We start from the raw sequence: 72,089 nt of genomic DNA, 5'->3' as shown, positions 1-72,089 counted from the left end.
ATACAGAAGTAAAAAGTTGCTTTCTTTGAAAAAGGAAAGCAATCGTGATCCTGATTGGCTGTTTGGTTTAAATGATTAGAGAAATAATGTGCATACATTTATGCATGATTTAACTTCATTATTTATATGAGACAACGTGTTAAATATGAGGCAGCCCCTGGATGCTCTATTTCATATCTTTTCCTTTCTAACAACTCTTTCATTATCTTTTGATAGTCTATAAACCATTGGTGGCCTTGAGCTGTTTTCGGCTCTTTGGTCGGGTTGTTGTCTCTTTGACACATTCCCCATTTCCATTATCAATTTTATAACATAATGTTGTATGCATTTATTATCTACCCCGTTCAATTTTGAATAAAGATACCATATATACAGCTAGGTCTGCTTCCATGTCCTGACTTACACTAATAGAAACCATTTACTGTATAACACGAACATTACTCTAATTGGACATGCAGATTAACTATTAGAGCCATTAAAAATTTGGTGAATATTAGTATTCACCTCCTCCAAAATATCTAAATATATGATATACTTATATAATATGAATGTTGGTTAACTTTGAATATTGTATGTTTGTAAATACCGTCATGTTTGTCTTGGTAACAGCCCAATATTTGGATTTTACACAAATAAAATGATTTGATTTGATTTGATTTGTACGTTTTGTAGATAAAGTTTACCGTCAAGTAATTGGTTTTACGATGGGGACTGTCTGTGCCTCTCTAATTCCAGGTTTGTTTCTTCACTGTTATTAATTTGAACTAAAAAATGATAAAAAATCCGCAAAGCACCACTTGATAATATACTATTATCAATTATACTATCATGATTATTTGACTCAGATTTTAATAAACGTAGTATTGTACTTTTATTACTAAAAACCAAAAGCCTCGTATAGCTATATGCTTGAATATAAATACATACATTTCTCTAATTCTTCGTCAATTTATCCCTTTCTGCACCAATTGTATAAAAAAAAATTAATCAACGTGTGGTTCGTTTGATCTCAGTTCTTCATTGGTTAAAATCCGATTATGACGTCGAATTTTCTTGCTTTCCTCTGAATTTCCTATTGTGACGGCATGAAAAAAGGCGACCATGCCTGATGACGTCACATAGAAAGAACACATCTGTTTGCAGATCATTCGAAAAGAAGGAATAAATTTGCCTGCGTATTGTTTGAAAATCATTAGAGAAACAGATTCCACCACCAAATCTCGTGTAATACGATATTTATCCACTCTCGACAGTTAAATTTTAAATATTTAAAACGCTCGGCGAGCCTCGCGTTTTAAATTTGAAAATTTAACTGTCTCGAGTGGATAAATATCGTATTACACTCGATGCAGTGGTAGAATCTATATTTATCTATCTTTACCAAATGTTATCACACATGGATTTATATATTGTGATTGCGAAAGTATATATGATTCCACTTACAATATTGCAAGTACCGTTGCTGGTATTATGGTAATGAAAGCACGGTTTTAAAATTAACAGATAAAAAACATTGATTTGGCTAGTAATAAATGCGAGCATTTTCTAACACGGCATTTTGTAATCTGCAATATCGGTATGATTCAGGTAAGCGCGTTCATTATCTGAACGGAGATTTTTTAGTTTAATTTTCTGTATAGTCTAAGCAGTTAGAAGTGCGCATTTTTATGTCCTAGCCAATACGTGGCCCGGAAGTATAGTGTTACCTATGTTCATCCTTTCGTCATTCAATCCTACCGCCCATTTAAATTTATCTGCCAAGTGTGGGGAAATCAATTTCACATTTGTTATTTGTGTCGGTACAAAATTAAATTTTAACCAGTAAAGAACTGATATAAAACGAACCGCAGGATGATTATATGAAGATATTACCACTGCATCGAGTGTAATACGAGGCAGTTTTCATATTCTAAACGCGAGATTTTTAAATATTCAAAATTTAGATATTATATTACACGAGTTTTTGGTGATGAAATCAATTCTCTAATGATTATCAGACTATAATTAGGAAAACTGTATCTGTCTTTTCAATGATCTGCAAAAAGATGTGTTTTTTATATGTGATGTCATCATGCATGGTCGTCTTTTTCGTGACAACACAATAGGGCAAGAAAATTTGACATCATAAGTGAATTTTCACCAATGAAGAATTGAGATCAAACAGATCACACATTGATTAGAAACAAAAAATCAACCGGTCGGGTAAAGTATACATCGGGTAAGAATTTAATTTACAACAAAAAAATGTAATCAACCGGTCGGGGAAGCTATAAATCGTCTATGAATTAGAGAAATATTGAAAATTCACGTTTTGTTCTGTTTTATGTTTTGTATAAAACATTTGAAATCCACAGTGTTTTACAGATATCACCTGCTGTTATCGTTAAACTTTGGCTCGGAATGAATTGTAGAAAGCGACTAAGTTTGCATTCGATGAAAGTTATAGTCAATATTTTGTCATAGTTTCGGAGATTTCGTGGTTTATAGGTTTTGAAGTGATTGAAGAAAATAATCACCATTACGTAAAACAGAGGCCAAGAACTTAGGGTTACATGTACACTTCAATAAATCAATTCTATTACAAGAAATATGAATGATTTCTTTGGTTTTTTATTATTATTATTATTTTTATCTGTATGTTATCAGAAGCTATTAAAGATTTTATAACATTTCATAAGTGTTTTAAATTTCAATACTTAACTAGTTGTAAAAAAAATCACTTAAAATTCCTTAACTGAATTTTGTTAAAGATAATAATAATGTGTCTGTACGATATGAATCCTTATATCAATGGCATTTATATAGTTTACAGTACAGTGTTAACTTATGAAAAATAATAATCTATATCCTTTACATACATGACATATAATAGGTAACCTTTTTTCAGAGACAAGTGCCGGCGGTTTAACTAGATGAAAGCGACGAAAACGATTCAAACAAATGATAACTTTCATTTTATTTAAATTTTTGTCTTTCTCTAAACGTATTTGAAGGTTAAAAATGGTTGAATTTGTTATTTGAAATCCCTTTATAAATTAGCTTCTTGCAATAAAAACGAAGCAAATAATGAAATTAATAAAAAAAAATAACTCATTGAACTGTGAGTATAAAAGACGTGTATATACATATTCTGTATGTATATAATAATTAAACTGTCACGATTTTCGGTAACTGAAAGTTTTCCATGTTAAAGGACGTGTATATATTGATTATTACATGCATTGGAGTTCAATGATCACGACTTGAAGTGGTTATGCTTTAAATAACAACTTGTTGAAGCAAAAGGATGTGATTTAGTTCACATAAGCGGATTGAATACTTTTAATGTATTTGTATACAGATGTAAATATCATTTCTTCTTAGTTAGTTGTGGACAGTTTATGTAAGTAGCTTTGTTTACTTATAAAGAGACAGTAATTTCCTTACTATTTATTTTTTAGCTTTTTCTTAATTTTTAATGACTCACGTCTATGTTAAAACTACTCTTGATTTTTATTTTTTTATTCCTCTTAAATCAGAGACATCTCTGCTTATATGAATGCAATAAAGTAAGACTTCGTCTCACTAAATTAGTAATAAAGTAACTTTAATAGTAAAAAAAGTTGAAAGTTTATTAGTGCAATGAAATTTTCAATAATCACTTTCCAACCGAGTATATTTAGATTCTTAATGATGTAAAAACAAATGTGTGTGGTGTTTTTTTTTAAAGAAAAGACAAAACATGTTTAAACGAATCAAAGTTAATATACAAATACATTAAAATACCAGTGATAACCTTTAACCTCCGGCTATTTTCTTAAACTTAGCTTGTAGTAACTAGTGAATCGAAAACATTCATCTGTTGATACGAATACTATATTCTCCTAAACAAATATAAAAACAGTTAATTTTCGCAACAAAGACAGTAAGTACATTTAATGGTATATATTTAACACAATTTAACCAAGTACTGAGTGACAAATTTCATTTATACTTTTTTTTTCTCATTTGACTTCTTAACTTAATAAACCTGATTAAAATCAGACCTTTCACTTTTCGTCGTTAGAATTATATGGTGTGGCGCGTTATTCAGATTGGACACAGATAATGATCGGACAAATGCCAATATTAATTACATACATTGAAATGTCATCAGTGTAGCTATTTGGTTTACATTTGCTTGTAATGGACGTGTTTTTTAAACTTTAGATTATATTGTCTTAGTAGAATGTATGATTACGTACCAGTCATCTTGTTCAGTTTCTTTTTATCAAGTCGTTTGACATTTAAATTTAAAATATGTAAGTTTGTGTATTCTGTGGATAACTGTAGAATAAAAGATCCATCGTTGTTTTACTGCTGTTGGGGAAATAAATAGAGATATAGTAAGAGATAAATACGTGTCATATTGTGCGTCTATATGATGAAAATGTAGCTCTCTTCTTATTTTAGAAAAATCTTATTAACCACTAAAGGTTAAAAGGAAGTAAATAAAGATGATTGGCGCCACCTAGATTTCACATCCAAGATAATAGGTAGAAGTAAATTTATTTTCTGCTGCCCTAGTAATTAGAAATTAAAATTGAAATAGTGAGAAATGAGTGTTGGCCATTGGTGTAGAAATAGCGAGAAGTTTAGAGAAAACTCTCTGATACGAAAAACATTTTCTGTGCCAAATTTAGCAAGGGGTGTTCTTCATTTATACTATTTCGAAAATTCCGGAACCGTTGAGTACCCTTAAAAAATGCCATTTTTCTATCAAAAAAGCTGCGGCACCATATGTGTTTTGCAGTTTCAATTACACCCCGAAAGGTGTTGATAATTCAGATTTCGACATATTTTTCAATGGATCTTTGATAGGGAAAACGCAGGACCAAAATAAGGCTACCATTGTCGCCTATGTAAATAATTACTTCCTTGTAACCTAAACTATATGAATGAAGTGGTATATATAGCTTGAACATTTATGTTTTGTTTTAAAGGCATTGTCATTATTGGTATCATTTGCATGCTATTTTGTTTACCGACCTTAAATAGAGTGTTTCAAGATCGAGTAAAAGAATGTTTATGCATCTCATATTGAAAATTAAGCTTATTCGATTGAACATTCCTGAAACGCAATATTTAAATGGATTGTAATTTTTAATCACTTCACTTACAAAATTATCCGCTACCAGTTATATGTTTTACAGACTTCGTTTCCGGGCGTAGTGATATAGTGACTTGTTTGTATTGTATCAATGCAGTATCTTTTCTACCCAAGATTTACTGTAAAATATAAACCCTGTTCCAAATGCAAAACCGGCTGTTTTTCCAAATTTGTACCCATTTTTTTCCATAGATATTCGTCCAAAACTTCTAAATACAGTCTACCACATCATTTTAAAAGCCTTGACAAATTTCATGTGTTTGATTGTTTTTATCCGTTTGTCAAACTATTTACGCACAAGTGAATTAACAGCGTTATACCAACTTACGGATCATATAAATGTACTGGTCCTTGAATGAACTCTACTGCCTGCTGAGCAGAGGAAAGATAGATGCCGTGTTTAAGATCTAATCTAGTATTACAAACTTGTGCAGGACACTATTTGAACATCAAGGCATAAGAGCAAATTTATATTTCATCAATTAATCAAGTAAGGAAGATGATGCAATAAAAAGTGTTTATTCCTTTCTAATAATCCGTACAATGACGCTTCTACGCAACATTAGTGGGAGTTAAACATATCGCCGAAGTACGTGAAGTCCGACTGAACCGCAGGACCAAAAGACACGCTTCAAGTATCCAGTGCGTGTTTTTTAGACAATTTGACTTCCGACGGAAAACCATAAAATAACTTTAGGAAGAACTAATAAAATACGAGATTCCGATTGTAGTTTGACTTTTAAACTTAAGAGCTTCATGACCCAAAATAACCTCCCATAAACATCCTGGCTAAGGGCCTGCATTGACTCTGAAACATGAATATGTATAAAATTTACTGCAGTTAATCAGTGAGTCTTCATCAGAAATTTCGTTGATAACTGAATAAAATCTTTCAGAATCAGGCTCAATGTCTGGCTAATTGCCACCCAGAATTGTTTTTTAAATACACTTTAATATTGGTCCGTGCACCAGCAGCAATTGTTAGAGTTTAGATAAATTACTTCATGAGAGATTGCAGTGGGGGCTAGTTGGTTTGTCTGATTTAGTTCTGATTTTAGCAGTTGATTGTGTCGAATGAGGAATCAGAAAAATGGCAGTGCAACTAAATAATTTACTATGATCTGATCTTAATAAAAATTATGGTAAATTTCAATGTTTTCTTGAGAGTCATCAAACTGATTAATATTGGTCTCTGTAATCAATGTTAGGGTCTTTATGCCCTGAATACAGGGTCTTGATTTTCATTTCATTTAGGTATAATTTCTTAAGATATCTTCAAAGTGTTCTTGGTTTATCTTAATCTGAGAAAACATTGTTTTTTTAAGAGTTGTTTGTTTTAAACTACCTTTCTTTCAGCAACTGCGAGTACTATTAGATAGATACTTTGTGATTGTTTTGTCTTTTGTTGATTTTGTTATGCTTTGTGTCGATCTGATGAGTCAAACTCTTTCCAGTTGACTTTTACAGTTTGTTTTTACGTTTGAGTTGTTACATAACTGTCTCAGCTTACCTGTAAGGTAGGGTTTAGCGCTCACAAACATGTTAAATCCCGCGATATTATGGTTGTGCCTGTCGCAAGCCAGAAGCTTGTAATTCAGTGGTTGTCGTTGGTTGCTGTCTGTTATATTTGCTTTTCGTTCATTAAATAAATCTGTCTCTGATGTCTAGTTTTCTCATTAGAAATGATAATACCACATCTCCTTATTTTCATATTATGTTGGTAGAGAATAGTAAAAACAAAGTTTTTCTAACGTTGCAAGAACTGTCTTGTATTTGTTTGTATCGCCAGGATCTCTTCTTCTGTTAAGGACTGTCGTTCCACTTGTGTATGTTAACTTTATATGTTATATTTATTGAGTTGAATTTTGACACATTTCTAAATATTTTACTAAAATAACTGCTACTATCTATCTTATAAGTGGGAACGGCATGATCCAATATTACGTACATAATATGGTTAATTATTACATGTATTACTGCAATTATGTGTTTTCATATATTTTCTGACAATTACCGAAATTAATGGAGTGATGAAGGAGAAATAACTATCAGCGGTAAACGAAAAATCGTATGAATTTATTAAACTGGGGTTCAGCTGGTATCCTGACAATTCAATTGAGGTATGTTAACACATTTTTTTTATTCAAATCCTTGAACACATGCATACGACTTTATACTTTTCACACTCAAAAAAATGTAATGACCTCACCTACATGTACCAACACGACAGACTAAACAATGTTATGACCACACATACATGTACCAACACGACAGACTAAACAATGTAATGACCATACCTACATGTACCAACACGACAGACTTAACAATGTAATAACCACACCTACATGTACCAACACGACAGACTAAACAATGTAATGACCACATCTACACGTACCAACACGACAGACTTAACAATGTAATGACCACACCTACATGTACCAACACGACAGACTTAACAATGTAATGACCACACATACATGTACTAACACGACAGACTAAACAACGTAATGACCACACCTACATGTACCAACACGACAGACTAAAAAATGTGATGACCACACCTACATGTACCAACATGATAACCACACCTACATGTACCAATACGACAGACTAAACAATGTGATGACCACACCTACATGTACCAACACGACAGACTAAACAATGTAATGACCACACCTACATGTACCAACACGACAGACTAAACAATGTAATGACCACACCTACATGTACCAACACGACATACTAAACAACCTGATGAGCACACCTACATGTACCAACACGACAGACTAAACAATGTGATGACCACACCTATATGTACCAATACGACAGAATAAACAATGTGATGACCACACCTACATGTACCAACACGACAGACTAAAGAATGTGATGACCACACCTACATGTACCAACACGACAGACTAAACAATGTAATGACCACATCTAAATATACCAACACGACAGACTAAAAAATGTGATGACCACACTTACATGTACCAATACGAGACTAAACAATGTGTTACCGATTGCTCTTGTAATGAAACGCGAATTTTTAGGGAACTGCACTTTTTTTTACTTTTAAATCCTTTTTTTTTATTCTTTTTGGAGGTTTTTAAACTTTCTATTAGTTTTTTTTTTATTGCAAGCAGAGAAAAACGGTTGTCGTACATGTAATGGATTAAAAAAAATGAGCATACTATCATGATATACTGTAAATTCAGAAATCATTGGTGGCATTTTTGAAGAATGGAAAAAAAATGCAAGGTTAATCATTGCAATTTCTGGATAAATCTGCTTATAGAAGTATGTATCGGATATCAGAATGCGAGTTCCTATTATTGCTAAATTTACCCAGTCGCATTATTCTCATTAATAAAAACCTTGCAATAATTTCTGAATTTACAAAGAGTATGTGGGGAAAATATATATATATCAAAATGTTAATGTGTTACATGTATATTATGATTTTTGTTCGACTAAGACGATCTTTAATTTGATTTTATGTAAGAAAGTTGTGAAATAATTTTATCGATGAATAACTTTGGTTTTTCATTTTAGATTTCTTTTTCAATACCACCAAACAAATTTTTCAGAGACTACCGTAGCGTGAATTAGTTTGATATAAGTTACAACAGCCTCAAACATATTTCATAATTACTGTTATGTTTAATTTTGGAAATAGGTAAAATTCGCCATAGGGCCATAACACATATCATTAATGAAAGACAAACTACTGAAATTGACTATTCGCTACCTTGTATACCAGAGATAAGTATATAGAGCACAAAGAAAAACGCACCACCACTTAGTCTAATTTGTATCGTAGTGTATTAATTGTTGTTGTTTCGTAAAATTTGTAAAATGTTATTGTTAAAATAATAATTAACCATTGCGCTACATAACTGATTCAAAATTCTTTCTTCCTTTCATTTTAAGATGTATTTAACCCTGGTCAAAAGTTGAGACGAAAGAAGACCGCATTAAGGCAAGAATAATCTGATAAACAAGATTGAAAACCTATGCAAAAACATATGCTAAATTTTTTCAAAGATGCAATGATTTGGTTTGGAATTTTTTCTTTAACTGTACAAGTCCACGGTGATGTTGTTTATAGAGTTTTTTTTTAGTTGTTAAACACATTGTCATACTGGAATTTTTTATAGCTTACTATACGTCTTGGATTTTGCTCATTGTTGAAGGCCATACGGTGACTTTTATGTCTTCACATCTTTGTCCTATGGTCTATAGATAATTGTCTCATTGGCAACCATAATTATACCACATCATCTTTTGCAAAGGGGAAAAACGAAAAACAAGATGTAACTCGCAATTCCATGGTTATTAATTCATAAAATGAAATAAAACTTTGTATAAGCACTTTGTCTTGTCTTTCAAATGTATCTGTGGATTTAATACCCTAATCTATGACATCGATATATGTTTTTGCCAGTGACCTAATCACAACAAATGAGTTATTTTGGTGTGAAGAAAGGGTTCTAAAGATCTGCCAGTAAAAGGGGACATTCTATAGTTGTGTCTCTCCTATTTCTATGTAATAATCGCAAAAGAATGGACCAGATTTAAGAATCGAAAGCTTCTTTTAGATATTTTATTCAGGGTGTAAAAGCGTTGACCGAAGCACCTCATACTAATCATCTTCACAAAACTAACTCTATTACAACCCTATAAAAATACACAAAACGAGCATACCTTTTTTGTAATTACATTTTTATGCTAGAATCGTTTGACATTTTATTGATATACATGTATTAATATATATATATATATACTAGTCAACAATAGAAACGATACAAGGCAATGTATTTTCCATATATTATAATGAAATGGGATACACTGTACCAAGGTAAATAATTGCCCAATTGGTCTAATATTTACAGAGTGTTATTTTCTTAATAAAACCATTGATTTAAGGCAAATACGAGATTTTTTTTTGCAATTATTGTTATTTCAAAAAACGTATTTTCACCCAAAATTTAAAAAATCGATAATAGAACTTAAAACTTTAAACTTAAACATGGTCTGCTTAAATTTATGCCTTTGCAGATATTTGAATACTTAATTCTCATCTTCGAAATTAAGTGCCGACTTTTGTCATCATTTTCCGCAAAATAAATTTGACCCCTGTGTTCAATAACACGGTATTTTCTCACTTTCCAATTTGGTCAGATTCTTTTAATCATATGCATTTGCTTTGCAAATGAATGTTTTTCATTGGATAATTTAACAGCTTTTCCTATTTATTATATATATATTTTATGATAAATTAGAGTTCAAACTGGTGTATCGTTACTTTTGTTGACGAGTATAATATTTAAAACCAAGGTTATCTGAATTGGCGGTTTAATTATGTTACCTACCATGCCTACAGTATATATTTTGTAATTATTTAGGTTGTTTCTTGTTTCTCGGTCTTTTGTTTCTTTGTTGTGTTTTGTATACTGTTGTTTGTTTCGTTTTTTGCCATGTTTTTTTTTTGTTTGTCATCGACTTATGAGTTTGAATATCCCTTTGCTATCTTCCGTCTCTCTTGAGAATTGGTAGCAGGAATATATGCCCTCTTCAATGCTTTATTTTATTTATTATTTTTTTCATATATCAAATTATCTTTAGGCAAAATAAATATTGTCTAATTTCATGATGATCAACCCGCCAGTTAACCAGCTTTTTCCATAAACAACATCAATAGTATTTCAAATATATGCATATGGTTGATGTTTTTGTGTTTCACTATATTTATATTCCATCTGTGTTATTTTTTTGTCATTGACTTTGAATGAACGATTTAATTTTGATGGGGCAATGCTCGTTTTAAGCCAATGAACCTTTAGTTGACAAGGCAGAAGGTAAGCGATTGCCAGTTTAATGACCATATCAGCAATTATGTAAAAAAAAATGACATTTTAAGCATTTTATAATTTTTCATTCGGATAACAACATTAACACATATCTGGGTTTTGTTTATCCAAATCATAAACGGCCAATATTGCAAAGAACCAGCAATTATATTTGCTTTCAGCTACTTGTAATCTTAAAACTTGACAAGCCTAATATTCCTTTCTTTATAAGGGAAAGTGATATGTTAATTGTGTATACGATATTCTATTTAACTAAAGTTAAGCTTTCCATTTAGAACAAATGCATCTTCATAAAATCTTATTTTTATAAAAGAAATTCTGAAATGCATTCCTTCTTGATTTGTACCAGCTGCAACTGCAGTTATATCTTCTTTCTATTATGATAAAACAAACACGTCAATTCAACTAAACGGTCTCATCATTCCAGATACTAGAAATAGATTCGACGTTAACATGTAATGGATATTTTAAGTAGATGTAATATCATGATGATGTAGATATGGGGAGATTAATGGGCCAAATCTACAGAAAAATGGGCCAAAAAAGGAAAGAACTGAGAAAAATAGGCTAAAAATAAAGAATAGAGAATACTGGGGTGTTAAAACATAAAGAATAGAGAAAATGGGCAAAATATATAAATAATACAGAGAAATTACATAAGATAATTTAGAATCAATTTACAAATAAGACAGTATGACAACATAGGTTTTCTGTTATTTCTTTTGTCGATATTCAAGCAAATATAGACCTCTAAATGTTTTTTGGGTTTTTTTTTTTGGTACCTCTATTACTAGCTCAATTGCCATTTTTCAGAACCTACTACTTTATTCTACTCGCTTCTATCCAATTCGTAAGTGTCCGACTACTTTTTAAACCTAGTACTATAATTGGTTTTAGTCCAGAGAATGCATGAAATAGTTGCTTCTGAACGTAAAGCAATGAACAACCATTCAATATAGTTAAATTTCGCATTGCTTTGCTCAATTTTCCCTGTACATAATCTCACGCAATCAAATGTGTAATTATTCTAATGTAACCATAGTTTAGTCGTAATTGTTACACACTGTATTGTGAATGCGATATTGCTTTAATTTATTTGACTAAGTATGAATCATGAAACACGTTACTGTTAAACACTTCTCTTTCAAACTGTATAATTTTAACATTAGAATGGACTTAATCACAAATCTTCATAAAATCTGGGTGCTTGTTATTTGTTTCTTTAATTTCAAACTTATACGCATTAGCACTTGTTATGTGCAATGGTATATGATAATCAGTTTGTCACATTTGTCCTAGTCATCGGAGATTATTTGTAAATGGAGAGATAATTTTACAGTAACACGGGCAGAACACGCTAGCCTGGTATCCTGGCTCACTGTTTGCCAGCAAAGATGAGGTTAGTCCAGGATGCCAGACTAATAACACGCTAACACGTATAACCATTATTCTTTTGAAAGCTAGTACCAAATAATGAGAGATAAAGTATTGATGCTTCCATTCTCAATTTTATTTAAAAACACAAGCATATTATATGTATATATCGGGGAGGATCTGAAAGTTAAGATGACCCAGCATATTTTGTTCCGAGAGTTATTGTTGTATCTTTGTTTGATGATTTTTTTTTTTGGAAATTTATCTTCTATTTAAAAATCAAATTAGTTTTTATTATATCTTAACGGTTCTAATATTAATGTTTCTTCATGAACATGCAATATCTTCTTATAATAATGAGATGAAATCATTTGTGTTTGTTATTAACTATATAGCATAATTTAATTTAACTACGTCAAATACCAACATAAAGTCTTTCACAGTATAAGGGATTAATCTTTTTAAACCTTCACGAGCCCTAAGAAAAGTTATATGCACTTGAATGAAACTATGGCGTCTAGGTGAACATTAAATGGACCATCCTTCTTGGATATCCGCTTTTCACAATTTGTGGCACAAAATCAGGCTGTTGCAGCTAAAAATAAAGGAATACGTCTTACATCATTTGTGCATTGCAATGGATAATATTATACAAACAATTATGACCTTTTAGTTCAGTCAATCTGTTACAGTAGGAAACTTAAAATTGCAACACAAGATGTTCATGTCGTTTTATACACTTTTAAGCATGTTAAAAATGTATATTAAAGTCTACCAAAATTTTCTTGGTGAAAATGTTGAAATAAGGTGGCTCAAAATTATCAACGGAGACGTCCAAATTAATAACGCTAACGGTCGTCCATAACAACAAAGGGACGTTATCCAAACAGAAAGGTCATGCAGAGATTGAAGGCTGCAAGCTTGTTAAAACCATTGAAGAAAGTTTTATAATTCATGGAAAAAGATCTGTCTTAAAATGGTGAAAGGATACTGATGTCAGTTTTTTGCTTTGTCCAAAATTTTAAGCGTTAGTAAACAGCAATGGGAGGGGGTCATAACATTTGGATTTCGGTGAAAGATATATTTTGTAAAATCCGGGAAATCGGGATACAGAAGTTAATTTCTGTTCGTTTGTGTAATTAATTGAATATATTTTAGATTCCGACAGCCTTAAATTTGAAAACAAAAAAATAACCAATTAATTGTTGGATACTGATAGCATATGTGGTGTAGAAATCTATGGAGTGCTGATTAAACAAAAACTATCCACCCAGCTACCCGCAAAAAAGAAAAGAAACGAAAGAATAAAAAAAAAAGAAAACCCTCATATCGATTACTCAACTTTGCTCGGTAAAATTAATGCTTTCCGCTGTTTCGGTTTTCCGCCCTAACGTTCTTAAATAATTGTCACTAACGAATCTTTATACATATGTGATCGGTTGCTGAAGTTAGATTTTATTTCACAAAAGGTTATTGCCAAAAAAAATCTCTGTTTTATTATATCATTCTACTTTTATTTACAAATATCTTATTATTGTTTTCATAATTTTAAGCCTTATATATCGATTATTGATAAAAGTAAAAGGGAACATCTGTTACAATCGAGTTGACATTTTATTTGTAACATTATGTTTTATAGAAGACAAAAATGTGCAAAATGACAGACTATCATCATGTATAATTCCAATGATAGATTAGGGAACCTCAGTAAAGAATGGAAAACAGCAATGAGAAAATACCTGTTGTCTCGGCGGAGCTGCAGACACAAAAAGAAACAAAAGAAGAACCCAGTAAGTCGACAGAACGAAGCATCTTTAAAATTGAGTCGGATTTATTAATCTATAAACTTTTCTATTTTGGTTTCGGAGGAGCAATAGGATGCGTGTTCCCATTTCTCTCAGTTTATTACAAACAGCTTGGTTTTAGTCCAAATCAAATAGGAATCATATCTGGAGTTAGACCGTTGATTGGATTTATGAGTGGTCCAGTATGGGGATCAATCGCAGACAGGTGTCGAATAAGAAAGATGATGATGCTGATAAGCACTTTTGGATGGTTAACATTTCTAATGGGCATAGGATTTGTTCCTCCAGCTGCAACTACGGATAAAAATTGTCAAGTTGAACTTGTGTTTATAAACTCTACGCTAGGACTTCACAATACAAGCTCAGGCAAAGATGCGTTATCATCTGTATACAAAAAGTTAAGTAAGAATGAACAGAACAAATTGCTAGAAGATAGAGGTTGGATGTTTGTTGATTCACAACTTATACGAATATTTGGCATGGTCATAGCGTTGGTCATTCTAGGGGAAATAGTACAATCTCCACTCTCTGCACTCTCAGACTCTGGATGTATAGAACATATAGGAATGGAGAATGTCGATAAATATGGACTTCAAAGATGTTGGGCTTCATTTGGTTTTGGTTTATTGTAAGTATTCATCTTAATATAACTTATATCCTATTCGTTATCTCATGAAAACATATGACTAATTGAAGCTAAGCCATACACTTGTTTTCATTTAAGTGATTATCATTAGTTCTTTTTTTTTTAAATCCAGATTGCTGCTCGGGTAGGGTTGGGGGTACTTACTATGTAACGGTTGGGATGCGCCGCTGGAGTAGATCACTATTTCAAGCCTCATAATAATGAAGAAGGTGGGAAACTTAGATTAAATATATGAAAAGGTTGCTTATTATAATATCATAAGTTTCTGAAATGTTTAATATGTTTAGTACAGCAGCCATTAATGGATCAGATATTTGACAAATCTATTTTTACTCTCCATTATATTGCTTAAGGTATATTTTTGTCAAAAAATATAAAAAAAATATATGATACTAAGGGTATGGAATTTGTTTACCACAAAATGACGTGTCTAGAAAAAGACAATTATATATTTTTTATTCAATGCCGTAAAGTATTTGGTTGAATTTTATATATCTATGTACAATCAATGATAATAAATGATATCCAAGTTAGATCCAATCATATACTTTTTCCTAATCACGGCACTTGGAGTCATTGACTTAAAAATGACCTTTGGTAAAAAAAAAAGTGTAATTGGAACAGTTTACTACCTTATTTCGTTAAAGCTTATTTACTTAAAATTACATAATTACGAAAATTTGACATTACATTTCATGATTTTTCACCCTTATATGCAGCCCATCTTGCAGATATTCAATAATACATATTTGGTACATATTAATAATAAAGAAAAGTTGCAGATCACGTTTGAGATTCATTCAGGTGAATTACTTTTCAATCAATTAACATAAAGGTTATCTCTCTGACTAGAATCAAATCATGAAAACTCATATTCAACATTTCGTTCATGTTTTATATGGTGATATGTGTAATTCAATTGTAAAATAAGTAGTTATACAAAAAGATATGGTATGATTGCCAATGAGACAACAATCCATTAAGACGTAATGACAAAAATATGAACAATTAAAGCTCAACGTAGTGTTACGATTTAGATGACCTAAAGACAGTTTTTATGACTTTCATTAAAATGACAGTTTTACCATCTGCTTTCAACGATCCTGATACCAAGAAATTTGTTTTACATGCACACGTATAAAAATTGCGGTTTTTATCCAACGCAATCATAGGTTTGAACGTTGTTTTCAATTTAGACTTTTATATATTTTTTCGTTTGGGCTTGTATTATATTTTCCTTCGGGTTTATATGATCCGTTCATCCTATTTCGACTCTTTAATATTCAAGAGTCTTTCCTAAATTGAGGTAAATTATATGGCCTTCCAAATACCGTTTCGATCCCTAACATCACTGAAGAGACATTAATTGTCGAAATCCGGATATGGTGTACAAATTTTTGCACCTCATGTATGTGGTATACCATCTTTTCCACAAGTTTATTGTTTTCTGTTTGGTATTAAATTAATATTATGATTCATTTTGTTACATCTTGTGATCCATTTATTTGGCAATCGCCAAAGGCAGTCAGCAGGGTTTTAGAACATCCGTTGTTCGACCTGTTAGTCAAATGCGTTTTGTTAAAATAGACTTTTTCACTTTTTTTGGTCTTTTGGAAATTGTTGTTTGTGCTGTATTTAGACCCCTCTACCAAGAAATTTGTTTTCCATGCACACGTATAAAAATTGCGATTTTTATCCAACGCAATCATAGATTTGAACGTTGTTTTCAATTTAGACTTTTATATATTTTTTCGTTTGGGCTTGTATTATATTTTCCTTCGGGTTTATATGATCCGTTCATCCTATTTCGACTCTTTAATATTCAAGAGTCTTTCCTAACGTGAGGTAAATTATATGGCCTTCCAAATACCGTTTCGATCCCTAACATCACTGAAGAGACATTAATTGTCGAAATCCGGATATGGTGTACAAATTTTTGCACCTCATGTTTGTGGTATACCATCTTTTCCACAAGTTTATTGTTTTCTGTTTGGTATTAAATTAATATTAAGATCCATTTTTGTTAGATCTGGTGATCAATTTATTTGGCAATCGCCAATGGCAGTCAGCAGGGTTTAAGAACATCAGTTGTTCGACCTGTTAGTCAAATGCGTTTTGTTAAAATAGACTTTTTCACTTTTTTTGGTCTTTTGGAAATTGTTGTTTGTGCTGTATTTAGACCCCTCTACCAAGAAATTTGTTTTCCATGCACACGTATAAAAATTGCGGTTTTTATCCAACGCAATCATAGGTTTGAACGTTGTTTTCAATTTAGACTTTTATATATATATATATATATATATACAAGTCTAAATATATATATATCGAAAAATTGTCCAGCAATGAAAATGATTGTATACACCAAATATGACCAGCTGGATTAGCCTTGAGACAGTGAACCCCTGCCATTAGTTTTCAAAATAGGGTCCCAGAAGTAAAGGGTTTGCTGCACATTTGGGACTCTAGAAGCGACAAATAACGTATCCATTTTGTTAAGTTATTTTGTTTTTTAAAAACAACGTAAAAGTTTACAGATAGTGGAGTGACCCGTCAAGAAAAAGTCGCTTATTCTAAGAGTTTAATAGACCGACATACCTCAAAACTGAAAATCCACATGATGATAGAGTAAACATTATGCTATCATTTTGGCCCTGTCATGGAGTTTTCACACGGTGCAGTTTTTTTTTTAAAAATCGCTGTAAAGCGTGATTTACCGATTTTTTTTTCTTTTTCATTATCAAACACGGGATTCTTATAATTTATCCCTGAATGAAGATATCAGCAAATATTTGCCATAAAATGAAAGAGTAATGTATCAGCTTTCATTTGATATCAAAATCTAATATCATATGAAAATACATATGGAGTGAATTTGAAGAATTTCAATCGCATGTGACATTTTTTTTTTAAATTACCGTCTGTCAAAGTATATTAAATTTCTTACATACATCAACTTGCTTCTGATGCGTCAAATCATTCGGAGCATGATGTTGCTATTCAAAAACTAACAGAAAGTCTACATGATGATCTGTTTGTGAAAAAAAGCATTTTCGTTGTCGTATAATATGCTATACATATTGTTCTTACAGACCCTTCATGATGCGGAAAAAATTGTGAAAAGCAGTTTACGATCGTTCGAAATTTCAAATTACTACTATCTATTTCCGTCAAAATTTAGTATTCCTACAGCTTTACAATTTATTCCTACCTCTCTGATAAATATTTTTTGCCAGGTTAGTAGATGACAATTATTTTCATATGGAGAATGATTACAATGCACTCTCATGTGATACTGTACGGATATGTATACCTTATACGTTGGCACCTTTAGCTGAGTGTGTGATATCCCTGCATTAAAAACCAATACACCCCTGATCAGAGTTGGTATGGGTATTGTACAAAGTCTTTTTGTAAAAAGGTACAACAGTTTTGGAGAGTTGACCAAGGACGCCTTTAAATCCCTAATAGCTTGTTTTGAAAACTTCGGGTTTGTCGTGGACGTGTTTGATTGATATAATGCGGAACCTTCTACAAAATCAGCAGAGAGAATAAGGAAGTCTTTTTCAAATGGTGATCTAAGGTTCTTAAAGACATTCAAGGCACATCAATTAGAGATTCTAAAGAATTTCTTTATGCACCCGAAAATAAACAGGGGTAAGATTTGTTGGTGACTATGCACTCCCGCACTACAATGATTCTAATTTGCAAGACCATGACGAAATATTCATAACGGGATCTTTTCAAAATCTATAGACTGTGAAGCAATTTTGTGCCGGATCTGTAAGAGACTGAAGAGGCAGATATTAGAATTATTCTGCTGTCTCTGTTTGCTAATGAACAGATAGCAAAATGTTATTCCAGGGGTCGCACATTATATTAAAATCATCAGACACTTATGTTTTATCTCTAATAAGGTATTTTCCTCAGCTGTCAAACACTGGAAGCGTTTCTTCAACTAAAGACGCAAGACGGTTTTTACCTGTTCACGACATAAGCAACTTTTTTTTGAGTAATTGGACCACTGATGTCTGGCACACTACCAGCTACTCACGCTCTTACAGGATGCGACACGTCTTCTTTAATCAGAATCGGTAAAAAAGACAGTTATAAGCGTCGAAACCAAACCCATGCATGTATCAAAGTTTGTCAATTTAGCTGGTTCTAATATTGACACATCTGTTGCAGTGAAAAGTCAATTCATCGCGGATCTATATGACCCCAGAAGCAATGCTCAATCTCAATAAACTCAAGAGTGAAGTCGGCGCTTTCTAAGGGTGATTTCTTAGTGAGACTACCTACGTCTGGATAAATGATTATATCACCAAATCGTCACTTAATCACCTTTGGAATATGGATATGGGGAATAGCTCCATAGTTTTACTATATTTTGAAACCAATTTCCTCCGACAGCACCCTGTTTGTACATGTAAAGGCAAAACTATTTGTAGCTAATCTTTCGAATGCTATGAACAGAATGTGTCGTGCACCAGCATTTGTTGTTGTCAGGGCAGTGGTGATTGTAGAAACCAGGTTACTCATCAGATTGTTTTAAAAGTATTAATCTCAATGCCCAATATTTCATGTTTTCTGCTCTCTCTCTCTCTCTCTCTCTCTCTCTCTCTCTCTCTCTCTCTCTCTCTCTGGTTTTACTTTTTGTCCTTTTTGGTTTAAAAGCTCTTTATTCTTTTAATAAGATTTTCGATTTTAAAATAATTTAGACTGGAGCATCACTGAAGAGTTATCAATTGTCGAAATGCGCATCTGGAGAAGAACATTTAGTACGGTTAATGTTATTACCATAAAAGTGTTTTGGTTGTAGATTGGATATTGTGTAGGTCGTATTTCACATTTTGCCATTGAATTTTTTTAAAGGAAGAAATCTTGGCTTCTGTTGTAAAACAAACCAAAACAAAACAAACATACCTGTCAGTGGTCTCGGACCTTGACGCGGTTGGTGCGCTTTCAAAACCAACTGGGGATATTTTTGTATCGAATATTTCGAAAGTATTACATACCATGACATCCATGCACACATTTTTTTCTTAGTATTCCGTTACCTTTTCAAATGGATGTGCATATTGATGTCTAGTGTTCGTGTAAAATATACCTAGACAGCTTCCTTTGTATCCTAATATCTTTGTGAATCGTGTTTGTTTGTTATTCACATATATATCGGGCTTTCAAATCGGGTTTAGTCAAGTCTGTTATATATTCCATCGTTTGTGTTGTTTTATAAAAAGGGGGCACAAGTTTTCAATATGCTATTGCTCTTGCACTGATTGACCTATTAACATGAAATAAACTTCATATACTATCGTGTTCATGCTGACATTCATGCATCAAGACTATTTTTTTATAGTTCCAAAATCTTTTGGGTTTGAATAATCAATAACGAATTTCCTCATTTTTTCATTGAATCATGGACCGGTTGTTAACTTTACAGTACTTATTTCTCCTTTGTTCTTTATGGCATGTTAACAAAATTTTCCCAAAAATATCTTTATATGTTATCATATATTGTTGCATAGCTAAATATTAAATATGAATATTTTTTGTCGATAATTTTCGTAGATAAAGATATTTTTTTTTTCTTACATGTTAGAAGCGGGGGTATACATCAGTAATATCTGGCAATCAGGCATAAATATGACAAGTTGAGTTCGTGAAACATTCCTAGAGCATGATAACATAGAACAGTTTACTCAGTTATCATAAGGGAGTACCGAGAAATTGTCCAAAATGTCCAAAAATTTCGATTTTTTTAAATCCCCCCTTTTGACCTTTGACCACAGTTTTCAAAAGTCTGCACCAGTTTGGCACTCTACGACATAACTTTTACTCAAAAAGTATTATATTTTATCTTCAAAATAAGACCAAAATTAGCCATGAGGTATTTCGATCCATAAAGTTTAATATTTACCTTACTTGTCATCGTACTAATAAAACTTAAATAAAATGATTCCCGAGTGTTAATATCTGCACTTGATTATTGTGAGGTACTAGTACTCGAGTGATTCACGATCCTACATGGAACCCTGAGTTTAGATTCCGATTTACATGAATCAAAAGCAAATATTCTGCACTTTACTGTACCATAATTCTGCTTACATCAAAATAGAGTTTTAAATATCTTAAGCTAATAGATTTTTCTTCTTCAACATTCCAGATCCCTAGTTGTCGGTGCTGTTATAAATAAAACCCGAGACCCAGTGGAAGTGTGTGGAATCAGTGTGACTTTCAGTGACTATCATGTTGCTTTCTATTTCTTTGGTGGATGTATGATAATAGTTATTATATCTGCCTTCATGTTTTCTTTTCCGGTAAGTACTTTATTTATTGAAGTGATTGATAGAATATATATAAATTTCTTATTTCAGGCATAACTAGATTTTTTAGCTCACCTTGCCCATAGGTATTTCATAAAATTAAATGACTCGATTTGATATGAGTTATCTGACAGCTGAAATATGGCTTCTCAAACAGCAAATTGTCAGGTCGCACCTATATATTGCATTTCTGCATAGGCAACCCAATCAACGCGTTTGTGTCACCATTTGTTGATACCGTACCAAGGAGAAAGATCTCTTCATACAGGAAAGAAAATATATCACAACTATATACAAAGTTAAAATTTGAATTTTAAAACTTCATGCAGATAAAAAAATTTCAGAGAATAAATATCTTTTAATGATTGGCTATACTTGCAGCAAGGCTTTTTTTTTAATCATTTGCTAGCATTTCATTGGATGATCAGAAAAAAAACAAGTTCTGGAGTTTCGATCCATATTTATATTGACGACAGTCTGTCAAAAGCTACTTCCCTTGTCAAAATGGCAAATTTGCTTCCAGTAACACCAAGATAAAAAAAAAACATTGGCCATATGGTTTTTTCGGATTTGAGAATATTATTGGATAATTTCTGTACGATAATTACTACGAAACCCCGTTTTAAACTGTCGTCATATTTAAAACAGCTGTGATGACAACTTACAATTGTCCATAGAATTATTCAGTTTGTTAATACTTTATTCTTGTAAATGTTAAAATATAACAGATAAAGGATAAGTTGAACTTTCAAAATAAATATTTGTAGAAGCTAAAAAGACAATTTGCAAATATTTTTGAAACATCCCTTATTTAAAGCGTTAGAATTTTAAAAGATTAGCATAGTAAATAGAAAAGAGATTTTAAACATTCTACAAGGAGAAAAACTATTAAGACTTTTCTTTACTTTGTAATGGAAGATTGAAAGGACTAGGGGAATTAAGGCTCGTTTTCGGCGAAAGAAAATGTAGTTTTAGGGAACTATTTAAAATTTTCACATAACATATGGAAATGCATGAGTCCAAACATTTGATGAATCTGTTGAATTTATTGATTCGATTAGACTTTGTACAATTTAAAATTTGTCAAGATGTAAACTGACCTCTAGAACCGTATTAAGTTTGTTTTTATGTTGTTAAGTTCTCTCGTGTAATTCAGTATTAGAAGAACCCAATACATGCAATAAATATTTAAATAACGTTGTTTTTTTAAGTATATGACTAATATATAATATGTATATATATATTCCAGCACGAAAAAGCTGCCAAAGCAGACAACAAGCCAAAACCAAACATAAAACACACATTCAAATTATTTTTGACCCCTCACTACTGTTCATGGCTGGTATGCATGTTTGTTATGGGCATGTGTAATGGTGTTATATGGGCCTTTCTATATTGGCATATGGAAAACTTGGGTAAATATAGATTTTTCACATAATGAAGTACTTTAAAATTATTCTAGATGAACCATGAACGTTTTGTTGTTCAATTGTATTAGCAATTACTCGAGTGTGTGAGACAGCCGATTCTAAAGTCTGCTCAGTGATGTGTCGGCTTTGTAATTTACAAAATATCACACAAGGTAACTCACAGGAAACCCAATACAACTATTTGGTCACAAAAAAGATAAAAGGCGCATTGCTACAAATTGACTCAATTCCTTTGTAAACTATAGGAGTCCTTCACCTGACGTACTCTCTATACACAGAAAGGACATGCACCGTCCATGTTCTATCGATTGAAAATTTAAACAATAGATCCACAAACATCGACATTGGTATGATATTTTTTCTTTCAAATTTCGTACGAGATTTGCATTTTTGAAATTTTGCTACAACAGTACAGGACAAAATAATTTGCGACTATATTTTCTTATTTTATTATGATCACATAAACAATCGCATCCTGCAAATCTCAAGCTTACATGTGCGTGCTTGTATGTCATTATCTAACCAGTCTTTACTTTGAATTTCAAATAATGGAAATGCATACACTTACTTCTAAGGAATTTCTAAGTTACTCCAGATGGTGTTCTGGTTCGGTTTCTGTCCCCCTGCCGGAACGTCAAATGTGAGACATAGAAATACTGGGTGTTTTCTGTCCGGTTTTGTAGGCACTCTCATAACTTCAGTTCGTGTCAGAATTTTATAATATCACCAATGTCTCGAAAAAAAAATCGAAAATTATAACCGAAAAATACATGTAAAGGAGTTATGATAGTTATATGATATCTATAACAAATAACACAATGCTATTATTTATTTACAGGTGCTAGTCAACTTTTAATTGGTTTATCATCTGTAGTTAACAACATTGCTGAAATTCTAACCTTTTTCGTTATATTTCCACTAATAAGGAAAGTTGGTGTAATGCCTTTTATGATATTGGGTATCTTGGGATATATAGCAAGATTTTGTGTGTTTGCTTTTATTAATAATCCATGGTTTATACTTCCCGTTGAAGTTTTACAAGGTATGTTGGATATTTAATATTCACATGTAACGTATGTGTTATTTTACTGTACAAGAATGGAAAGTGATTGAAACACAAGTCTGAAAGTACAAAATATGTACTTCTTTCAAATGTAAAGGTAGTAAACAATATGCCAATAAAATACATGAGCAGACAAACATGGAAGTAAAAAAAGTCGGGATCGCATGAACTCTAAACAGTTCTTGAAGAGATCAAATACATCTAAATATAAATATTTCTGCATGTAATTATAACTACTGATTTTGAATTTTTCTTGCTATTTTTTCCTTGCAGTAAAACACATCACATTTGGTAAAAAATGTTCATTAATGTAAACTGAATTTGCAGTATTCGTTATTAGAAGTGCAGTTCTGGTCCTATATCTTGTTCTATAAATGCTTTCACAATAAATGAGAGGCAAAGGTAGTTTACCGATGTTAAAATTTCGTGAATCCATACCAACCAAGACAAAAACATTAAAAAATCAGAGAATCACCGGACAGGCTAAGTATCTACTGCTATGCATGCACCACCTGCCAATCGAATCTACTCTGAGTAAAATATTCACAATACCCATATACCCAATGGTGTGAACATGCAAACGCATAATGACTCAGTTGACGCATAAATTCATAAGGTGTTATGTTTGTTTTGAGATATAATAACGTCATATGACGGGACTGAGGGTTTGTTACTACTGCAAAATGGGAAGTTGTCAATGGTAAAACTGAAATCGTAACATTTGTCATTGATCCTAGTCTTAAATCGTCCATCTGTTCCAATATCAATAAAAAAAACCCAGATACGGAGCAGACCTTCTATTTTCAGAAGTATCCTTAATTTCAAGTTCACTAGGATATACTCGATACAAGCACTCATTTAAATGTGGGTTATTGATTGAAAGGACATCAATGAATCTTAAAGTGAAATTAAAGAACTACATGCAAGACGCCTATTCGTTTAGTCTTTGGGGGGAAGGGGGGGGGGGGGGGGGGGTGTATGAATTCTGCTACATTGGATTACAACATTAAGTCGTCCAGTAGGAATGCACGATTAAGTACCCATTCACTGACTGTTTAAATATCAATCAAAAAAACTTTATATGGTGTCAATCAATAAGTCTAGCATTTTGATGATATCGTCTTCGGTGTTTTTCCTTTTTTGTTGTTGCTATCAGTGTTGTTCTTAACAAAGTAAGATTTTTTATGACTTTAAAAAACAAGAAACCTGGTATTAACATTTTGCAGTAAGGCCCCGTTTAATGAGAATATGTAATCGATCATTGAATTGAGTATAGGGGAAATAGTGGCATAGGGCGTAGTAAAATAAATTTTTGATACTTTTGCAAAACTTTAATGATTATGATTAAACTATTTGAAGTAGATTTTTGAATTTTTTAAAGTTGTTGATTATACATCAACACAATATTTCTAAAATCCGCCTTTTACTGTAGAAAGGATGGCAGTGAGAACTTTAAAAGGGTGTTTAGATCGAACATCTTGAATAGCCTTTTATATATAGTTCTTTATACGGATTTTTGTGAAGGTTTTGGAACCTAGTATAAAAGAGATTTACATCGTCCTCTTTATGTTAATACCAGAGAAGAGAAGGACGGATTTATGATTTTTCTAAAATTTCTTTAATTTATCTTGAAAACACGTCTACCTTTTGTAAATACACTAATGAATCTATCTGACCCATTTGGACAACTGCTATATTTTTTACATACATAGATTTAAGTAAAATGCATGTTTTGTTGGAAGATCACATGTATTAAATAAGTACAAAGTTGTCTTACTGAGGCATTTTTTAAAAAGCTTTAGTTGTATTTGCAGGCTTCACCTTTGCTGGTGTTTGGTGTGTACTAACCGTTTATTTTTGTAATGCCGTTCCTATGGAAATGTTGGGCACTTTGCAAGGTATTATTCATGGAGTCTATTGGGGTCTTGGATCAGGTACGGGAAGTATGATAGGTGGTATACTGGTGGAGGCACTTGGAGCAAAGAACACGTTTTGGGTCTTCGCCGGAGTTTCCGGATTTAATTTGATAACTTTCAGTATAGTACAAATAGTAAGTAATAGCAGTGAATAACTTTAATCTTGTAAAGATTTATCGGCAGTTTTAAAATGAAGAAATTGGAAGTGAAAATATTTATTTATATGTCATATAATACGTGATACAATTATCAGAACATATTTTTCAAAGTAAAATAAGTTCTTACTTTATCAAGTGATTATAGTGTAAACCGTTATCATTTGATAAAAAAAAATGGTTCAGTTACAAGTTATCATAATAGAACATTCTTCTCTGCAATATACACACTAAAATATAGTACTGAGAGGGCATGCTTTTAACATATTACTAGTAATCATTTTTACTGATTTTTCAAAATCTAAATTAAGCATACTAGTGACAGACGAAACAAAGTAAATGTAAAAAAATGAGAACGAAAAGTTGTTTTTTTTTTATAACATTTTAGCACAATGAATCTGTTTATAATTTCTAATAGAACTTGTAAAAATGAAAACAACACTTTATAAAGTTCATGCGTCTGAAGCGCTTTTTTATTTACCTGCATCAGTAACGCGTCAAAGCCGAATATTCGAAAGCCAATGATGTATAAGAACTGAACAGTTGAAGAGATATATGACAAAAAAAGACTTAAAAAATAGACAAACGCGTCTAAGGTCGTTCTGAGGGAGTTGAAACCTATGTTTCTTTATAATTTTATAATTTCTAAAGTTGTGAACTATACCTCGAGCCATGATATCAATATCTTAATCACAATCCCCAGGAAATAAGCTAAGGTTAAATATTATAAATATTTGCTTTTTATGTAAAGTGGGTGAATCACTTAAAAAAGGATCTAATCAATTTTTACAAGTTGATCAGATAAAACATGTACATGCTACAAATTTTAGTTTTTAGCGCTTAATATACATATTTAGCAGTAAACAGGCGATACCAGCTTTTTCAATAAATGTACAAATTTGAAAGTTGATGTTCTGCTTGATATTTTGGTAAAAATCGTAATAGTTTTTAGCTCACCTGGACCAAAGGGCCAAGTGAGCTTTTCTCATCACTTGGCGTCCGTCGTCGTCCGTCGTCAACTTTTACAAAAATCTTCTCCTCTGAAACTACTTGGCCAAAGTTAACTAAACTTGACCACAATCATTATTGGGGTATCTAGTTGAAAAAATGAGCCCGATGACCCAGCCCGCTAACCAAGATGGCCGCATGGCTAAAAATAGAACATAGTGGTAAAATGCAGATGTTGGCTTATATCTCTGAAACTAAAGCATTTAGAGCAAATCTGGCGGGGTCAAAATGTTTATCAGGTTAAGATCTATCTGCCCTGAAATTTGCAGACAAATCAGACAACCTGTAGTTGGGTTGCTGCCCCTGAATTGATAATTTTAAGGAAATTTTTCAGTTTTTAGTTATTATCTTGAATATTATTATAGATAGAGATAACTGTAAACAGCAATAATGTTCAGCAAAATAAGATTTACTAATAAGTCAAATGACCAAAATGGTCAATTGACCCCCTAAGGAGTTATTGCCCTTTATAGTCAATTTTTAACAATTTTTTGTAAATTTTGTAATCTTTTACAAAAATCTTCTCTGAAACTACTGAGACAAATTTAACCAAACTTGGCCACAATCATCAGGATATCTAGTTTAAAAAATGTGTCCGACGACCCCACCTACCAATCAACATGGCCGATAGCGATATGGCTAAAAATAGAACATAGGGGTAAAATGCAAGTTTTGTCTATAATTTTTTGAACCGTTATAAATTGAGAAAATTTTAAAGGAACAAAAATGTTCAGAATAATGAGCTCTACCAATTGTCAATATACGTCAAAACTGTTAGACAAATTCTTATAGGGGTTATTGCCCATAAATGACAAATTTTACCATTTTTTTCATTTTTGCCTTTTATCATGAAAACTATGATATTTAGAGAGAAACATTTTTTTCCGTTATGCCTTATATGATTTTAATTATAATTGATAAATAAACACTTTAAATCACAAAAATGATCAGCAAGGCAAAATCTATTAAAAAGTCAAATTTTGCCGATATAGTTATTAGACTCAGTCACTCTTCATAGGAGCGATTGCCCTTAAATGAGGATTTTTTTTTACCCTCTTTTGTGTTATGAGCAAAAACTAAAGAAGATAGAGAGAAACTAAACAGACTAAAAAATCAGTACTACAAGATCAACAAAATAGAGATTTTTGTCATGAAGTCTTATTCTCGTCTACAATGTTGGAGAGTGTCCTTTGTTTGATATGCACATACACCAAGGTGAGCGACACAGGCTCTTTAGAGCCTCTAGTTCAACTTATCAGCGATGAAAGTTCATCTATTGGAAATAAACATAATTCTTAAGACAACCCGTAGTGCAGTAAATACACACGAATAACATTGATGACCTGTTCTCTTTAATGAGTTTTTATTTATCAAACATCTATTTCTTTTTATTCATGATGAGGTGTTATGTTCGTTCAGGTATGTTACTTTACGATTGAAAACATGATTTAGTTTATGCTCATTTAACACATTCACACTTGGTATACTTACTTATTTATTTTTCGGCAAATATTTTTTGTAATCTATTTGTTCTGTTTTTAAGTAAATAATTTATTAAACTATTCGATTTTTTTCAGCTGGCAAAAAAGCCTGAGGCAAGCAAATATGAAGAACTCATAGATTAAGAAATGTATATAGATATTTATCAATCTCAGAATGGTATATTGCTGTGGTATATCTTACCGATAGTCAAATGTTAATATTTATTTTTTTCTCGAATTTGCTTGTAAATTTAAGTGACACCTTTCTTTCGTGTATGATATATTTATTAATTAATGTAAAGAAAGAACCTCGTTAATTTGTCATGATGTAGTTCGTTACTTGATGAGGGATGATTCTTACAGATATGTGATATAATTTATAGATCAGAGAATCATTTATAAAATTTTGATAAAAATTCTGTTAGTTGTCGACTGATTTTCTTATTTATGACTGTTAAAGATACTGATGATTATTTATGACTGTAAGATACTGATGATTATTTATGACTAAGATACTGATGATTATTTATGACTGTAAGATACTGATGATTATTTATGACTGTAAGATACTGATTATTATTTATGATTGTACGATTATGGTTTTATTGTTTTATTCTATCTTGTTACAGTAATTTTGTTTATTTTTTTAATATATTTTTTTTAATTTTGTTTTGTTATTTCTATTTGTCTCCTAAAGATCACTCGATCATTAAGTACTCACACTGCGTATAAAGAATAACCGAACTGCTGCATAAACATTATATTTTAATTTGGATTTTACGAGAACAGTTTTTATTAAAAAAAATTAGTCTTTTATCATTACGGGGATCAAACTATTCTTTTCATAAATTTTATCTTTTTTAATGTTCTTAAAGTATTTGTGATGAAATTTAAAACCTCCCTTTTTATTCAGTGGGAATTGCATAATAGTACTTACATTCAGTGTCCATGTGGCTGTTTTATTCCATTACCTTATAGGGATGTCTTGAGAAGCGACATAACTGATACGACCACTACACTTAATTTACAAGTCGGACGTAAATGGCATTTGTAAGGAGCGAAAATACACAGTAAATGATGACTTATCTCCTATTTACAGGGTGAAAAATCTCAATACAAAAATTAAAATATAATAAATATTTCATGTAGTGTATACATATGATTTGAGTTAGATACTTTAGTAAAGTAACAATAAGATAAGTCGCTTTTCCTGACGCCTCTAATTAGGACCAAATTTAAAAGTCCTCAGATATTTTTTCAGTCTTAATAATTGTTTTAGTTGTAACTTACAATCTTAACAGATCATAATTATTATGAGGGTGTTTTCTAACACCGATAGAATTTAAAATTGACCAATTAATGCGCTTTGTATAGTTCCTAGGCTTACACTAAACTGTCAAAATATGCTACACTATGTTATTGTTCTAAAAAGCATGCTGCACACATTTAGAATTCATTTTCAATAATTCGGTCATATAATTAGTAGACCTTAGGTTAATTTGGTTATTTTTTTATGTCAACCTCGGTCGTATATTGTTGAGGTCAGTTTTAAACTCTCTTAAAATTAACAAGAAAATGTCAAAAGAACACTTGAAGAACGGTTCCCCTAACACATTTGGAACAGTATTTCTGACAGAAGCTGTTCTAGCCTAGATCCATTTCAACAGTTCTTGTTATGGACAGCTCAGTGTCCACTAACTAATCAATTTGCCACGACAGCTTCACGGTTCTTTCTAAAATATTTAGATGTCACGAAATTAATATTGAACTTTCAGGGATGATTAAAAAAAAATCTATCCAGACGTTTCAATTAGATTTTGAATGTATGATACACATATTTAGAAATAATTTAATTTTGGATGTAACACGTCTTCTGATTGGTTGAAAGTTTTTTCTCTATCAGTTCAGACACATAATTTTGTCATGTGTCCGTGACACGTCAATGTTTTTTCCTGATTTACTCCTTAAAAATGGAATTTAGAATTAAATCATAAGGAATGACTGTTATATTTTTTCTGTCTATCCGAAATAACCTCAGGAATGTGGTGCACACTTTTAAATAACCCGCTGCGCGGGTTATTCAGTGGGCATCACATTTTTTATGTTATTTCTTCATAGACAGAAAAAAACATTACAGTCATTCCTTAACTAAAGAAATCTTGTAACTTTAAACTTTGGACCAATATATAGATCCTAGATTTAAACGTAGTTATAGACGTTATTTTAATTATATTTCACTCGTTATATCTCTAAAATTTATAACACACTTTATATGAGAAAACTGATAAAAAAAAACTCTGAAGATTACTGCATAAGGAATCACATTAAAATGAAGTGCAATAACTCTTTTCCTTAAAATATGATTTTTAATTCATTTGAACACTTTAATTGGATGTATACATTGAATTATGGCCAGTAAAAAGAATTTGACCATGAAAGTTATACGTAGGTGATCTGAAAATCAAATAGGCAAATATGTTAATATGTAGAAATATCTTTAATTTTTAATATGTAGAAAAAATATGTCTTAGAGATTCATTTGTGCATGTTTGTTTTAAAGGTTATTAATTATAGTTACTGACTGTTTCAAACGTTGTTAAACTAATAAAATCAAAAGAAAAATGATGTTAATAGTTATTTTATGAAACACTTTTAAAAAATACCAAAACAGAAAATAAAGTTATAAGAATAGTGAATGACATTATAACCGAACTCTTAATGAACTGAACAGAAAAAGAGAGCATCGAAACAGCAAAATTACTGACAGACTAAAAAACGTGACAGAAGACAACACGATGACTATAATGCCAGTCTTGATACTTTCACTTTCTATGAAAAAAGTAAAAGGAGAGAGAGAGAAGGTATCGAGAGCCCAATCAATCATATCATAAGTCCAACAGAAGCGGACAACACCACTGCAAAGAGGGAAAATGACGAAAAATATACAACATAACGAAACAATTCACAACTGGGATTGAACAACTCCACCAAAAACTTGAGTGAACACATGTGCTTCTGAATGAGTCTGTTCCTGCTTAATGACAATCGCTGTATTACTCCTGTTTAAATAAGTCGTTTATTGTGACTGGGCATCAGACAATAGCGGGCAGGTCAATGTTTCTTTTTTAATCCTAATATATCACCAAATTCACAATCCTTCGTTTAGTTTCTAACCCTAAAACTTGACAAATATGACGTACACAGTTTAAAGCCTGGTAAATAAACTGGTCCTCATTTTTCAAATACATTTTAATATATTCTCATCAGAATAATATAAAAAAGGGTTTTAACTGAAAGATTGTTTAAGCTTTTTCGGTCCCTTTTTTGCTTTCTATTTTTTACTGTAAACATTTGCCTTTGAACGTTTATGGCGAATGTTAATTAAAAAATGCATATCAAACTAATCAGTTGATCGAGTTATATTAAATTTACGTATTTAAAAAAAAAACATTTCAAACAAAAATTCTTCCTTTGCAAATAAACACACTAGTGTGAGAATACATCCACTAGGACATTTCATATATCGGAAAGTATACTCATCGGAATAAATGTGCGCATAAAATTTCACTCCAAAAGATGTTACTTATTTTAAAACTGAATGAAAAATTCACAATTTACAGAACGATAGTGATGACCTCCTTTTTATACGCGTAAATTTTACGGGTGATGCTTGATCAGACATCAACAACAATGCAAACGACATTGTTTACCAGCATTTCAGTCAGCCTGATCATTCAATCCTTTCTACGCAAGTTCGCATCATCGAAAAAATATACCACAGGGCTAACAATCCTTATCTTGCAATACCTCTCCGTAGACAAAAAGAGGACTACTGGATTCGACAATTGGGAACTGCGACACCATATGGTTGCAATGACAAAATTGATAGTATAGGTATTCTATCTAGTCCTTCCTGTAGCTCGGTGAATGTGATGAACATTTTCAACTCTATTCCTTGACGTAGACACAGCCACGGTTATCGTTATTATACATCATCTACTGTCCATGGTGTCTCTATCAATGACCTGCTGCTATTTATACAAAAGCCGTTACTAGTATTTATCCATTCGCACAAAGCTTTATTCATTACCCCTTTCAAAACTTCGCTGTACAACTTATGTTTGGAAACCACTGTTACAAACCCCATTTCAAACCAATACAAACTTACAGCTATCATCTCGGATATTGCAAGTCACAGACTTTTCAAACTAGTTCGCAGTTGAAAAAATGAAAAGGAGAAAAGATCTGTTCTAAAACTTTCCTTCGCCAACAAAGGTCTCGATGCCATCAACTTGGGTAATATCCTTCATCATAAATCAGTTCAATCAAAAATACCTCCATATTTTAAAGATAATTCTGTACTTATCATTTCTTATACATATACCAAACCAATTGCAACTAAAATTTTCAATTACAAACACGTATTGCAGGATCTCAATATTGATGACTTCAAGCCTAAACCTCCTGATTCCTCCTGTGCTAGTTCCCCATTCATATGTTTATATTCCGGCTGGCCACGTTATTACTGGTGACCTCAACATTGTCAATAACACATCTCTTCGAAATGTGTTATCCAAAGGACGAAATATCGTGAGCCTTAATCCATCAATTGGATTCCCAACTTCAAAATACTGATGGATTCAGTCGAGGATTATGCCAGGCAATGGGTTAAACAGGAGAAAGAAGACTTAGATACTCTTTTTGAATTGATAAAGGATATAGTTTTTGATACAAATCAGAATTAAAAACTGAATGGGTCTATTAATACCTATGCTACATTAATCTTTAAAGACCCAAATGTTGCAAAACACTTGTCCTACCTCCATGATAAATATGTTACATAAACTGCTTGATAAATGAATTAGGTATTGACAATTCACTTGGACATTCAACGTATACCCCCATGACACTGACCAAGGAGGTAATCCTGGATAATCATAGGTCTGTTCTATGTTCCTTTGGAATGAAGAACTGGATCTTCCTTCATTGTATTGGATACATAATCTACATAAGTGTCCTTAAAAACAACGTTATATTGCTGGGTCTTCCAAGTGTTCCACGAAACCTTTTAAAAAATTATTAACATCAATTTTATCAGCAATCAAAGCCGGGATTAAAAGTTATTGCGAAACTACCTATTCTAGAGGTAGCGTGAATCAGATGTGGATACTAAAAAAATCCAAAGATCTTTAAGAGCAAATACAATCTAAGACTCTCTCATCTTGTAATAGTATTTAACATTTGACTTTTCTACACTTTACACAAATGTTCCCCATTCCAAACTAACAGACAAATTGAAAGAGTTGGTCATGCCTTGTTTCATAAAAAAAAGAACGGCTTACGTAGATACAAGTTTCTTGTTTTAGGGAGGAATAAATCGTACTTTGTAAAAAGTCACTCTTATTCAAACAAAAAATTCTGTGAAACTGGCATTATCAAGATGCTTGATTTTTTGCTTGAGAACATATTTGTTACGTTTGGAGAAGGTGTTTTTCAACAAATAATTGGCATTCCTATGGGAACAAACTGTGCCCCTCTTCTTGCCGACTTGTTTCTTTATTCATATGAGGCTGACCTCATATAAGAACTTATTAGGAAGGAAGAAAAGATGTAAGCAGTATCCATTTATATCACTTTCCTCTGTATAGATGATTTTCTCTCACTAAAAAAAAATGAAAACAACACGTTATAAATTTAACGCGTCCGAAGCGCTTTTTTATATTTACTTTCATCAGGAACGCTCAAAGCCGAATATTTGAAAGCCGAAGATGTATAATAAACATTTGAAAAGCTATATAATAAAAAATGACCTAAAATAATAGCCAAATCCTTTTAAGACCAACTTTGCCTGATACTTTCAAAATTTATAAACGGGCAAATTTAGAAAGACAAATAATTCAAAATTAGGTGACTATGTTGAACACATCTATCATATCGAACGTTAGATAAAGGATACAACAGATACAGTTAAGTCTGCCTCATATCTCGACTTAAATCTAGAAATTGACAATGATGGTAGGTTTAAAACAAAACTTTTCGACAAGAGAGATAATTTCAGCTTCCCAATTGTGAACTTTCCATTTTTATGTAGCAACATTTCAGCAAAGCCTGCGTACGGAGTATATATTTCCCAGTTGATACGATATTCCAGGGCTTGTATTTCCTATCATGATTTCCTTGATCGAGGGTTGTTGCTCATCACGAGTTGGTTAACCGTTAAGAAATATCCGTTTCACAAATGACAACGGATATGTTCCAATTGTCGTAACTTCAATCCCGTCCCTTTTTCCCCGAATGTGACCTACCGAATTAGACTTATCACCGGGTTTATACTAACATGAGCAACACGACGGGTGCCTCATGTGGAGCAGGATCTGCTTATTCTTCTGGAGCCTCTGAGATCACCCCCAGTTTTTGGTGGAGTTCGTTTTGCTCAGTGTTTGGTTTCTATGTTGTGTTTTGTGTACTGTCGTTTGTCAGTTGTCTCTTTCTTTTTTTAGCCATGGCTTTGTCAGTTTATTTTCGACTTATGAGTTTGAATGACCCTTAGGTATCCTTCGCCTTTCTTGTAGTTTGCTATTTATGAAACGGGTTGGCGGCTTCGATGCAAAGAAAAATCGATCAATGTAAATACATGTGGTCTATTTTACTTTTTAGAATTGTTAGTTTATCAAGTGCTTTGTTGCAATTAAAGTGGCTAATTATCAAAATCTGTAATTCAAAGCAGACATCCCAAGCGTTCCGTTTCTTAAACACTCATCACTTGTTATGGCCACTTTATGACAGTTTCTGGATAAAAATTAATTTTCAGGGACCCGATTCCGTATAATTTTATACAAATAAAATTGAGAATGGAAATGAGGAATGTGTCAAAGAGACAACAACCCGACCAAAGAGCAAATAACAGCCGAAGGTCACCAATGGGTCTTCAACACAGCCAGAAAATCCCGCAAATGAATTCATGTTTGTGTATGATTATTTATTGTCAGTTTCCCAGTAAAAACTTCATTGTTTTAAAGTTTCCTTTGCCTCGGAATGAAACATATCTCATGGGGTTGATACATTTGATTTATTAGAACAATAAGACAGTTATGCTTGCATGTCTACTTTAAAATCTGTCCAACATGGACAAAACTCATAGCAATATGAATAAAACATCTCGTTTACAATATTAAACAATAAGAACTGTGAGCTAATACTGACTAAAGATACCCCTTGTAAGTATTTGAAAAACAGGCAGATAATGACCGATGGCTATGAAAACGTCTCACACTTGGTTCCAAATTTCAAAAGACTCTTTTTTGAAGTTCCTGTGGGAAAATACGACGAAAATTTCACACATGGTCATTGTCTTATCTTGTAGTAGTTTCGTTCTATATAGGACCATCCCCGAGAAAAAATTAATTTATACTTACACAGTTATATCACAAGTGTAGAGTGTCGGGATATATAAGTGTTCTGTGAAATGCCTCTCACGATATAGCATACTCACATTCATGAAGCCCATCACCAAATTACAGAAAGCTCTGAATTGTAGATCCTGAGAAAAATGCGTAGAAAGTTTCATGGCAAAAGCCGGACAATGGAAAAGTATAAACATACCTAAAGAAATTTAGTCATTGAGTTTTTCTGATAAAAGAAATTAACTATCGAGTTACACATTGCTGCACAAGTGCATCGTTACCCGATTGAAGATAAACATTTCGTTAGAAAATATCGACTGTATATATATTTCTGTTAGTTAGCGTAGTTATACATATAGCTTTCTTGCAACCAAAAGGTGCATACTATGATGTCTTCTTTTGTTTATCATGTAAATGTATAAGACCAATACTATTGATTCAGAAAAGTATTGAGAACAGCCAAATATCTCAAATTTCACGAAGAACAGAGTGCAAGACTGAATTGCAGGCAAAACTATCTTTTTCTTATAAATTCCTTATCTCCACCAGAAACGAAATATTCCACCCGTGAAAAACATGAAATCCCATACTTTAACATAAATTTATTTCTTTAAAAATATATCTACAAAATTGGGTCCTTGAAAATAAGTTTTTATCAAGAAACTTGCAAAGAAAACGAAAAAAGAAGAAAAAATAACAATACAAAACTGAAGAGAAGCTTTTTACATATACTTTTGATTGCCGAAAATTGATGATTGATCGGTCCCTTCGATACAATATACGATGTTGTACTGACGGTTCTCAAAAAAGGAATTCTACTCTTTTGTTTAACTCGATTGGGTTATTTTTTTCAAAGCCGTCAGCCTGCATCATGCATAGCCAACAACCCGTATCATGTATAGTCAACAACCCGTATGTGGAGTTCTACACCATGTTCATGTTAGAAAGTAATTAGTCTTTTAGAAGAGTATTCTGCAATTGAAAACAGTATTTTTTTTTTATTGACATTGAAAATTTTACCTATACATGAATGATTACCTTTATGTAAAATATTCGACAAAAAATATTAAAACATTATGTTCAAAGTACAAATGTTCATATATCTATCATACTTGATCATATGTTTATCATATGTCCTGCATATGGTTAAAACTTGTCAACTACGATGCCAGACTTAATTCTGTTTTATTGTTATTAAAACTGATTTCAGAAACATATATACATAGTGGTAAAAATCAAATCAGCTTTACAAAATTCCATTACAGAGTTATTTACAGTTGTTAATGAAGATCTCATATAATTAGACTAACTTTTGGAGTAGCTTCCATATGGATAATTCGCCCGGCTTTTTTCTTTCTGCGTTTACATGCGATTTTTTTCCAATTCTGTGCTGTTACTGTACCAACAATAACGAGCAATAAACAAATTCCAAAACCGCTAACTACAACTGCAGTCATTTTGATAGACTTTGGTCGGTGACCCTGTGCTTTTGGAACGCTTGTGGGACGGTACTAAAATAATAAATAAATAATTAATGATATATTGAAATTGATAACAATAACACCACCTAACTGTATTAACCTTTACCATTTGAATAGCCCTTGAAGAAAACAACAAATATAAGGACAAACAACTGTCCAAAATTGTTGAAACTACAAAACGATACCACACACATTTACTTATTTAAACACCAAAGCTACTAACCTGGCCTGCCGTTTTACAAAAAATCTTTCGGATATAATTAATCGTTATACCATTTAAAATTGAAATGGTACCAATTTAATTGCACCTTATCAGTGATGCTCAAAGCAAAGATATTTTAAAATACAAAATCTAATAGAAACGTTAACAAGCAGACATGACCAAAACTGACAAGGACAAAGACAAAGAATCACAGCAATGCATGAGAGGGATTCATTCTTTAATTTAAATTTATTTTCAAAGTTTTCAATAAACAGATAAAACCTTATTTTCATGTCAGCATTCAACTAATGAGCTACTGTGCTGGCGCAAACCCTCGGGGACTATCAGTCTTCCACTAGAGATATCGACGCTGTGGTAGTGATAACACATGGTACCAATTGTAATGATTCAGATGCGCATTTTTACAATTGATGTCTCTCTCTGTAATGCAGGAGTTGAGTATACTTATTGTCTCCAAATCATACGAGTAGTTTTTGTCATGAGATGTTTTGTGAATCGAAGGTCAAATATGATGAAACAGATGTGGTAGAGTGTTAATTTGAGTATTTTTAATTTTGTTCTATACTTTGATAAGGTAGGTTTAATCAAAATCAATAAAGTATTAAGTTTTATATTCCAATATCATCGACGGAAAATTCCCAAAAGCGCATTATGAAACATCTGCAGTCATTACTGTTGAGAGATGGAGCTTTTTAGCCTGCCTTAATAGATCATATATCATAACTGTTGACACACGGAGCTGTGTAGCCTGTCTTGATAGATCAAATGTCTTTACTGTTGAGACATGGAGCCTATTTAGCCTGTCTTAATATATCATATGTCATAACTGTTGAGACACGGAGCTTTTTAGCCTGTCTAAATAGATCAAACGTCTTTACTGTTGAGACATGGAGCTTTTTTTGCCTGTCTTAATAGATCAAATGTCTTACTTATGAGGCATAGAGCTCTTTAGCATGTCTAAAAAGATCATATGTCTTTATTGCTGAGACATGGAGCTTTTTAGCCTTACTTAATAGATCATATGTCTTTACTGTTGAGACATGGTGCATTTTATTCTATCTTAATATATCATTTGTCACTACTTCACATTAGTTTACGACCCTGCATTAAAAGGTAGAACATGCAATCTCAAATAATGTTTAATTGTGTCGTTCTCAAGGAAACAAATATTTTTCAAGGTATCACATTGTTACGATTACACAATGGTTTGTCAGTAATTGACATACACAATTGCTTTGCGAATCTTATGTAAAATCAGGAACAAAACTTCATTGAATTTTTATTCCATTTTAAAACAAACTGTTTCTTCTGCAGTGGAATATGAATAATAGCAAATTATTTATAGCGTTACAGCCTTCTACATATGGAGGATTTGAATGGTGTATGCCAGACCTTTCTTAAAGTCTCTGTCGGTAAATTTTTCCACTACCTTAGACAGGTATGACATAAGTTGGTCTATCTTTTCTTTTACAGATCCTTTTGTTCATATAGCTTCCCGAATATTCTAATATCATACATCTTTTTCATTCAAATTTTTCAGCTTTAAGCGTTCCCGATGAAGACAACTCCAGTTAGCAGTTCTGTGGACGCACTAACTTTATAAAGTGTTATCTTCGTCGTTTATGGTCGCTACTAAAGCCTTCTCTACATTTTGCAGTCGTCAATGCTCTACTTGGCGCAGGCAAATCTTCAATATTTTATTTAAATATAACTCTGTCAGAGTAACGTTTCAGGTTGAAGGAATGCAGTGTTCCAAAAGTAGACTACGTAACAAACGAATGTTTTATGTTAATGAAATAGCAAACGTACAACACAACAAATTTAAAAGGACTTCTAGAGATTGATATAGGAACAAACAGGTTATATTGAAAAAAAATAACGGAACCATATTCATCTTGTTAATGCTATTTCAATTTTTTTTTTAGACATTCCTGTTATTTTCGGTTGTAAGATAACAGATCAATTTTCGGGTTTATAGTCACTATCTTCGAATTCGACAAAACTGAACACGACTTCATAATAAATCATATTAAAACTAATTAGCTTTTTAAAGTGCAAGTAATTACTCATATGGGTTTACGTACATCTGGAAAATAAATAGGTATCCTAATGGTGTTTCCATTGTTGTCTTTGACAATGATAACTGTCCTTTTGCAACAACAGTCAGTACTGAAAAAAAAAATAATTCATCAACAGTTTGAATGGATACAGCTAAAACACTGGGTTTGAGCGATGCTCGTGAAAGTAAATCCAAAAAAGCAATATACAACTGTTACGAGTTACAAAAACCTATTACTCTTATGATAAAAATATCTGTGTCCTGTCGAAATATTTTCAATTACTCAAGCTTCATCTTAAATATAAGGCCGTTAACGGTATTGGGAAAAAGATGAAACGGAGAAAATATCCTTTTCTAAAACTTTCCTTTGCCAGCAAAAGTCTTGATGCCATCAACTTGGGCAATATCCTTCCCCATAAATCTGTTCAGTAGAAAATGCCTCCCTACTTTAGAGATTACTTTGTTCCTTTCATTTTTTATACCATACCAAACCAATTGCGACTAACATTTTCAGTTATAAATACGTGTTGCAGAATAATCCGGCAGGCCATATTATTACTGATGTTCTGAACATTGGCTATAACAATTTTTTGCGAAATGTGTTATCCAAAGGCCGAAATATCGTGTGTTTAAATCCATCAATTGGAAACATTACTTCAAAATACTGATGGATTCATTCGAGGATGATGCCATGCAATTGGCTAAACGTGAAAAAGAAGACGTAGACACTCTGTGATAATGAGTTAAGGCTATGCGGTTGTTGATTCAAATTAGAATTAAGAAACAAAATGGGTCTATGAATCCACATGTTACATCGATCTTTAAATACTCTTAATGTTGCTAAGCACCTGTCCTACCTCAATGACAAATATGTTGTTGTTCCTGTTGATAAGACCAAACAACATAATTTTTTTTGTGTGTACATCGCATTACATAAACTGGTTAATAAAGTAATTAGGTAATAACAATTCACTTGGAAACTCAAAATATACTACCACGACACTTACCATGGAGTAAATCCTGAATAAACTATCCTACATCCCTTTGGAATGTCAACAAAAGAGGAAGAAAAAGAAGGGCGAAAGATACCAAAGGGACATCCAAACTCATAATTCGAAAATAAACTGACAACGCCATGGCTAAAAAAGAAAAAGAAAAGGACCAACAGACAAACAATAGTACACAAAACACAACATAGAAAACTAAAGACCAGTTCTTCATTTTTGATTTAAATTCCAAAGGAACATAGAACAGACCTATGATTGTCCAGGATTTCCTCTTTGGTAAGTGTCGTGGGGTTATATGTTGAGTTTCCAAGTGAACTGTCAATTCCTATTTCATTTAGCAAGCAGTTTATGTAATGTGATTTACACACAAAAACGATGTTGTTTGAGGCTTATTTGCGGGGACACCAACATATTTGTCATGGAGGTAGGACAAGTGTTTAGCAACATTTGGGTCTTTAAAGATCGATGTAGCATGGATATCAATTTCTTCATTCTGATTTGTATAAACGACCTCACAGCCATAACTGGATCTTCTTTCACTATTTGATTCCTAAATTACATAAGTGTCCTAACAAACAACGTTATGTTGCTGGCTCTTTCAAGTGCGCCACACAACCTTTTTAAGTTTTTAACATCAATTGTATCAGCAATCAAAGCCGAGCTTCAAAGTTATTGTGTAACTTCCTACTCTAGGAGCAACGTTGGGATTTATATGGATACTAAACTAATCCAACGAACTGTACATAGAATCTAAGTTTCTTTCCTCTCGTAATAGTATTTAAACGTTTGACTTATCTATCCTTTACACGCATATTCCCCATTCCAAACTAACAGACAAATCGAAAGAATTGTTTTAGTTTTGTTCCATAAAAGAATTGCCAACATAGATACAAATATCTAGGTAAAACAAAATCGTATTTCGTAAAAAATCACTCTGATTCAAACAAAAATTCTTTAAACTGACATTATCAAAATCCTTGATTTCTTGTTTGACAATATATATTTTCCGTTTGGACGACGTGTTTTAGCAATCGGCATTCTAATGGAAACCAACTGTGCTCCTCTTCAGACGACTTGCCGTAGATGAATATAGTTATTTTAGGTCACTTTTGGTCAAATACACAATTTATTTCTTCACGTGTTTATAATCTTATACATCCTTGGTTTTTATTTTTTTATTGAGTGTAAATCCAGACAAGAATTTTGGACGCACGAAAATACCAAAGTGTATTTTTCATTATAAACTTTAATAGTTAGTAGCTGTTAGAAAGCTCATAAAACATATGAAAGAAATATTATCAAATTGAGATTGAGGGTAGGAAAGGTATTAATTGTCATTTTCAAATTAAACTTTACTGTGAAATATGATTGTTCCACTTAAACGAGCGAGAGTACCATAATACTTAGTTGACAAGGGCATACTCTAACTCCATTTTCTTGAAAAAATAGTTTCTGTTGATCAAGTTTGAAACTTACCTGATTTTACCGGTGATTGGTCTGATGACTTGACCTTGTGAATAATCTTCTGTCCATACAGTGGATATGGTATGGTCATCTACATCTATAATGCTTAGACCAGATTCTCTGTCTTGTGCACTAAACAATACTGTCCAATTGCCTGCCTTCAAAATATATAAGAATAACTAACGAAGCATTCGACGGCAATTACTTATGATGTATTGAACTGCACACAAAGGTGCTGGTGTACCTAGAAACTTAGTTTTATCTTTCATGGACATGCGTCTCATTTCTTCAAATCAATTAGTTTAACTAAATCAAAAAGCATCAAGATGTAGATGTGTGCAAAGTTGAAACCTTTATATGAACACTATGTAGCATTACCACCGGATATAGGTACCCCCGAAGCAAAGAAACAATCATGATAGAAAAATATCTATTTCATTCCTCGTACAGTAAAAAAAACTATTTGCCGTACAGTTTATCTGCCTTTTTTGCCTGCATGAATTTCTCTGAAAACAATAGTTTAGTTCGAAATACAGTGTTGTTTAAGCTTAAATATGATATAACTTTGTTCTACGAAAAAGTCAAATGATTATTGAAGGATAAATGTTTTTTAACAAGTTTTAACTCGTCACATGCTTCTTTGAACAGGTACCATCCGATCCTATTTAGAGAGAAAACCAATTAAGGATCATAATCAGCCCTAAATAGTAGCTTCATTATTAGGAATCAGTATAAATAAAGGCAACAGTACTATACCGCTGTTCGAAACTCAAAAATCGATAGAGATAAAAACAAATCCGGATTACAAACTAAAACTGAGGGAAACGCATCAAATATAAGAGAACAACGACACAACAAAATCACAACATTAAAATGTAACACACTCAGAAACGAACTATAATATAACAATGGCCATTTTCCTGACTTGGTACAGGACATTTTAAGAAAAAAATGGTGGGTTGAACCTGGTTTTGTGGCATGCCAAACCTCCCGCTTTTATGGCAATGTTAAATATAACATTAAAATGACAACATTACATGACATGACTACAATACAAATAAATGGGAGAACATATAGGACAAAGAAACACACGAATAATAGCTAACAAAAGGTACTAGGTTTAGAATTTAATACGCCATACGTGCGTCTCGTCCACACAAGAATGACCTGTGACGCTCAGATGAAAAAAGTTTGAAAGCCAAAATAAGTACAAAGCTGAAGAGCACCGAGGACCAAAACTTCCAAAAAGTTGCGCCTAACACGGCCACGGTTTTCTGCCTGGGACAAGAACATCCTTTTATTTAGAATAATATATACATTTAGCCTGTCAGCAAAATGTAGAATATAATGAAAATAAGAAGAATTTGACCTTACCTGAGTCCACATTTGTTTTTTTCAACCGCTTCGGGGGTACCTATATTCGGTGGTGATGCTACACAGTGATGAATAAAAGGGTGACAGCAAACACACGAAACAAAAACAATACAAAGGAAATAATCTTCCCAAGAATTCTAATGTCTAAAAAGTGACAAATTGAGTGTTCGTTCAATCATGATTGACGAATGTACTTAGTTTTAGTATTTGCGATTGAACCTTGCCTGTAATTGTATATGATGTTGTGATTTCAGAAACATTATGAATGAACGAAGTAAGGTGTGGGGTCTTCAACAATAAATAGGAGTTTTACAATGTCACAAGCTATAAATCATCCAGCGTCTTAAAACTGGATAATAAATTTAACAGAAATAATCAAAGATCTCACTGTTAAATGAACTTTTGTCTGAAACGGTCATTTTGATCTTAACATCATCTGAAAAGTCTGAACAATGAATTATGCAATCATGTTCAGTCTTTCAGTCAATTGTCAATCTTTTTCTGTGGTTAATTCTATTAATATACTGTTCAGACAATTCGTTTACAGTCAATTAAGTGCTGTTCATTAGCTTTTCAGACAATTAAGTATGATGTTTATTTGTAAACAAGCAACGAAAGAATAGTCTGAACGTAGACTTCGACTGGGATAGGATTGTTTGAACAGTACAGAATTTACCGCAGTTGATAAGTCTGAAAATGGACTTAAAGACTGAAAATGACTTAATTATTTATTGTTCAGTCTTTTAAGAGCAGTTCAGGTCAAAATGGCCGTTTCAAATTGGTTTACTAGTGTTTGCAAGTAACACCCAACTCCTAGTCATTGAAAATATATCGCTAATGTTTTAATAATTGTAAAACTAAATATAGTCTTGTACCACAACTTTAATATGCTTCAAGCTTTACATAATTTAGAGATACATACGCAAAACCTTATATCAAAATGCCTCGATTTCAGATCTTCATATTGATCATATTTAGACATCAGCAACATTTTTTATTTTATTTATGAGATATGTTATACATAGACGTTGGTGTTTTCGGTTAAAACTGTTCTTCATATCAAATTTTTCCCAATAACCGTAATATTTAAAAAAAAAAACATTGAGTAACCTCGCCACAATGACGTCATAAAAAGACATTTATATATTTATTTATATTTATTTTGCTTTCATATTTGGATCACAATCTAACCAAATCGACTTTGGTAAAGAAACATGTGTAGTTCTCAGTAACTTTGATTATTTGTGTTTAGATTTCGATTCATCAAATATGAGAACAGTTAGTTGAAATGTAGTTTTGATCATTCTTGTTATGTCTTTTTTTATCATATAGTTCCGCAAGTATTTATACATCCTTGGATCTTCTTTTATATTCAACGTTCTTGGTGAAGGTAAATATAAAAAAGCGCTTTGGAGGCACAAAATTAATAAAAAAAAAAGAAAAAATATTTATAGATTTTTATGTGAATTCTTACCCCACATCGAGTGTGCTTCTTTATATTCTTTTGACATGAGGTTACAAAATCCAAGAAAATAAGTTCTGGGGGATTGGCATCGTTTGTAACAGGTTCTTCTCGTACAACAATAAAACGTTTATAACGCTCTGTTCGTCCCTCGTTGTCTGTTATTGTTATAAATACTTTTCTGTTTAAAACAAGAATACACAGATCATAAAACTACGTTTGCTGTTTCTTAGATATGTTATAAGCTTCCATTGATAAACCACATTGAATTAAGATTTGTAGGTTAGAAGGTTATTTTTTTAATCAATTCATGTTCCAACATGCAACTGTTGTTTTTTTTTTTTTAATTCCAAGAATAAGTAAAGGCACTAATGCCACTAGAAACAACGCTTATTTCTTTAACTTGTCCGACAATATAGCAGAAAGTCATATTCAATTCAAATTTTTAATCCCCTATCATTTTTATCGACCTTTTGATAAAATTTTAACGTTTACTTTGCGGTTATCGCATAGTTCTATAAACCTTACCCAACGCTACTTTGAAAAATATTTACCTTTCTAAACCTGGTCTAGCCTTTCGGTTTACTGCAATTGTAATTATTCCAGTATGTGATTGTTTCTTATTGAGTGAAAATCTCGGTTTTAAAATCTCTGCTTTCAGCATCTAAAGAAAAGTATGCACTTTAACAGTATTACAAGTATTAAAGCACTTCAACAAAGAATAACAAGAGACTACCATTTAACATTGCTATACTGCCAACCCCTTATTTTTATCAATCATATTGCGTTATTTGTATATTGGTGGCTTTTTTCATCTATGTTTAATTCCTTAATCGTATGATTGTATATCTTTCAATAGTTTGATAATAACCATGGTCGACGACGACGATGATGATGATGATGATGACGACGACGAAGATTACGATGAAGACGAAGACGACAATTATGATGATGATAAAGAGGAGGATGACGACAACGACAATGACGATGACGATGATGATGATGATGATGAATAATGATGATGATGATGATGATGATGATGATGATGATGATGATGATGATGATGATGATGATGATGACGATGACGATGACGATGATAATGATGATGAGGATGAGGATGACCCAGACACATAATCCTGATTCCGTGCCGCCCGATATTTCCTTTTGTTCCCAAATGCAGCATGCTTAGTGGAGAAGCAGCAGATACAAATTGCAAGTGTTTGATTTGACCTCGTCGAACCTACGACCTCCCGCTCTCAAGAAACACGCTACCACGAGACTACCGAGGAGATGTAGCCGAAGAATTGAATAAAATTATCTTTATTTATTTTTGAAATGATCCATAAAATCTACAGTGTCAGATCATTTAAAAAGTGTGATCCAGCTAATAACCATATTATATATAATAGTTTACAGGTTTTCCGACACAGTTACGCTTTTATTCTTAAATATTATGGTACTTCATTAAGATAACCAGATTATTTCTTACATAATTGTCAACCTTGGTGGTTACAGTAATATTTCTTGTTGTACTTCCAGTATTGGTCACAGTAAACGTATAACTAAATTTTCCGCCAGGTACTGGCATTTCTATGAAAAAAACAAATTACCAATGCTATTTATTTTTAAAAAGCAAATCTTTTGAAGAATTGCCTGTATAAGGGGAAAGCAGTCTTAAATGGTTTTGCTTTTCTTATTCTGATTTCAGATTTGACTAAAACTGGACTTACATTCAATGTCATCTGTAGAGCCTAAACATTTGATACGATCCAAGTAAAATAATGGATCAGTTAAGTAAACTAATCCTCAAAGTTTATCAATAAATGTAACACTGTAGTAATAAAAAAAATTAATATTGCCTTTATCGGTGCTTACATTGATTTCATTTTCAATGAATTAAAATACACATGGAACTAAATATGTATTGCTTTACAGTTATGAACACTTATGGTCATAGATCCTGCCTTGATTTTGGCATTGTACAAGTTAATTAATAATTTTCTCAAAAGATTTATGATGTGTTTACACTTAATTCATTGAATGTACTGATTGGTATTTTAGTCTTGGAAAACATTATTAGCTTATAAGTTGTAATTGGTATTGAACTAGCTTTCAGTAACTGCAAGTGCTCTTACATCTGTACTTTTTGTTTGGATCTTATTGTAATTTTTGTTTTGTTTTGTATGCTTCGTGCCCATCTGATGAGGAAAACCCTTTCCAACTGATTTTATATTGTTCTAATGTTGTACTGTTACGCCACTGTTACAAGTTATGGGAAGTTTGAGAGCTCACAAGCAGGTTTACCCTACTAATACTTTATGTGTTCGTCACAAGTCAGAAGCCTGTAGTGCAGTGATTGCCCTTTGTTGCAAGTCAGAAGCCTGTAGTTCAGTGACAGCCGTTTGTTGCTGTCTGTCATTTTTTATTAGGCTATGTTTATTGTGTTGGCATTTTTTTTTCGTGTGAATTGTTTCACGTTGTTTCATACCGGGTATTTTATAGATTATTTTATGGTATGAGTTTTGTTCATTGTTGAAGACCTTTCGATAACCTCCACGTCCTTTGATTTCTGATTGATAATTATGTCGTTGGCAATTATTTCACATCTCTTACGCTTATAATTTTACAATAACGTGAAATCCTGCGACAAGTAATATTAATATCACAGTTGTCAATTAACCCACCTTGTTTCATATACGCCTTGAAGTTACATAACAAATTCGTTTGTGTCTGTGTGTGAGTGTTTGTTTTCATTTCTTTGGTTGTTTCTTCAAAATGATAGTAATCAATAGCTTACTAATTTTTTTTTTAAATGAGATTTTACACCATCAAAACGTTCGGTAAGTTAACTCTTAAATTGATATACCTGTACTAATCTCTGTTATGGTCACTTTAACGTGAGAAAACCCAAAGTGAGGTGCTACAGACTGAAATTATCAAACATGTATTCGTTGAATTAGATTTATAAAGCATTGAAATTAAATATTTGTATCTTTCATTTAGTTAAAGTATCAATATTTTCTAATAGAGAAAAAAAAATAAATAAGAAATACATTTTTACTGTTGTATTGTGTCAGCTTTTTCTTTTTTCTTTTCTAAATTTCTATCATATTTCCCCCTGTTTTTGGTATAATGGAAAAGATTGGATATCTACAGCCGAAAAGTAAGCACATCTGTCCTGACCTGAAGTATCATTGATTCGGTAATTTTATCTAAAATGATTGTTCATAAAAATGTTGAAATAATTCAAAATACTAAGATTTTTCTGTACGCATAGATGGCCATAGCACAACTTTTTTTTAACTTTTGGTTTTCAATGCTATCAACTTTGATTTGGCTGTCAAACTGTTTTGATTCGAGCGCTTCTGATGAGTCTTGTGTATACAAATGTGCGTCTGACGTACTTAGTTGTAAGCCTGGAATCTATGATGACTATTTATGGTAAACTGACACAAGGTTACAGTGATCTTTCCTCCTTAAAGACATAAACAGATTTTATCACTAGCTTTGAAATTCTATTTTCTATGTTTGTACATTGTTGGTAAGTGTCAACATTTATTTTAGCGAACGTATTATTATAAACTGTCAATACTTCGAACGATAACTGAAATTTGTTTTAACCTATTCTCATGTCCGCATGATACGGGTTATGTTCGTATATCTTATGATGGTATGATACTAAACCCCTAACGGGAGGGATTGTGCTTGATTTTCATATTATGAAGATATAATCTTTCAATCAGTTTAATTGAGGTCTGGAGCTGGCATGTTCCGATCAGAAACTGCTAGTAGTCCTTTATTAATTTATAGATATAAGAAGATGTGGTATGAGTGCCAATGAGACAACTCTCCATCCAAGTAAAAATTTACAAAAGTAAACCATTATAGGTCACAGTACGGTCTTCAACACGGAGCCTTGGCTCACACCGAACAGTAAGCTATAAAGGGCCCCAAAAAATTACTAGTGTAAAACCATTCAAACGGGAAAACCAACTGTCTAATCTATATAAAAAACGAGAAACGAGAAACACTTATGAACCACATCAACAAACGACAACTACTGAACATCAGATTCCTGACTTAGGACGGGTGCAAACAAATGCAGCGGGTTTAAACGTTTTAATGGTACCAAACCTTCACCCTTTTTCTGAAACAATAGTGTAACATCACAACATAGAAAGACACACTATAAAGTATCAACTGAAATAGCTTAACTCAATCAAAGGACATATTAACACCATTGAACATACACTGAACAAATAAATTTGACCTATGACACAATGTAAATACAAAATAAATAAACTAAGGGAAGAATAATAAAAGTAACATGTTATATTGGTAAGAAATGTTAAACAATTAAAGAAAAACAATATGCTCGAACAAAAATACCATCCATTAGCAATAACTTTAAACACAGGTAACTGAAAATAATTTTGTTGTTAGGTATACCTGTACAGCACCAATAGAGAATGGAAATATTTTTACAAAATAAATAATTTTGAATACAAAATAAATAAACTAAGGGAAGAATAATAAAAGTAACATGTTATATCGGTAAGAAATGTTAAACAATTAAAGAAAAACAATATGCTCGAACAAAAATACCATCCATTTGCAATAACTTTAAACACAGGTAAATGAAAATAATTTTGTTGTCAGGTATACGTGTACAGTACCAATAAAGAAAGGAAATATTATTACAAAATAAATAATTTTGATTCATAGTACGAAGTGAAAATTTATAGTTATACCAAACACTTATAAAAGCTGGTATATAGACCAGATATAACCCTGAATAACATTAAATAACAAAAAAGCAATACAAGTAGTATCAACAGGTCAAATAAACAAGAAAGTACGATTTGAGAGTACTCGCAGTTACTGACAGATAGTTAAAACAATTAATAATAAAAAAATCATGCATCAGAGACTAAAATCAACTAAAACACATCCCAGGGATTTAGTATTTTAACGTCATGGACAGTCAAAGAAGACATAACTAGTGCAATGCCAAAAAAAAAAAAAAAAAAAAAAAAAAAAATATGTTGATTATTATCATTTTGCTTAGATTCTTCTGTTACCTATCCTGACATCGGACTCGAACTTCTTTTGAACTGAATTTTACTGTGCGTATTGCTGTGTGTTTGTTTATTCCGCATTGGCTAGAGGTATAGATAGAGGGTTGAGATCTCACAAAACATGTTTAACCCCGCCGCATGTTTGCGCCTGTCCCATGTCAGGAACCTCTGACCTTTGTTAGTCTTGTATGTTTTTTTAAATTTTGGTTCATTTATATGTTTCGGAGTTAAGTGTGACGTCCATTAGCTGAACTGAAGCCCGCCTCCGGGTGCGGGATTCTCTCGCTGTGTTGAAGACCATTGGTGGCCTTGGGCTGTTTTCTTCTCTTTGTTCGGTTTGTTGTCTCTTTGACGCATTCCCCATTTCCATTCTCAATTTTATCATGTAATTTTCACACAACATTAGGATTGACGGAAAAAAAGCTCTCCTTAGATTTTGAAAATTTTTGGCTTTGGCGTTTCAGAGTTACAGGACTTTAAGTTATAGATATTTCATATCTTTTGGATAGTTTTGTGGTGTTTCGTAAATTATACCATAGCTTTTGTTGAAACCCCCGACAATAACCTCACGAGACGAAGTCGAGTGAGGTTGCCGAGGGGTTCAACAAAAAACTATGGTATAATTTAAGATACACTGAAAAATTATCCAAAAAATATGGAATATCTGTTTTAACCTATCGCATCTTTTGCTGTTCAAAATTGTATATTTCATATATTTTTGTTTTATTTACTTTCGGGCCTTACACATAAAGCTCCGCCTACTTTCTAAAATAAGCACGGGCTTCTGAAACAGCGGGAAATTTAGTTAGACAAAAATTTTCGACAGCAGCGATGGATGCACATTTACATTGGTGACGGATAACGTTACAGACGAAAACATTTTGAAGGAATTAGATGTTCTGGATGTAGACGCAAGAGACTTCAGATTTCTGATATTTTGAAAGATTAAAAGTTGAACTGCGAAGAGTTAGTGTTTTTTTTCTTTAATCAAAATGTTTACATTTTTTATTATTAATTTATAATTCTGAGGAAATTAATTTCACAAGAATCTTTCTGAGAGTTTGGATGAATCATTCCACATTTTAATTTGTACCAGAAGACAAAGTCGTACATTATTTAAAAGGGATTTCAAAATGTTCACGACTAAATTCACATGTTGACTAGATAATTTAAACAAAAAATTAAGCTTCATTTAGAGTAACCAAACGCTATCTAATTTTAATGGTCCAACATTATTGTTATTACTTAAGTAACCTCGTTAAAGTCCAGATGTCAGCAGTCATAACACATCGGGTGCGGATCCATAATTTTGAAAGGGGGATCTAGCAAACCAACATTTGCCTTGGAGTACTACAATGAAAAAGTCAATGCATTTACCATATATGAAGCTCCTCAAAAGGGGCGTGCCCCTCCCCCCCCCCCCCCCAAAAAAAAATCCGCCTCGACAAATTAAACCTAATCATGTAGCTGTACAGTGGAGCCTATGTAATATAATCCAAGTATACATCTCAGTAACTGAAAATCAACTTATATTTTTCAGTATAGAATATATACTTGTATATATATAAATAAATCTTTACGCCTTTATATGTTGTTTTAAACTTTATTTGTTTGGTTGTTTGTTCTAGGAGCGAAATTTTGTTCATTTGAAAATATAGGACAACAGAGTTGGTGTACGTGGGTTCAATTTCCACCCTAGGCATTCATTTATATCGGCTAGTGCAAAGCGGGCAGTTTAGCTTAGTGGCCCCGCACTGATTCTGTTGTTCCAATGTCAAAAAAATTAGGCGGCCAGCTGGCCTTCTATCTTTCTTTTTCTTTTCGAAGACCATATACAACAACACCATGGTATAATTGTGAAAATTATACAATAGATAGCTATGGTATAATTTTCGGTTAGTGAGATTTATACTCGGGTTGCATTCTCATAGGTTCTATTGTACAGCTATATGTTAATCTTTACATAATGCATTTTCACATGTCGCGCACTTACTCCCTGGATTGCTATCCTCAAAACTTTACATTTTAGTTCGGATTTTTTTTTTAATTTTCTGGTTTGTCGTTCCAGAGTTACGGGACGTTGGTTGTCAGATTTAAGTATTTTTTTCATATGCTGTTCCATAACTTTAGTTCGTTCGATTTGCTGGAAAAATTATTTTATTTTGTTTTGATAACTTCTTGACATTATTCTTCTAAATAAGTAACTGAAAACTGATATAGAATGATATTAATTGCAACATTCTTCCTATATCTATTCAATATTTTTCAAGTGCAATTTTTGTTTTAAATATTTACATGTAACAGGTTTTTTTTTCATTTACATCAACTATTTTTCACTTAGTTGGTATAATTTTCATTCAAATGCAATATGTATTATTTATCTTGTCTTAGTTTTAATTTATTTAATTGCAATAATATGTTTATTTGTTTGGTATAATTTTATTTTAAAAAGCAATACTTTTTTGTTCAACTTATATATTCCTCATTTAACTTCAGTAATATTTCATATAAATGCAAATTTTTATTATTTTTTTGTATTTATATTTGTTAATTGCATTCTGGGCTGGGAATATTAAGTTTGACGTCACGGGTTCTAGAAAACTAGATATGGACGATGCCCCCACCCCTCTGCTCTGCCAAATGCATGAGTTATTGAGTATACATGTAGTTCCACATACTTTAGATTTGACAAACAGTGATGTTGAAGTACAACTTGAAATTGTTGCTCTGTATGTAAGACAAAAATGATGCCCCCGTCTCACCAAAAGAAATTATAAATCTAACACTAAGTATTATGATCTATCTTTTATTTTGTTCTGAATGTCTACACTTGCAGGACTGAATGTTCAGCCAAAAGGTTTCAACTTTCCAGTTTTAGTAATCACCAGGTCCAACTTTCTTTTTCCAGTGGTCACCAAGTTCAACTTCCCGGTATTGATTAAATATTAATTTGACAATACTAAAAAATCTTATTTATTGCATTAGGGACATTAAAGGTCCAAATGCCTGGCATTTTGAGAATATTTGAAAAAAATAAAAATCCTTAGGACATGCACACCTCTTTTATTTGTACAAACAAACTACAAAATATTAAAGCTGTAGCTCTAAAAACTGTAGGAGGAGATAGTAGGACAAATTATACATCTATATCCGGACGGAAGAACGGACGGTCGAACGAACGAAAGGACAGACGAACGACCGGACAGACGGACGGACGGACAGGGGTAAATTGATATGCCCCTGACAATTTGTCGCGGGGCATAAAAATAATGTATTTGAATAAAATAATCACCATTACAATCACATTAAAAATGTTGCATTCTATTTTAATTTTTGCAACCAATCTTACGTTATGTACCTTCAAATAACTGAAACGGTAATAAAAGTACTTGTGTAGTGATTTGAACAGAAATACAGGTAAATACCCTCATTTGACAAGTTCATCAAGGACAATATTATCATCATACTTACTGTAGCCAGTGTCCAGTTTAATGTTAAACCATTCTCTTCGTTTAGTGATGTACTACTCTCTTCTACCGATAAGCTACCATGTTTGGTAAGCAGAAAGCAAAACAAAAACAAAACGAACGGAGAATAAAACCCACCCGAGCTCCTACCCATTATTTCTGTATGATGTCAGCATTATCAGTGTTTGAGATTAGGGATTGATGACATTATTGATATGTTGATAAATTTAATTTATTTGATCAGTTTTTATTTTAAGCGTTTATTTTTGATACATTTATCTTCATGATAAAATGTAATTTTCAGGCTAAAAATGAATACTGTTGACCAAGTCTCAATTAATTCATGCAGTGAATCGACAAAATTTTTCATAGGTTGAAAAACTAGGAATATTTTTTCTAATGGACTAACACAGTCATACTGTCTCTTCTTCGTTTATAGAAATCACTCCCGGTGAAGGAAAGGCCAACATTTATATATAAATGTGCAGGATTGGCCATGACTTCCGGGAACAAAACATTTTGTGTACTGGAAAGGACATATCATTTAAGAATATATACATATATATGATACATATGTGTATGTATAGGGTCTAAAATATGTTTATATTACTAAAGAGTTGATAGAAAACAAGCAACCAGCCATCATGATAGGTACCGGATCGTCTAGAATTGACGATATTGCACAAACGTTTTTCCAGAGCCGAATGTTCTGTTCAATCACTAGAACTTTAATGCGATTAAAGCAAGTGTGGTCCATCAGTATGAAGTGTTCAACCCCGCAGCATTTTTGCGCCTGTCCCAAGTCAGGAACCTCTGGCCTTTGTTAGTCTTGTATGTTTTTTTTTTAATTTTGGTTCATTTATATGTTTCGGAGTTTAGTATGACGTCCATTTTCTCTGACTTAATATACATTTTTGCGCGGTGTTGAAGACCCATTGGTAGCCTTGAGCTGTATCTGCTCTTTGGTCGGGTTGTTGTCTCTTTGACACATTACCCGTTTCCATTCTCAATTTTATTCTTAGATATATCGCTCCTATGCTGATTGAGACGTTCGTGGCATGGCTGCACTGACTCATCAACATATCGGTAAAACTTGAAAAATGTCTGAATTTGTTGGTGTTCACCTTCGTCAATTCTTTACCATCTTATATCTATGTCACTACTGATTACTTAAGTCAAATGCAGGGTTTAAATCCTCTAAATGCCGACCCAGTACTTTTCTCTATGAATGATATCTCCCTCTTTACGAATATTCCACAATCAGATTACAGTATTGTATTCAGAGGAGTTTGGGTTGATATGTTTGTCGAACGAAAATAGCTGTATAAAGACAAGAATAACCAAACGGAACAAATAATACTAAAACAGTATGTCTGCCTTTTTGAAGGGAGACAATATGATAAAATTAACAGAAATACGGACTTGAAAGAGCCAGTATCTACGGTTTTCACAAAAAAAGTTGGTTGACAAAGAATATAGTACGTTTTGTAGATAAGATGATTGGTGCAAATCTTAACGTTCTTTCCATGATAATTTTCTTTTTATCTAGAAGTTGAATTTGTATCGGTCCATAAAAAAAATTATTTGAAAACCCACCCATTTTCTTTAACCTTGGATTTAACTAATAAATGCGCATATGTGCAATTGAATAAAAAAAAACGCATGAAAATCGTGGTAACCAAGTTGCAATGTACCCCGGATTAATGACTAGCACGTGATTTACGATAAATTTTATCGAGATATGATGAAATAAATGAGATTTTGAGTGTGTAGAAGAGGTCATATTCTACTCCAAATTTTTATGACCGCAAGAACCGATGTTTGGAGGAGAATATGATGCTCAGAGGGGATTATAAATGTTCAATGGGAATAGGAAATGTTGTTCAATGTCACATGGGATAGTCTTAACCAATCAAATATTTATTAAGCTATCGAAATCTACATACAGTGGAACACCAATGAATAATATATATAGTGAGTGACACGTATCTGATATATGCAGTTGCTTATACATTTCTGAGCTCTATTGGATATTTTACTGTACTGTCATAATAGAAATGTAATGTAATAATATATGTTACTTCAGTACTTTTGATAATAACACTTCAAAAGTCATTGTACAATAACTTAATTTGTAGTTTCAGTATTAACGTTTCAATTACTGTTTCGGTATTAATATTATCAAAACTATTTCACTATCGACCTTTTAGTAACTTGTAGATTAATCGGAACTGAAATAGTTTTGAATATATTAAAAATGAAAGAGTTCATAAAACCTTTCAATGAATACAAGTACAGTTACAAATAGTCAATAAATGTACAAAATAAGTCTCAGTAGACTGGTGTCTATGTAAATGCCACAATGTATTAAAAGACCTTCTCGAAAAATTGACAAATTCTCAAAGTTAATTTGGCTTAACTTTTAATATGCATATATGCGTACGCTTTACTGTATAATTCAGTGCTGTACAAATTATTTCACTTTACTGTAACAACAAAAACATAATGATGTTAAGATAATAAGATATTCGTGTTATCAAACTCTTTTATAAGTTATTATATATTCTGGATAACTTGAACATCTGTTTTGATCATAAGTTATAAATTCTCTATGCTTTCCATGAATAGCCGACATGACCGAGTCAAACCTGTTGTTTTTATGAGTTGAATTGTTACACAGATCAAGATTACCAGGTATACATTGTTTGCAAGGTGGTCTTCGGAATGCGTACGCTGCATCGGTAACATAAATTTCACCAAGAAGCATGCGTTCTACAATCATTTTAAGGTTATTAAAACCTTTACCTGAAAAGATTTAATACAATCAGTAAATCCGTTCAAAACTCTTATATCATTTAATTTGGAATGGAAATGTTATCGTTTTTTATTTCAATAACCGCTCAGATCATGAAGTTTATTGATATTAAAAAGAGGGGTTGATATCCCAACAACCAATAACTCCCCCTACCCCACACCCCCATAAATTACATATGCTTGTTCCAAGTCAGGAAGCTCGGTGACGGTTGTCTCATGTCATGAAAAATTACACTGAACAGGATTATTTGCATGAATTGGATTATATATAAGATATAAATAGGATAACTTCTGGTGATATATATCTTATATATAATCCAATTCATGCAAATAAACCTGTTCAGTGTAATTTCTTTTTTTATCAAAATTCATAAAAAGATTATTTGACTCCATGAAAGAACTAATATCTGCAGAAAAAAAACTTCTGGTGACTCGAATATTGATAAACCGAATTAAGAACATTTATGCTAGTAATATAAATGAAATTCAATCAAATATGTATGTAGCATAGATAAGATATCACCTGTATAATGGTCACTCTTCGTTGGACACTCTGCCGCATAAATTCCTCGTCCGAACATACCATCGCCTGCTAAACGGACATCTAGACCATCATTTGCAATGGCTCTGACCGTAGCTTCTGAAGTACCATGGAACAAGTAATGCTCATTTATTTCAGAATGTATATCTGTAAATACATTCTTGTTCATGTTTACCGTTGTTTTGATTGGTCCAATTTTTGTCACTCTAGGAAATTCAAATAGTCGATTTGTAATTTCAAGACGACGAAGAAAATCTTGTCTATTCTGGGCATATTTCAGGAAAAGAGATGGATTTTCTATTCTTTCGACCTTAACTACTCTCATTTGTGAATATCCCCTTTGTTGAGCGTCAAGACCTTGGCCAGCCAAATTTGATTTCCATGTGCGACTAATCAATTTCACTATTGCGTCATTTTCTCTCTTTGATACTTCTTTGATTTCTATTTTGTTCAGCCCATGATCAATATTTGAAAGCCAAGCTTCTAAACTTCTCTCTTGATTGTATTTTGTCCAGTTTCTTGGTGTCATGAAAGGCGAAATGTCTTGCACTTTATTGAGGTCTAAAAATCAAAATACCTGATAATATCATATTGTTTGATGTATATATATATGTGTCGGTACTTAATAAATCTTTCTTCTTCTTACTTTATAATTCTATATTTTCTCATATATTCATTATTATTATCATATTATACTTATAGAACATAATGGTATAATTGTACCCTTGATAAAACTGTCAATTATCATAAAATCTGAAGAATTGTATTAGCCGTGTGATATCACTTTCGTTATCAACTGCTGTTTCCGGTTTATATCACACACTAACAAAAAAAAAATAAAAAACTGGTTACTCACATATTGAAAATTTTGATAATCAAATTTGTTGTTATATATGGCATGTTATTGGTTGCAAAAATTTGATATTTTTCATTTAAATGCAATATTTTTTATTTAATTAGTATATTTCTTCATTTAAATGCAATATTTTTTGTTTGAATGGTATATCTTTTCATTTAAATGCAATATTTTTTATTCAGATGGTATAATTTTTCATTCAAATGGTATAATTTTTCATTCAAATGGTATAATTTTCGTTCAAATGCAATATTTTTTATTCAATTGGTATAAAATGTCATTTGAATGCAATATTTTTCATTCAATTGGTATAGTAGTTTTTTATTTATATGCAATAATTGCATTATGGGAAATTCTTTGACGTCATAAGGTCAAATTTGCAACAACGTTTGTGATTGGTCGGTAATTGTTTGGATTTCTCCCCTTTCTTTCTAAACTTGAGTGACCAAGAATTAAAAAACGCGCCAGAATATCGCCCCTCTAACTAAATTTAGCGTTCGTGCGAGTTCGTGCACTGGCTGTTAATGCCAATAATGGCCAGGACGAGCAAAAAATGCGAGTGACAAGTAATTATAATTAATTTGACACATAACTTTGTGCATGGATAGAAACAGATGCCTGCGTGCATGGCAAAAACACCTCCAATGAAAACCTTTTCTGAAGAAACTCTCCTACAGTCTACACATTGAAATAAAAAAAAATACATAGCTAGCCCCTCCCCCTTCTAAGTCCAGATACATGTAATCATGACGTTCTTTAGTGCTATATCATTTTTTACTTTTCTTGATCCTCAGAGACGTTGCAGGAAGGCACACATGAAAAAAGAATAAAAAGCATCCAGGACGTTACAATTATTTGGACTAAGCCCCCTCTTTTTTACTACGTGTAGAAAAAAAATCACCTAATTACGACAGTAGAACAAAAAACCCACAAGTAGAGACATAAGCTGTTATACTCCGGAACTAATTCTTTAATAAAGACAATTCAGGATAAATTGGAACCAGTTACTAACCCATGTTACAACAACAGTCCTATGACATAGGACTTCACTATATGAGGCGTGAACTTCATATTTAATACTATCTATAATATGTGCTCTCATGTCTTGTGCTGCAAATCATTTTACATTTAGGATTCGTTGCTGAGGCCACACCAATTTGATTAATAGTTCTTTGGATTTTCCCGCTCCTGTTTTGGAGAAATTGACTTTTCAATAAAAAAAAATAATTACCGCTTCCGCAAATTTTTGGGCCGCATGACGCTCCAAATTTAGTTTCTCTTTGAAATTTTTTTTTCGCATAAACGTTTTTCTTGTGCATATATTGCTCCGATTGATTTAAACGCACGTGTGATGAATCGAATTGCAAATAAAAGGTCAAAATCGGGCAAAAGATTGTGTCAGCTCATTGCCGTTGAGAAGTAGTTACTGAACACACAGTTATCCGAAATGCATCTCGTTTTATCTATGAAGACCTGTTCTAGGAGACAAATATTAAAAATCTGTCTTTAGATGACCACGATTATATCAATGTTCGTTAGAACCATCGTCATCACCTAATCATTGTTTCAACAGACATAGACCTGAATCTGAATAATTACGATGCAAGACCAGGATATGGAATCAATGGCAACAGAAGAGAGGCGATGGAAAATTAGTCCAACGATGTGAGAGCAACCGAAGTTTTACAGCTCTCAATTGTCTTGGCACACACGAGATTATTTGGTAGTCTATTCCAATAAAACATTGTTCTTACAAAGAAAGACTGTTTATGTTGAGGGTCTATATTGTTCAGATTTGCTACGTGGATTTTTGAAACACCGGCTGCTGTTATGTACAAATTTATCTACAATGTTTGTTATTTTATAGACCTATCTATCTTGGATGAAATTAAATATTAAATTTCCATGAATCTTAGAAAAATCACAGATTTATCTTATTTTGATGAAACCCCATGACAATACGCCCTTGTTAGTCTATTGGCATGCAAGCAGAACTCTTTTGTAAGGGAAAATTTTACAGTTCCAACTTTCGAGACCAAAGAGGTGGTATTGTGATTGACATGCTCATAATAATTAGGGATGTGTAATTAGTTCAACCACTTCTAGTCAAGCTAAGAGTTTAAAACGCATTACAGCTTTTAAGAGCAAAAGGAAAGAGTATTTTGCTGTCAGAATAATGCATGTGAATGTGGTGACAGGTATACGTATTTTAAGGGAATATTTTAATACATTGAGATCTACATGCATAACAATATAACTATCTTACTCATGATGTTGTTGAAATATTCACCTCACTCATTATGTTGATCATTAGTAAGTATGGATAAATAGTTCCAAGTGGACATCAAGCAGCTAATAAACAATCATTACCATATATTAATATAATAAACACAATTATATCAAAAAATATTTAATATTTTCCAGGGGCATTTTTTAAATACATACACATATTTAAATTTATTCAACATATGTCATTTACCTAATATAATTCCTCTTGTTAAACTGCATCTGCTATGCTTCCTTAATATATACACATGCATGAATTTTAATGCAAATTCACCCAGACAAAGCTTATTTGACGAAAATAATCGAAGTTAACTAAACCACAGCGAGACAAGAAAGTTGGTATGGTTCATGCGCCAATTCATCAAATTATATACATGAGAGCATGTTTCTTCTCCTTTTTCTATTAAGTAACCAAGTTTTAGCATGTACATAAATTCTAAATCGCACAATTTAAAAAAAAAATATACCGCTCGCTTCACTTGTAGAGCACCCGCCTCATAAAATCTCATTTTCAAGAAAAAAATACAATCAAAAAAATTTCGCTCGCTCGCCCCATATTTTTTGGAGCTTTTGTCCGAAGAACTACAAATCAAATTGGTGTGGCCTGAGCTTTTTTTTACTGTTCGCGTCTCCGAATCCCTTAAATAGATTTTTTTTTTCAAGCCCCACAGTAGTTCAATAATTACTATATGTCTTTGCATAAATAAGTATGCAGGGCATATTTCAAAACATATTTTATCTTTAGGACTTTTAAATGATTTACTTTTCAATACTGCATTTGGAAGGGGGGTATACAAGTTTATATGTATATAATTAGACACATTTAATAGGGGCTGATCCAAAACCTCGGTGTCTAGAGGGGGGGGGGGGGGGGTAGGTTCAAATTTAGATATTTGTATAAAGATGTAAATATGCGAGTATTGGCAGTAATGGTAATGATTATGGTGTGTGAGGGTAGGGGTTTCAGATCGAAGATCGTTTCTATAATTCTATATCTTTTAGTTTTTACCATTTCACTCTATTCTTTATCCTTTGATCTCTATTATATTTGTCCTAAACATGCGTGACATATTTGCCACTGGACATAAGGCAACCAAAAGTCAATCAACGTATTCTGTATATTTCATCATTTCTTTATTATGTTATCTATAGGTTTGGTCCCGCCCCTTATCTATTTTTTTGCACATTAGGGACGACATCAAAAGTTCAATGTAGGATAAAAAAAACTTAATTCATATAGTTTTTTTTCAATGACCCCCTATCCCCCCCCCCCCCCCCCCCCCCTTAACTTAATTTGGGAAAAATTGATTGACCAATAAGGATATATATAAAATCGATGTTAATTAAACAAAACTTGCAGCAATTTTGACCCCCCCCCCCCAAAAACTATTTGAATTAAGTTTTTTATCCTTCATTGGTTTTCTGATGTCGTCCCTTATCCTCTCTATGTAAACCCAATTCATGTCCTGATAAATGGTGACTCATGCAGAGCATCATATGTGGTTATTAAACAAGAAACATATTCATATTATAATAATTAATGTATGCTAGGACTTATAGATAGATGTCATTAGTCCCAGATCATGTAATAAAGTAGGTCTTATAAAAATACAATAGCATTTTAATTTTGATGATTATATGTATATTTTAATTTTGATGATTATGTATATGTTTTAAGCTAAAAAAAAAAAAAAACCTTTAAACAGACTTATTAAGAAGGGATATAGTTACGATACTGTTGTCAGGTCATTAAAGATTGCATATTTTGGCTTTAATATTGATTCACTTATAGGGTCTTTGCATCGGAATTAAACACATGTGTTTAAAAACCAGTTGTTGGCATGACACGGGTTATGTTCTTCTCATATATTTTATGACGGTATAATACTAAACCCCTAACAGGAGGGATTGTGCCTGATATTCATATGATGAAGACATAATCTTTCAATCAGTTTAATTGAGGTCTGGCGCTGGCATGTCAGTAACTGCTAGTAGTCTGTTGTTATTTATGTATTATTGTCATTTTGTTTATTTTCTTTTGTTTCCTATTCTTACATCGGACTCGGACTTCTCTTATACTGAGTTTTACTGTGCTTACTGTTGTGCGTTTGTTTTTTCTACATTGGCTAGAGGTATAGGGGGAGGGTTGAGATCTCAAAAACATGTTTAACCCCGCCGCATTTTTGCGCCTGTCCCAAGTCAGGAGCCTCTGGCCTTTGTTAGTCTTGTATCATTTTTAATTTTAGTTTCCTGTGTATAATTTGGAGTTTAGTATGACGTCCATTATCACTGAACTAGTATACATATTTGTTTAGGGGCCAGCTGAAGGACGCCTCCGGGTGCGGGAGTTTCTCGCTGCATTGAAGACCTATTGGTGGCCTTCGGCCGTTGTCTGCTCTGTGGTCGGGTTGTTGTCTCTTTGACACATTCCCCATTTCCATTTTCAATTTTATTATATATTTAATAATGCCATTTTTTTTTTGGAAAAAAGGGTAGGGGCAAGGCGTTCTTAAAACATATCAATGGGGCGCGTTTTTGTTTTTTTTTTGTTCTTCGGAAGTGAGCCAGAAGAAGTCCTTTTCTATTTATTTTTTTTTTTTTTGCATTGGGAAGATCTTCTGGCTCTCTTCCACCTCTTCTTTTTTTGATAGGTTGACGGCAGAGGCACATAACAAACATGACGTCGTTTAGTCTAAATGAAATTAATAAATTTATGAATGCAGATATATTAGAATGTGAGCTGTTTTATAAACGTTTTTATGGTATGACAGCCTTAGTAGGACATCCCTGTAGGACGATAAGCTGGATAAATATAAGAACTACACGGACAATAACAGTTAAGGGACGATTATTTGATATTCTAGAGAAGGGATTTTGATTGATTGGTGTTTAACGCTACTTTCAACACTATTGGGCTATTCCGTGGTGGTCAGTTTACATTTATAGATGAAGGATGGGGAAGGGAAGAGAGGGCATTATTATTCATTTCAATCTGTCGCTAATCATGCCTGTTTTTCAGCTCTTACCAGGCAACCATATTCATTTATGAAATCCTTCTGTCCCCCACCCCAACAAATAAATAAATATCAAATGGTTTTCCTCTTATTTAACACAAGTTTAAATTGATTGATTGTGTGTTGCTAATTTTAACGCCCAGTGAAAATTATTTCATGCTTGTTCAGGAAAACACGAGTTTAGAAGTCACGTATATAATATAAAAATGAAGAGATGGAATATGATTGCTAATAAGGCAACTATCCACCGGAGTACAAATATGAAGTGGATGTGATCAATTATAGATAAGATAAGATAAGATAAGAAAAAATGATTTTAAGTCGATTACATGAAATACTACAAACACAAGCTCTGTAGAGCTTTTTGCCGTCATGTAGACAAATGCTTTTTGTAGACAAATCAACAGCTATAAGTCACCGTACGGCCTTCGACAATAAGCAAAGCCTACACCGCATATATAGTCAGCTATAAAAGGCCCCCAAATCAAAAATGTAAAACAATTCAATCGAGAAAACTAACGGCCGAATTAATGTACAAATACACAAATATGTATAACAAAGCAACAAACGGCAACCACTGAATTACAGGCTCCTGACATAGGACAAGCACATACATACAGAATGTGGCGGGGTTAAACATGTAAGCGGGATCCCAATCCTCCCCCTAATCTGGGACAGCGGTGTAACAGTACAACAACATGTTTGTGAGCAACCCATCCCAAAGCTGGGACAGTGGTGTAACAGTACAATAAAATAACAACCTGCACAAATCAGCAAATTAACTCAAAAGATCGGTACGAGACACACAAAAAAACTAACATTAAGACAATGGACACAAAACACCGACATAAGAGTATTTGCAATTACTGGAAGTTTGCTCAAACCTAATTACAACTGGTACTGAAATAAATATTGTTCTCCCAGACCGAGTTATCAATCAGTACACAACGCGCGGCAAAGGATTTATTAAAAAAAGAAAACAGTCTGAGAAACGTCTGGTTTACGTTGTATATAGATATAAGAAGATGTGGTATGAGTGCCGATGAGACAACTCTCCATCGAGTCATAATTTGTAAATGTAAACCATTGAAGGTCAACGTACGGTCTTCAACACGGAGCCTTGGCTCAAACCGAACAGCAAGCTATAAAGGGTCCCCAAAAAATTAGTAGTGTAAAACCATTCAAACGGGAAAACCAACGGTGTCTAATCTATTTAAAAAAACCGATATACTTGCATATAAATCCATATACAATGAAACGGTTTTTGAAAAGTGAACCGAACGTTTTGCCCATCGAAATTTTGCAATAGAAATACTAGTTATGACCACAAGATTTTAACAGTCAGTGCAGGACTCGCACGAACGTTAGATTTAGTTAGAGGGGCGATATTCTGACGCGTTTTTTTAATTCTTGGTCACCCATGTTTAGAAAGAAAGGGGAGAAATCCAAACAATTTTCGACCAATCACAAACGTTGTTGCAAATTTGACCTTATGACGTCAAAGAATTTCCCATTATGCAATTATTGCATATGAATAAAAATCTACTATACCAATTGAATAAAAAATATTGCATTCAAATGACATTTTATACCAATTGAATAAAAACTATTGCATTTGAATGAAAATTATACCATTTGAATGAAAAATTATACCATTTGAATGAAAAATTATACCATTTGAATAAAAAAATATTGCATTTAAATGAAAAAATATACCATTCAAATAATAAAATATTGCATTTAAATGAAGAAATATACCAATTAAATAACAAATATTGCATTTAAATGAAAAATATCAAATTTTTGCAACCAATACCATGCCGTAGTTATATATTTGTTTCATGTTAAACTTGTTTAGAATAAATTTTTAACCATGACTGTATCCATATATTGACCCAATGACATACCAATCACATTTCTTCAGATTGTTATGGAATTAAAAACCGATTTTTAACTTCAATCCGCATTAATATTATACATATCAGTCTTAAGATTTAAACAAAAATACTAATATAAGTAATCAATATTTGAACATGATGTAATAAACTCATAAAAAAATATTTCGGCTCAACAATGGCTTTCTTCAGTGACAATATTTTTCCTGCATGTAATACTAAATGTACAATGTGAGTTCTTTGTGTATTTATAAATGAGCTCACTCGTAGTCCAAACAGCCCTAACAGAAACATCTCAATGACCAAAAGAGTGAAATCAATTAAAAGTCATATATCCCAGTAAGCCAACACTTCAGAGAGTGGGACCACACCTCGACGACTTTAACTGTATCAAAGTTTTAGTAATTGAACAAAACATTTACTGGAATGATGCCCAGCCAGAGGATCAGATCTAGATGTACTTCATCCAAATGACATCATTAGGAAGAGAATAGCAGTTTTTGTTTGAATATGTGTTCATTAGTTATATTTTTATATACATTTATATAAACCACTTACTACCTTTTAACATCTTAGGATGTATAGGGATGCAGCCACGTTTATTTAGTATTGAGTTTTGTTTTTTATAAAGTGCAAGTTAACAGATTATGATATCTGCTTTAAAGTTGCTTGTATGAGTGAGCTCGTTTAACACACATAGAACTCATATCGTAGTATTACGTTTCAAAAAAAATACTGACACAGAAAAAAGGCCGATTGTTGAGCCGAAATATATGTCTTTTCGATTTTATTACATTTTGTTCTTATATTGCTATCTTTTATCAGTATCGTTGCATATATCTTAATTCTGTGCTGTTATTGTACGTTCCTTGACACATCCTTTGTTATTCCACGAATACCATAATAATAATAAGATATGATTCGAGTCAAATTAAGTCCAACAATGTTAGATCTGCAAATTTGCGTTAGAAAATTTTTGTTCTTTCCTCAGTATATACTTCAATCAATTGTAAACATTTAAAACTTAAAACAGGTCAGTGGTAGGTACTGACTACTGTGTAGATGAAACTTAAAGATTTCATATAATTGAAGTATGTTCATACATTTATTAAAACAATTATGTAAACAAGTGTATATTAACTGACGAGTATTTACCCTGGCAACTAAAAATCAGCATAGCTACAAATATAGCTAAGAAAACAACACATGCACAGACAGTTATATGAAATCCAGCAGACGTGTAATGTCCTCTCAACCATGATTCTTTGTGGTAGTTTCCACTGAATATTCCAACACTACAAGTACTACAAAGTTTATAGAAATATATCTTTTTTTTTTAAATTATATGATAAGGTTTTCTTAACGAATACTTTAAACAAAGGGATGGCTGCTTGTTAGTTTCTGTATGACCCCAATTTGTATATGAACTTTTAACGTCTTGAAAGTAGAAAGCTACTGAACCCCTAAATATATCAGGGACACTGATGCGCGAAGTTTAGAAACCTTAGTTTTAAGACGCACACAAAAACTTCTCAATGAAAATGAGAATGGAAACGGGGATGTGTCAAAGAGACAACAACCCGACCAAAAGCAGAAAACAGCCCAAGGCCACCAATGGGTCTTCAACACAGAGAGAAAATCCCGCACCCGGAGGCACGGTTATGATGAAGAAAGACGTTAATCGATACTATACAAGTTTTATGGTCACATCACAAAATAATTGACCGACACAGTTTGTCTTTGTTCCACATCACGAAATACCTTTTTTCACGATCTTAGATTTTAAAATACCAGAACAATTGTTTGATCTGAAAACGTATCGTTCCCTTTCTTGACATTTCGAGTCTGGATTTGATGGTGACTGATGCAAACACTACAGGATACGCTTACGTTTTCGATTCACCCTGTTTCGGTCCATCTGGAGATAAAAAGAAGTCCAGTAGTATTCCTTCGTATTTTATTCATTTCCTGTTTTATCACAAAATTATACCTAACTGAACATTATATACATGCATAGACCGTGTAATATTGCGTTTACCTTATTTAACTTAGTTCAGCTTTGCCTAACTGTGCTTGAAATATATGTTGTATGCTTTAATATTATTAATCGAATATTTTTAAGGATTTGTGATTCGTTAAAACTTGATCACATGTACATTTGTATTTACTCAGTTTGCACACCAATACTGTTGTATTTAGCTTTCCGTAGGTCAAAAACAGATTATTGCACAGGGCATACAGCATGTTACTAAAAATACATTCTAGAAATCCCCAATTTTACATTGTTCATGCAATAGTTGTTGATTAATAATATAACAATTGTAGCCTTTAGCTGAGGTCAATACGATGTTATATCGATCTAGAGAAGCATATCGACCTCGGACTTCGTCCTCAGTCCATATGCTTCTCTTATGTCGATATAACCTCGTATCGACCTCATACAAAGGCTATAATTGTATAATATCTATTGTGCAAGTATATTGTGTATATGTAATAAAAGTTCAAAGAGCTTATGTTTTTCTTATGTGGCACGCCGACTAAAAATAAGTTTTTGATTTTATTTGATTCGATAAACGATTTGCATTGACGCATGTACCCTCTTCAGGAAGGTATATTCATTTATAAGAATAATAAAATGCATGGGGTCAATCACCAAGTTTCAGAGAAATAATTGCATGATAAATAAATAAAGATGTTTGTTCCCAGAAAACCCTCTTGTGTATTTATTCAGTCTATATTGTTTAATGACGCGATGAGAGTCCATGTTCACAAACGTCTATGATAAAATAGAATCATGTGCAAAACAGTGTAGCCGAGACCATTGATTGGCGCGCTAAAATATCCCGTTGACTGGGTCAGATTAGGTGAACGTTCGTCTGTAACGCCCATAACTCACGACGTATTTATTATAAACATTTAAACTGTGGGGTTGCAAAAGGGTCTCAGTATATATACGAACTACAGTGCACAGTATATTATATACATATTTTATTTGCGATCATAAAATGTACGAAGTCGTCCATTACTATGTAAATTGGGTCGATTAAAAAAAAAGCTGAATATGTTTCTGTTGCCAAGGGTTTTTCACAAGTATAGTAGTTAGCAGAAAAGATCATCAAACTATACATTTTATACTGAACTGCGGCCAAGCTTAGCGAAAGGTCGTGCAACATAATCAGTCAAACAAACTTTATTGGATTAACTCGTTAAGGAACGATCGTTTTCATTGGTCAATTCAAACCTTCGACCTCACGCCTGCGAAAATAGAACACGCGTACTAAAAAGCTGAATGGATTGATCAGTATTCACGTAGCCGGTCAAGGTCGTTAAAAACACCCATCGTCGTATTCACGTACATGATTGTGTTCTTGATTATCCCATGGCAATTCTAGCTTTTATACATGTGCGTACTATAAAGCTGAATGGACTGATCAGTATTCACGTAGCCGGTCAAGGTCGTTAAAAACTTCCATCGTCGTATTCACGTACATGATTGTGTTCTTGATTATCCCATGGGAATTCTAGCTTTTATACATGTGCATGTAAAATTTTAAACTTTAATCTTAACAGTCACGTCGAAATATTTAATTCAACTGTCTCCTCTCAATTGGTTCTGGATTAAGGGAGTTACCATTTTATTTTGATAGGGGGTGGGGGACTTGGATGAAACATTTTGTCCTGCATTTTTTTTTAGTTGTTATCTCTGTCCTGTCTTTCTATTTTTCAGTCTGTTAGGTCCTGACTATATTTATTAGTTTATCCTGATTTTTTTACATGAATCGTCATCCTGCCTTTTTTTGTCAAGTTGCTCACCCTGCCTTATCTTTTATTCAATGGACTTGATGAATTAACGTTGTACTTGAAATGAAACCGTACTTAACTACTAAAATAACCAAATTACATACTAAAGATATTGCTCGATTTTTATAGTAAATGGGTTTGTGTTATAAACTGTCATGTTCATTATTCATATTCTTTCATAAGTTTTAGGATAGTGTGATTTTTTTCTGATTTAGTTTACTTGATTTTGAAAAAAAAATCCCGAAATTCTAAGTAAATTCAGAACATGTAACCAGCCATGCTTTGTTTAGAGAAAAAATGGAGATGGCAAACCGTGGCACAGTGGAAGGAAATGTACTTTATAAACTCCAGCGATATACTTTCTTAATTTATTTAACTGTTTTGCTATCCTCGGTTGAAAATTATATATTGTAAATATTTAAATAGTTGCATAGAAAACAATCAGTTTTAAACAGTGTGGTTATTCACTAAATGTATTGATAAAAGGTGACTCCATTTTTGTACATACTTTTACAGTAGTCATCCTTAATTTCTTAATATTTCGTTTATAAGTTTATCATACATGTATGATTTTGTATTTCATTTTAATACGCACGCATGCCACACGTTACTTTGGCGGATAGTTCAACAATGTTATGCAAAGCTCTATTCTTACGATATGAAATTAAAGGATAAATTTTCAACCAATTAAAATCGAAAACAGTACATTTATATAGTTCCTTATAAACTACGACATTTCTCACAAGTATTTATTTATTTTTTAGTTCCACACATGCAAAAATAAAATCTTCGTCGATGAAACATTTCAAACCTTTTTACACCAACATGCCTTCACTGAATTCATTTGAATTTCGTGGTGACCATGATAGTACATTGCATAGTACATCTATATTCACGTGCACACATGATACGATCTTTCGGGGACAATTTGCTCGTTTATGACACGTCATTTCTGAATGACCAAACGCTTAGCTACTTTATTTTCGTAAAATCATAAATTTGAAATGGATCAGTATTATGAGATCCTTATTATAAGTAACTACGACATTGTCAGAATACTAACCTAGCGTCAATATGAAAGAAATTAAAGTGGTTCATACATTCATCCGTATAAAAGCGGCACATGTATTTTATTTTATCCTTATATTTTTCATAGTGCGGTACAAGTGCTGCATGCATAAAGAATATTACTTAACACAAATTATAAGTATAATATTTCGACCCCACTATTTGAAATTCACAAAATACTTATTTAATTATTTCGACCAAAAATCATTGTTTTTTACGTTCGTAGTAACGTACATGTAGTACATTCCATTATCGGTCACCTGTGTCAATTCACGTGCACACTACAATTGTTGTTGTATTTAAATCTTTCGGCCAATGAAATGAGACGTTACAAGTTGTTTGTTTGTGATACGCCAGAATGTTATCAATGAATTATCAATCGCTAAACTTGACTGCATTTCAGTGTACCTATTCAAAAACGTAAATGCAAATTTCACAAGGCTTGATCCAAATAGCCTTTTTACTGTCTAATAACTTGCAGGTACGAAAAAGACAGGAAAGAAGTATATTTTGTCTATATGTTTTGTGTTTGCACACTTTTTAAAGTTGATCATGCATTCGTTCTAAAATAAAATTTTGACCAGATAAAAGTTAAAAGATGACATAATTGGACAACCGCAATTGTTAAATCGCTTTGACGTCCGAAAAAAAGATAATAATCAACACATCCATTGTAACTTTTAAAGCCAGTTAAATCCTTTTTTGCTGAAAGAACGTCCGATATCATAAAAATTCATTATCAAAACATAACAAAAACACAAGTAAAGAACGTTTAACTTTAAGTATTCAATATAAATCAAAACACAAAGGTTATTCCTGATTAGTTTTTCGAATTATTTTGTTTAGGCGTTGAGACCCTTTGGTGACCCCACAGTTTAAATGTCTATAATAAATACGTCGTGAGTTGTGGGCGTTACAGACGAACGTTCACCTAATCTGACCCAGTCAATGGGATATTTTAGCGCGCCAATCAATGGTCTCGGCTACACTGTTTTGCACATGATTCTAAATATTAATAAAACCTGTAAGTGCACTGCTTATCCAAATGGCAGGGTGGACTCTAGTGTGAAACTTGAACTTCGAGACACACATTGTAAATATGGCAAATAAGAGACAGACAGCTCCTCCAAGCATCCCAAATATATGAAACACTATTGTTGCTTTTACCCATCCTGTAAAAATGATTTTCTAAAGGCAAATCTGTATATACGAAATCAAGTTACAGTATTTATCAGCAACGAATCTTCGTACAAAATTGTCATTTTAAAAAAGGTGACCTGATTCAAACTGAGAATTTCTCATATGTTATTGTTAATAAGCATATTTCTCGCCAATAAAATGAAATTAACACTTATTTATTTATCTTTTTTGTCCGTTGGCGTTTAAAATAGCTTCGCATTTTAAAGTGCTTATTACAAATCAATGTTTTCTTCCATAGGTAGAATAAAATGCGCTTCTCTGTTATTTAGAAATTTAAACTCTTATACAGAAAATATAATACACGTGCTTTGAAATGCTGCATTGCTATTGCATTGATGCATTTGATAATTGTACATGAAGCCTTAAATAAGATACTGATAATAATTTCACTTTTTTTTAAATGATTGCTTTATGTATAATGTATGTAGAATGGGAGTATTTCGCCAATTTGGATTGCAAAACAATGGGTTCCAATTTTTAATTTTGAATCAAACCTTCATTTTATGTTTGAATCTGAGTCAAAAATTCAAAAACTTCATGGTCCATTTGAGGAGATTTGGTCATCTAAGATCATCTTACGACATATCTTTGTCCTAAGTGGGTTTATCAAACATGCCGTAATCTTTAGGACAACTTTAGGATATATTCTATGATGCTTAATTTGTAATTAATTACAACATATTTATGTTTATTTAGGGAGCAGCAATTTTTCTTTTGGTAGAAAATAACCTCTTAGTGACTATATTAATACACTGAACTATTTAGGTGACATTGATATTATACGCAAGTATAGATTATCACGTCCGTAACAAAGGCAGTAGCGGAACGATCCCCATTTTTCTATCAACTTTTTTAATTTGAATCTTAATATTTATTTAGTAAGTATTCTTTTATACTTTATCATATTTTCACTCATTTGATATGTTCTTTCTCTTATCCAAAAGCTATTACAAAACCAGTAGATTATTATATGAAAGAATAGATTGATTGATAGATTGTTGGTTGCTTAACGTCCAGTGACAAATACTTCATGCATGTTCAGGACGAGAAAAAAATAACAATAAATACAATAGGTAGGTTCTGTATAGATGCCGTCCGGGATGAAGGTCGGGGAAATTTGGTCTGCCACGGGAAAATGAGGATATATTGGATAGGGACAGAAATTTAGCCTTGCAACAGGCCACCTACGGACCCCTCAAAGAGTTGTTGAAGGGATTCTTAACGTAAAAAGGCCGTGGCACTCTCTTTACACGAGGCATCGGATTTAACTCCCCATTCTGACCAGACGTGGCTGCAAACTTGTACATCCCGCACAGCCAAACGGAAGCCCCACTTTGGCGAGGGTTGTGGCCCGAGAACACAGTTATTTAGTAGTGCATTTCTTTTAGACA

The 72,089-nt window shown here is 32.5% G+C and overlaps 3 protein-coding genes across 3 annotated transcripts; 1 reads left to right on the top strand and 2 right to left on the bottom strand.

Moving 5' to 3' along the window:
- The first annotated feature begins 13,978 nt into the window (after window positions 1-13,978).
- On the top strand, window positions 13,979-28,872 carry LOC127728388 (major facilitator superfamily domain-containing protein 6-like). Its single transcript, XM_052235740.1, has 6 exons — window positions 13,979-14,808; window positions 20,993-21,146; window positions 22,402-22,567; window positions 23,421-23,624; window positions 25,460-25,695; window positions 28,302-28,872. Exons 1-6 carry the CDS (start codon window positions 14,090-14,092, stop codon window positions 28,347-28,349), a joined length of 1,527 nt encoding a protein of 508 aa, XP_052091700.1. The 5' UTR covers window positions 13,979-14,089; the 3' UTR covers window positions 28,350-28,872.
- A 7,904-nt stretch (window positions 28,873-36,776) lies between these two features.
- On the bottom strand, window positions 36,777-53,407 carry LOC127728401 (uncharacterized). The gene is made up of 8 exons (XM_052235763.1): window positions 53,228-53,407; window positions 47,545-47,605; window positions 46,168-46,268; window positions 45,233-45,342; window positions 44,691-44,859; window positions 41,855-42,000; window positions 39,397-39,481; window positions 36,777-37,119 (listed from the first exon to the last, which is right to left on the bottom strand). The coding sequence occupies exons 1-8, from the start codon at window positions 53,375-53,377 to the stop codon at window positions 36,901-36,903; spliced, it is 1,041 nt and encodes a 346-aa protein (XP_052091723.1). The 5' UTR covers window positions 53,378-53,407; the 3' UTR covers window positions 36,777-36,900.
- A 2,352-nt stretch (window positions 53,408-55,759) lies between these two features.
- On the bottom strand, window positions 55,760-57,107 carry LOC127727713 (uncharacterized). Its single transcript, XM_052234828.1, has 2 exons — window positions 56,545-57,107; window positions 55,760-55,871 (listed from the first exon to the last, which is right to left on the bottom strand). The coding sequence occupies exons 1-2, from the start codon at window positions 57,105-57,107 to the stop codon at window positions 55,760-55,762; spliced, it is 675 nt and encodes a 224-aa protein (XP_052090788.1).
- Between the last annotated feature and the right edge of the window lie 14,982 nt (window positions 57,108-72,089).

Source organism: Mytilus californianus, unplaced genomic scaffold, assembly GCF_021869535.1.
Source record: "Mytilus californianus isolate M0D057914Y unplaced genomic scaffold, xbMytCali1.0.p SCAF_2, whole genome shotgun sequence".
NCBI lineage: Eukaryota > Metazoa > Mollusca > Bivalvia > Mytilida > Mytilidae > Mytilus > Mytilus californianus.
This window is presented reverse-complemented; position numbering and strand designations above follow the sequence as displayed.

Coding starts and splice junctions, on each gene's coding strand:
- LOC127728388 (XM_052235740.1), top strand. CDS start 14,090: ATGGAAAACAGCAATGAGAAAATACCTGTTGTCTCGGCGGAGCTGCAG. Junction 14,809..20,992: donor TCATTTGGTTTTGGTTTATT/GTAAGTATTCAT, acceptor TCAACATTCCAG/ATCCCTAGTTGTCGGTGCTG. Junction 23,625..25,459: donor TCCCGTTGAAGTTTTACAAG/GTATGTTGGATA, acceptor TTGTATTTGCAG/GCTTCACCTTTGCTGGTGTT.
- LOC127728401 (XM_052235763.1), bottom strand. CDS start 53,377: ATGGGTAGGAGCTCGGGTGGGTTTTATTCTCCGTTCGTTTTGTTTTTG. Junction 47,606..53,227: donor TAAACTGGACACTGGCTACA/GTAAGTATGATG, acceptor TGATAATTTCAG/TCTGTAGCACCTCACTTTGG. Junction 37,120..39,396: donor TACCTATTTATTTTCCAGAT/GTACGTAAACCC, acceptor TTATTATTTTAG/TACCGTCCCACAAGCGTTCC.
- LOC127727713 (XM_052234828.1), bottom strand. CDS start 57,107: ATGACACCAAGAAACTGGACAAAATACAATCAAGAGAGAAGTTTAGAA. Junction 55,872..56,544: donor ACAGGTGATATCTTATCTAT/GCTACATACATA, acceptor TAAAAACAACAG/GTTTGACTCGGTCATGTCGG.